The sequence below is a fragment of the Vicia villosa genome, linkage group LG1, assembly GCF_029867415.1.
Source record: "Vicia villosa cultivar HV-30 ecotype Madison, WI linkage group LG1, Vvil1.0, whole genome shotgun sequence".
Taxonomy (NCBI): domain Eukaryota; kingdom Viridiplantae; phylum Streptophyta; class Magnoliopsida; order Fabales; family Fabaceae; genus Vicia; species Vicia villosa.
Window position 1 is genome coordinate 251,285,716 of NC_081180.1, and position 72,089 is coordinate 251,357,804.

General features: G+C 33.5%; 5 protein-coding genes and 2 long non-coding RNA genes across 7 annotated transcripts; 3 read left to right on the top strand and 4 right to left on the bottom strand.

The window, feature by feature from the left end:
- Positions 1-16,367: 16,367 nt before the first annotated feature.
- LOC131625747 (uncharacterized) lies at positions 16,368-17,410 on the bottom strand. Its single transcript, XR_009290941.1, has 3 exons — positions 17,218-17,410; positions 16,666-16,694; positions 16,368-16,534 (listed from the first exon to the last, which is right to left on the bottom strand). It is a non-coding gene; the product is annotated as an uncharacterized LOC131625747 (long non-coding RNA).
- Positions 17,411-18,178: 768 nt separating this feature from the next.
- Positions 18,179-19,141, top strand: LOC131625755 (uncharacterized). Its single transcript, XM_058896596.1, has one exon. It carries the CDS (start codon positions 18,248-18,250, stop codon positions 19,061-19,063), a length of 816 nt encoding a protein of 271 aa, XP_058752579.1. The 5' UTR covers positions 18,179-18,247; the 3' UTR covers positions 19,064-19,141.
- Positions 19,142-19,815: 674 nt separating this feature from the next.
- LOC131645175 (nifU-like protein 2, chloroplastic) lies at positions 19,816-23,007 on the top strand. Its single transcript, XM_058915837.1, has 4 exons — positions 19,816-20,025; positions 20,107-20,209; positions 21,477-21,787; positions 22,576-23,007. Exons 1-4 carry the CDS (start codon positions 19,942-19,944, stop codon positions 22,762-22,764), a joined length of 687 nt encoding a protein of 228 aa, XP_058771820.1. The 5' UTR covers positions 19,816-19,941; the 3' UTR covers positions 22,765-23,007.
- A 1,370-nt stretch (positions 23,008-24,377) lies between these two features.
- On the bottom strand, positions 24,378-33,184 carry LOC131645174 (ATP phosphoribosyltransferase 2, chloroplastic-like). The gene is made up of 11 exons (XM_058915835.1): positions 32,861-33,184; positions 31,968-32,027; positions 30,207-30,320; positions 27,143-27,208; positions 26,935-27,042; positions 26,741-26,824; positions 25,703-25,804; positions 25,464-25,577; positions 25,293-25,373; positions 24,988-25,107; positions 24,378-24,771 (listed from the first exon to the last, which is right to left on the bottom strand). The coding sequence occupies exons 1-11, from the start codon at positions 33,056-33,058 to the stop codon at positions 24,676-24,678; spliced, it is 1,143 nt and encodes a 380-aa protein (XP_058771818.1). The 5' UTR covers positions 33,059-33,184; the 3' UTR covers positions 24,378-24,675.
- Positions 33,185-47,346: 14,162 nt separating this feature from the next.
- Positions 47,347-53,080, top strand: LOC131645176 (probable magnesium transporter NIPA4). Its single transcript, XM_058915838.1, has 9 exons — positions 47,347-47,939; positions 48,882-48,938; positions 49,125-49,215; positions 49,288-49,448; positions 49,524-49,651; positions 49,758-49,895; positions 51,237-51,329; positions 52,468-52,576; positions 52,707-53,080. Exons 1-9 carry the CDS (start codon positions 47,744-47,746, stop codon positions 52,808-52,810), a joined length of 1,077 nt encoding a protein of 358 aa, XP_058771821.1. The 5' UTR covers positions 47,347-47,743; the 3' UTR covers positions 52,811-53,080.
- A 5,590-nt stretch (positions 53,081-58,670) lies between these two features.
- On the bottom strand, positions 58,671-59,179 carry LOC131625763 (large ribosomal subunit protein cL38-like). The gene has a single exon (XM_058896602.1). The coding sequence runs from the start codon at positions 59,117-59,119 to the stop codon at positions 58,808-58,810; it is 312 nt and encodes a 103-aa protein (XP_058752585.1). The 5' UTR covers positions 59,120-59,179; the 3' UTR covers positions 58,671-58,807.
- A 4,510-nt stretch (positions 59,180-63,689) lies between these two features.
- Positions 63,690-64,398, bottom strand: LOC131625772 (uncharacterized). Its single transcript, XR_009290947.1, has 3 exons — positions 64,288-64,398; positions 64,094-64,196; positions 63,690-63,811 (listed from the first exon to the last, which is right to left on the bottom strand). It is a non-coding gene; the product is annotated as an uncharacterized LOC131625772 (long non-coding RNA).
- Between the last annotated feature and the right edge of the window lie 7,691 nt (positions 64,399-72,089).

Below are 72,089 nucleotides of genomic sequence, written 5' to 3' on the forward strand. Positions count from 1 at the left end.
ATTTACCGTATTGTTTAACCGACGATTTCTCCATCCTTTAAACAATACAAATAACGTTTTAAAACCGATACTAAGTAAACATCAAACGCTAAATCCATGTCTGCAATTTATAGTTTGATAGATGATAAAGTTAGATCTAGATACAAATATTGATGTCTCAAACACTTATACCAAAGAAAAAGCTTTAATAAACAAACTAAACCATCTATATTGATCATCACTTGTTCATACATAATATATTCACAAGAACACATACAAAAAGCTAGGAAGATTACATCTTATCTTGATACAAAAAGAGGTTTAGCTATCCATGAGAATGGTAGCTTGCTCAAGAAGTAAAGGATGAAGATCAACAAGCATCAAAGGCGATTAATCGACGATCAAGGCTTCCAATCTTCAACTATTAGTTTGCTACAGTGATTAGGGTTTTTGAGCTCTTAAGAATAATTGTCCACACCTCCAAAAATCAGAATTACTCTTTATATAGTAAAATCATTTTCTGTCCAGGGCGCGTCGCGCCCTCCAGCGCGCTTCGCGCCAATACACTTAAGAAATTTAAACCGCCCATGCGCGTGACGCGCGCAACTCTCTGCTTTGAAGCTCCAAAATATCTTGCCCAGGGCGCGACGCGCCCACATCTCCGCGCGACGCGCGCTTACTTCTGCCAGGCACTCTCTTGCAAAGCTGAAAACAAGCTCCAAACTTCCCCAAAATTGGCTAAAACCTACAAAATCATAACTAAAACACATATTAACATAAAATGAAAGCTTAATATTATAAACTATAAATAATTATCTAAAACTTCAGGGAATTGTACGAATATCCGATAAAAACGGTCGAAAGGTGCCATTAATTATACTAAATATAAACACATTTTGGCACCTAACAACTCTCCCCAACTTAAACTCTTGTTTGTCCTCAAACAAAACAATGATAAATTACCGGGAACACAAAATATCACAAATGAAACAACAAGGTAGAAACAAGAACAATTGAATGGTTCAAATTCCAAAAGTACACAAAGATCAATCCTTACCAGTTTTCATCAAAGTACCATGATAACAATGCTAATCCTATATACAAATTTTATGTCAGAAATTCCACAAAGCAAAAGAAGTTCAAGAATGAATCACACCTACGTACTTCTCTACTGAGAGAACAAAAATGGAGGATCCTAACACTCACCAGACAATGACGCAAACATACCGAATTAATTATAAACTCATCTAAGCATAAGACATATAAAAAGTGTATAAGCATGAATCACTAAGGACTTTCGGGTTGTAGCTTGGCTTGGTTAACAAGGAAGTGTCTCATATCTCAGGGCCATTGAATCGAAAATGTCAAAACCTAAGAGAGCATTCAAATTCAATTATCACAACCTAAACAACCAAGTTTACCACATTATTCATTACTTGCTCAAGGGTCACAAATTTTTTTTCTTTCTTTCTTCTTTTTTTTTCATATATATATATTTTTTTCTACTCTTTTTCTTTTCTTTATTATAAACGTAAATATATATACCCCTTGAGCACTATCTTTTGATATATCCTCACCAATGTACACCTTTATTTCATTCTCCCCAACTTGTATATTACCAAGACATCACTAAGAATGCTCCCTATTATAAGGCAAAAAGGAATCAATCCTTACCATATCAAATGGCAACAGTTCCAGGTAGAAAGAAAAGAAAGTCATCAAGATTCTATCAAAAATCGGTATAGAGATCTATATACAACATAAGCTTAACCGATAAGAATCTTGGAAAACGGCTCAAAGTGGTTAGCAAATACTCACACACTCACCGGGTAGGTTACATTGGATTGGAAGTTTTTCTCATAGTGCAGAACAAAACGCCTTGATCACTTTCATGCTTAACACAATTTAATAACAATGCAAGATTAATCATAATAAAAACGAGTTAAAACGCACATTGCTGGTATCCAGCACAATTTATATATATACACAGTGGAAAGTCTCCTCACAACTACAGCTAGGCTAAAGTGATTCACAATTGAACTAATTTTATCCACAGAAATTAATGACACCTAATTTGTACAATTAAAAGCATCACAATCAAAGGTACTTGATAAATAAAACGATAAAGGATGTACCTTGCGCGTACAGTTTTCAACTTATATCATCACCACTCAAATTGTGTTGCATCATCCAAATTCATCGTGGCAACAAAAATTTGTGTTCCAGCTAATTAATCATCAGGACAACTTATCAAACCATTATTTCTAAAATATAAACACTAAACTAAAATAAACTACTTAAAAATAAATAAATGCAAAAATAAAATAAACTGAACTTATATAAAATAAAAACCACACCAAACGGTGTTAATTATCCAAAGGCGTAAACTTAGCCTTTCAAAGTACCTCATCCACCAGGATGGAACAAAATTAAAAACAAAGACAACTAAAAACTGTTCTAACATAAAACTAAAAACAATAAAACATAAAGCAATAAAAAATAAAGTCTACTCCTCATCGGAAGTCTCTGGATCATCCTGCTCCATCCCCACCTCAGGATCTGGCCTGCCCTCAGGCCATGAAGCATAGGCAGATAAATCATCCCTGGAACCAACAGGCTGCTGCAGAGAAAGCTGCCAGATAGAATCCTGCAAAAACATAAACGCCCTCTGATGCGCCATATGCATCTGATAGTTCCAATCACTTGCATCACCATACTGTGGACCAGCAGGCGGTGCAGCAGCAACCGGAACAGCTTGAGAAGCATCGGGAAGGTCAGATGCACCAGCAGCAACACCAAAAGGACGACCTCCAGGCAAACAGTACCTGTTAGCAAAAATATCATCTATAACACCATCCATGGGAATCCTACCACCAGGTGGAAACCGGACATCAGCCTTCCTGCACAAACCCATTATTAAACCGGGAAAAATCAACCTACATTTCACCCCATCACCATGAAGAGTCCCATTCAGGGCGACTCTTTTCAGCTCGTTCGCCACAATCCTGGACACATCAATGTTATCACCATTCAAAATACCCTGAACCAAACCTGCCGTATCAATGGTGAGGGAGGAAGTGTGACTCCGTGGCCTAATGTTGTAAAGGACCACCGAAGTCACCAACTGAGCCTCCTCCGTCAACTGACTACGAGTAAAAGTCTTTGGCAGCCCAGCTTTAGTCAGAGTATAGGTGAAACCAGTCCTGCAAATCCTCTCCCTAATACTCTCCACGTCCCAGTTTCCTCTATTCAACCTGGGATGGTACTGGCATTCTTCTATCAAAGCAAGAGGGTTATCCAGAAAATCAAAAATAGCCTCTTTGCTAAAATCAATGGCCTTACCTCTCACCCATGTTTTAAACGGGTAAGCTTCAGTACCTGACCAACCGCTCGGAGGCAAGGCGTTTGCGTAGAATTCTCTGACAATCTCCACCTGATAGAATTTTGGTGGAGCGAACAGCTTGTCCCAGAATGTTTCAGACAAAGCAGTCCACGCCCTTTGGAAAAGGCCGTGGTCAATAGGAACAACCGTGCGTTCACTCCACACAACTCGGCTTTCAAGCTCATGGTACCTCGCCTCTTGCTCCGGACCTAGAAACTTCGTCCGATCAAACCTGCCAGCTTGTGAGGAAGATCCCTCACCAGAACCAGTCTTCTTTCTCTTCAAAAAGGGTGCCATTCCTGCACAATTTCAAATCAAACAAAACACACAAAAATTGAAGCAAAGTTAGCATAACCTCTATTTTAATAGCCTACATCAATCCACATTCATCATCAATCACAAAACAGACCCTATACAACTTCACAGAATGCATAAAAAAAATTCAAAGTTTAACCCAGGGCGCGACGCGCGCTCTGCGAAACCCAGAAAATTTCCTTCAAAAACTATAAAACAGAAGAGGAGACAAGCTTCTCCTCCCTTCCAAAGGTTCCAGAAAGCAAAAGATACATTAAACGATTGTCTTCTACCCTAGTTTTTCAAAATTATTCAAAATATTCCTAAATCTAAAAACCTAATAACTAAAGAAGATAGAACATACCTTGATGATTGATGATGGTAGAGAGACAAAAATAGTGAGGAAATGCAACAATCTAAATGAACAAGTGTGTGTTGTGTTTTTCTTTTCTTTGAACAAAGAGGAGAAAGGGAAGAATGGAGGCAAAACCTCCAAAAACCCTAAGAACCTCTTCTGCCACGAAACCGGTTCGGGCCCAGCATGGGTAGGCCCAAACCAAAATTATTTTTTTTTCAAAAATACGTACAGCGCGCGACGCGCGCAGAATAGGCGCGACGCGCCCTCATCTCTGCCAGGAAGGGGTTCTTGAATTCACCCAGCGCGCGACGCGCGCATATGGGTGCGGCGCGCGCTACACCAGAAACAGCAGAAAAACTGCATTGTTTCAGCACGCCCAAAAATACCGGTAGATCGTTTCTGGCTCGACGACAACTCAAAAATCCCACCTGCACAAAGAACACAAATACAAGTGAATATATACAACTTGGGGTGCCTCCCAAGAGTGCTTTGTTTAACGTCGGTTAGCTCGACGGTCAAAGGCAATCAAGGATCGCCAAACGATAAAACGCAAGTTTCACGATTAAAATCGCTTCCTCGATAAACCTTCAACCTCTGACCATTTACTACCCACTCTTGGTTTGATTTTTGGTCCTCTATCACAATAGCCCCTTCGCTTCTCACTTCTTTGACCAAAAACGGTCCGGACCATTTAGATTTCAACTTTCCCGGAAAAAGTCTTAACCGGGAATTGAAGAGTAAAACTAATTGCCCTACCTTAAAGTCCTTCATTCTAACCTTACTATCATGATAGAATTTGGTTTTTTCTTTGTAAATTGAATTAGACTTATAGGCATGCAATCTCATCTCTTCCAACTCATTTAATTGGATTTTTCTTCTCTCTCCACACAACTTGTGGTCAAAATTCAAAAGCTTCAAGGCCCAATATGCCTTATGTTCTAGTTCTACGGGAAGGTGGCAACTTTTACCATACACCATTTGGAATGGTGTAAGACCGATCGGTGCTTTGAAAGCGGTCTGATACGCCCACAAGGTTTCATCTAACTTCATTGACCAATCCTTCCTAGAGCTAGACACAGTTTTCTCAAGAATTCTCTTAATCTCTCTATTGGTCCTCTCAACTTGCCCATTAGTTTGTGGATGATATGGAGTAGCTACCTTGTGCTTTACTCCATATTGCTCCAACACTTTTTCAAGCGGAGCATTACAGAAATGAGATCCACCATCACTAATTATCACTCTTGGCGAGCCAAACCGCGAAAATATATTTTTCTTTAAAAACTTTATCACGGTCTTACCATCCGCTTTGGGTGAAGCAATCGCTTCCACCCACTTAGACACGTAATCCACAGCTACCAAGATGTATTCATTTGACATTGAGGAAGGGAATGGTCCAACAAAATCAATGCCCCAACAATCAAATACTTCTACTTCTACAATACTTTGGAGGGGCATTTCCTCTCTTTTCCCTATTCCACCAGTTCGTTGACAACTGTCGCATGAGGCAACATGGTGGTAAGCATCTTTGAACAAAGTAGGCCACCAAAATCCCGATTGAAGGACTTTTGTGGCCGTACGCAAACCATTAAAATGACCACCATAAGGCGAATTGTGGCAATGCCACAAAATGCTTTTTGCCTCCTCATCCGCGACACATCTTCTCAAAAGATTGTCACTACTCAACTTAAACAAGTGAGGATCATCCCAAACATAAAAATTAGCATCGTTTAAAAACTTTTTTCTTTGATTCCAAGTTAGATCCTCCGGTATCCAGCCAGATGCTTTGTGATTAGCCATATCTGCGAACCAGGGTCTAACTTCTTGTACCATGTACAGTTTTTCATCGGGGAATTCTTCCCTCACTTCTTTTTCATTGTTTGTCACCTCGGTATTCACTAACCGAGACAAATGATCCGCAATCAAATTTTCTGTACCTTTCTTATCTTTCACTTTAAGATCAAATTCTTGAAGCAAAAGAATCCACCGAATAAGCCTCTGTTTTGAATCAGGCTTGGTGAGAAGATATTTGATTGCGGCATGATCAGTGTAACACACCACTTTAGAACCAATGAGGTAAGAGCGAAACTTTTCCAATGCAAATACAATTGCGAGCAATTCTTTTTCGGTAGTGGCATAGTTAATCTGTGCCTCATTTAAAACTTTGCTCGCATAATGTATAGCATGTAATTGTTTGTTCTTCCTTTGGCCTAAGACCGCACCAACCGAATAGTCACTCGCATCGCACATGAGTTCAAACTCAAGCGACCAATTAGGAGCGACAATTATGGGTGTGGTGGTCAAATTTGCTTTAAGTTCTAGGAAAGCTTTTAGACATGATTCATCAAAATTAAATTCCATACCTTTGTTGAGCAAATTACTCAAAGGCTTTGCGACCTTGGAGAAATCCTTGATGAATCTTCTATAGAACCCAGCATGTCCCAAGAAGCTCCTTATGCCTTTCACATTCACCGGAGGGGGAAGCTTTTCAATAACTTCAATTTTTGCCGGATCGACCTCAAGCCCCTTTGAAGAAACCTTGTGGCCAAGAACAATCCCATCCGTCACCATGAAAGTGCACTTCTCCCAGTTGAGAACCAAATTTGTTTCAATGCATCTCTCTATTACCACATCAAGGTTCTTTAAGCACAAGTCAAATGACGACCCGTACACAGAAAAATCATCCATGAACACCTCAATGCTTTTCTCGATCAAATCTGAGAAGATAGCTTGCATGCACCTTTGAAATGTTGCAGGAGCATTACATAGTCCAAATGGCATTCTTCGGTATGCGAAAACGCCAAAAGGACAAGTAAAAGCAGTTTTCTCGTGGTCCGCCGGATTCACTGATATTTGATTGTATCCCGAATAACCATCCAAGAAACAATAGAAATTTCTTCCGGCTAACCTCTCTAACATTTGATCCATAAAAGGTAATGGAAAGTGATCTTTTCTTGTTGCTTGGTTCAACCTCCTATAATCAATACACATACGCCACCCGGTCACCGCTCTCGAAGGAATCAACTCGTTCTTCTCAATTCTCACAACTGTCAATCCACCCTTCTTAGGAACCACATGCACCGGGCTCACCCATTCGCTATCGGAGATGGGATAAATCATCCCCGCCTCTAATAACTTCACAACCTCTTTTCTAACAACTTCTTTCATGGTTGGATTCAATCGCCTTTGAGGTTGTGCCACGGGACGAAAATCATCTTCTAACATAATCTTATGCATACAATAGGCCGGACTAATACCCTTCAAGTCGGATAAAACCCATCCTATTGCTTCTTGATTCTTTGTCAACACTTCCTTCAATCGATGCTCTTCCTTGTTAGACAAACCACTATTAATGATAACCGGCTTAGTAGAATTGTCACCGAGAAACACGTATTTCAAGTGAGATGGTAACACATTCAACTCCACCTTTTGCTCTTCAACTTTAGGTTCATCCTTCAACTCTTCAATTTGAGTTTCAAATGGATTCATCTCCTCACAAGCCTCTAAATTTCTCAAGCAATCTTCAATTTCCTTCTCTTGATCTTTGGTGAGAACTTCGAGAGCTTCCATTAAAGTCTTCTCAAGAGGATTCGACAAGTGCATTTGATTCTCCACTTTCATAATAGCTCTTTCGGTGGCATCGATTCTAAAACAATCATCCTCATCATTAGGATACTTGATGGCTTCAAAGAGATCAAGACATAATTCTTCATCTTGGTACCTTAATTTCATTAAGCCATCATCAATATCTATCATCATTCGGGCCGTCTTCATAAAAGGCCTTCCTAAGATCAATGGAATCTCAGGATCTTCTTCCATGTCTATGACAATAAAATCAACAGGATACCAAAATTTGTCAACCTTGACAAGAAAGTCTTCCGCAACTCCATGAGGATGAGCTGTGGATTTATCCGCTAATGATAACGTCATTCTTGTCGGCTTCAAATCATTGATTCCTAATCTTCTCACCATAGACAATGGGATCAAATTAATGCTAGAACCGGTATCTACCAAACCTTTGCCTATGTGAACATTTCCAATAGACACCGGTAAGGTTACCCGCCCAGGATCATTTGATTTTATCGGAGTAGTGCGTTGAATTAACGCATTACAACAAGAGCTCACCGTTACTACCTCCGGATCCAAGAATCTTCTCTTCTTAGTGATGATGTCTTTGATGAATTTTGCATACATCGGCATTTGCTCTAATGCCTCGGAAAAAGGAACATTAATTTGCAACTTGCTAAAAATATCCAAGAACCGAGCATAGTGCTTTGCATCTTCTTTCTTTGACTGACCGGGAGGGTAAGGTAATTTCTTCACTTGTATAGAATCATCCACCTTCTTCTTTCCCTTCTCACTCACACTCAATTTTTCTCTCTCTTTTTCTACAACCTTCTCAAGAGTTTCTTTTTCCACTAATTCTTTCTCTTTCTCATTTTCAACTAAATCACCCTCAACATTTTTTTCTACTTCAATCACCCTATCTTTTTCACTCTCAACAATTTCCTCCTCAACTATCTCTCCTACACCCATATCAATATTTCTACCGCTACGAGTTAGAATTAACTTACAATGCTCACGAGGATTTTCTTGTGTAGTAGCCGGAAAAGGACCTTTGTTTTGATCGGCAAGTTGCTTTGACAATTGCCCGACTTGAGTTTCAAGGTTCTTTATTGCGGCATCCGTACTCTTTTGGCTTGCAATTTGCAATTGCATGAATTGGCTAAGAGTGTCCTCGATTGAAAGCTTTGTTTGTTGAGGTTGTTGATTGTAACCGCCTTGATAAGGATTTTGACGATTCGATGGGCCCGCTTCCGGCCTCCATCCTTGTTGATAACCTTGATTACCTCTTTGTTGGTAACCTTGGTTATTGTTGTAAGGTTGTTGTTGTTGTCTCCCACCATATCCTTGATTAGGATTAGACACATAATTCACCTCTTCACCCGGTGGAGGACAAAAACCTGTTTGATGGTCACCCCTACACAATTCACAACACATCACATGTTGATTTTTAGAAGGGCTCCCACTTATCTCTTTGATTTGTTGAGGGAGTTTTGACATTTGTTGAGTGAGCAATTCTACTTGTTGTGTCAACAACTTGTTTTGAGCAAGTATTGCATCACTAGTATTCAATTCAAGAACTCCCGGTTTTCTTTGCGATGCACTACGGTTGTGTTGCCCTTGATGATCATTCAAAGCCATCCTATCAATGATAGCAATTGCTTCAGCAGCTGTTTTTGACATCAACGAACCACCCGCGGTAGCATCTAAAAGAGTTTTTGGTTGACGTTGGAGTCCATTCCTAAAGATATGGATTTGAGATAATTCATCAAACCCATGACCTTTGCACTTTCTAACCATGGACTTGAACCTCTCCCATGCTTCATTGAGAGATTCATTCGAACCTTGAGAGAACACCGCAATAGAAGTTTTCGCTTCCATGAACCTATTGTGAGGAAAGAACCGATCCAAGAACTTCTCTTCTAACTCGTTCCAATTTGTCATGACATTATTTGGTTGATCAAGGTACCATTCCTTAGCTTTTCCAATTAAGGAATGAGGAAAAAGTCTCCTGAACACCTGTTCTTCTTGGTCTTCCGGAGCACCAATTGTTTCGGCGATCTCGTAGAACTTTGTTAGATGAGTAAATGGATCCTCGTGATCTGCCCCTGTGAACGGATTTTGGTATAATAATTGAAGTAACCCCGTCTTCATCTCGGAGTTTCTTCCATTGGCTTGATCACGAGCAAATTGTGCATTGAGTCGAGGGCTATTAACACAAGGCCCTCGAGCTGGAACATTAGGGATCTCTCCTGCCATTTCTCCCTCAACTAAGTTTTCAACCGGAGTTGAAGAAGAAGATGCCTCTTGTTGTTGTCTTCTTTCCCTAGCTAGTTGTCTCCTCCTACGAGTTTTGCTATTCACTCTACGAGCAGTCCTCTCAATCTCAGGATCAAAAAGGAGTTGATCTGCAGGTACACGTCCTCGCATAAACTGTAATCTGAAAAACTAACCAAGCAAATTAACAAACACAAGGAAAATAAATTTAGAAACAAGATATTAATTATAAGACTCAATACAAAACAAACTATTGCAATGCTTGCAATATCTAAACAACAATCCCCGGCAACGGCGCCATTTTGTTGAAAGAGTATTGTGGTGTACTTTTCGTTATTATCGTATCCACAGGGATTATTGCGATATCACCGCCGTTCTTTAGCCTATTTTGTCTTGAGTTAATGTTACTTTAGTTTTAGGTTTGCAAAAGATCATTCAATTCTTTTAGTAGCAAAGAGTAAATTAATGAAAGTTCTAAGTTAAAGAAAATGTATCAAGATTCGATTTCATCGACCTAAATTTGTATGTCTCCTTATAAATATACGTATATGAACATGGTAACGATCAACATAATTACGTATCGACGCCTATATCATCCGTGTCCGCAATGATATAGTCAGATTTACCGTATTGTTTAACCGACGATTTCTCCATCCTTTAAACAATACAAATAACGTTTTAAAACCGATACTAAGTAAACATCAAACGCTAAATCCATGTCTGCAATTTATAGTTTGATAGATGATAAAGTTAGATCTAGATACAAATATTGATGTCTCAAACACTTATACCAAAGAAAAAGCTTTAATAAACAAACTAAACCATCTATATTGATCATCACTTGTTCATACATAATATATTCACAAGAACACATACAAAAAGCTAGGAAGATTACATCTTATCTTGATACAAAAAGAGGTTTAGCTATCCATGAGAATGGTAGCTTGCTCAAGAATTAAAGGATGAAGATCAACAAGCATCAAAGGCGATTAATCGACGATCAAGGCTTCCAATCTTCAACTATTAGTTTGCTACAGTGATTAGGGTTTTCGAGCTCTTAAGAATAATTGTCCACACCTCCAAAAATCAGAATTACTCTTTATATAGTAAAATCATTTTCTGTCCAGGGCGCGTCGCGCCCTCCAGCGCGCTTCGCGCCAATACACTTAAGAAATTTAAACCGCCCATGCGCGTGACGCGCGCAACTCTCTGCTTTGAAGCTCCAAAATATCTTGCCCAGGGCGCGACGCGCCCACATCTCCGCGCGACGCGCGCTTACTTCTGCCAGGCACTCTCTTGCAAAGCTCAAAACAAGCTCCAAACTTCCCCAAAATTGGCTAAAACCTACAAAATCATAACTAAAACACATATTAACATAAAATGAAAGCTTAATATTATAAACTATAAATAATTATCTAAAACTTCAGGGAATTGTACGAATATCCGATAAAAACGGTCGAAAGGTGCCATTAATTATACTAAATATAAACACATTTTGGCACCTAACATCTTGTTCAATGGTCAAACGGTTAATTAGGAAACAGTTCCAAAAGCTTTTACTTTTTCCAAAGCAGTTTTTGACTGTTTTTCTCGTAGGAGTTATCTTGAATTACCAGTGCATGCATAGTCATTGAATGAACTTTACACCAACCGCTGATGTGTAGATAAACTTCAATTTAGATTTCCTTGTTTGACTGTGAAGATTCAATGTCTTTAAACATGTCATGACATTATGTCAGACATTGTCATTTTTCTTTCCTTCAGGCACATAGCCCAAGATTCCGTAAAAGATTAAGACAGAGCATCACTTGGACCAAATAACACACTCCCTACTTACTTACTAGTCATAGACATAAACTTCTGTTGTTTTTGTACACTTTGAGACTGTTAGCACACAACTACCTCATTAGTGTAGAGAAGGAATAATGGTTACTAGTTGCACATGGTTGACTTAAACCATTCAAATAACTGACAAAGGTATCACATTTTCTTCATGATGTAACAGTATTTTTAACCAAGAAATTTCTCTTGACAAAAGAAGTTACTCCCCATATCCGAGATAGTTTGAGCTCCCACAGACGGAAAAAGCTTGAAATGATGAATGGAAATTATAAGACACATCTTCATATCTTCAAGAGCCTCACCCTCTGTTCAACAATCCTGCTGAACACACTCATTACAACAATTTTGTTCCTCACAATAAATACTTACACCAGAAGTAGAATGTCATAACATTGTGTCTGACATTTGTACTACCAGTATTCTCCACAAGTTTCATTCTCCTTTTCTTTTCAACAGACCCTTGTCTAAGAACTTATCTCCTTCAGAAATGATCAACATATGACCCCTTGATACTAAAATCATACACTGAGAGGTTTCCACGATCTCAACAAGCAGAGCTGCCACTCCTGGAATTTTGTTGAGCATTAACCCTACCACGTTTGAAACAGATCATGGTCTGCTTAAGATACTTTTGAAATCCTTCTTGATAAGGTATTTGTCAATCTCACACATTGATTAACATGCTCCTTGAATAGAAGAGATTCTCCTTTATCCTTAGCTGTGTTGATCCGATCATAAAACTTTTGTCTCCATAGTCATCTTCACTAAGTGAAGTCTTCATCATGAAAGTAATTGTGTATGGCCATAACACATTACTTACATCCAGATCAGAACCCGTCCATTTTAATCCATATTATGTCCAAACTGCCACTCTAGACTATAATGTTGCTTTTTCAAACTTCTATATATTCCCAGTCCTTCTACTAGGGAATATGAACTTTGTGATGTTGATACCTAAGACACTAGTTCATCTAAACTCAAACAAACTCTTGACTATCCATAGAGATAAAACATCTCTATAGAGGACTTGGAACACAAGAAACGAATTGTGTTCAGAACTCCATCCAAGATAAGAAAACCTCTGCTCACTCCCTAGTGATACCTAACTGTTACAATCCTGCAACAGCTATTTACACAATTAACAATGAACACATACTTGATTTGCTTCACGGCTTCAATCAAGCTTACAATACTCAACTCTTACCTACAGGTTTCGAGTGAGGACAATCACTTCTCTAACCTACAGGTTTCGAGAAGGACAAATCAGTGACCTTCGCACAAAGCGGGAGGTTCACCTACACGGCTAACCCTATTGGTTACATCTTGTTGATATTCGGATAGCTTGCTAAACTAGGTTACAAAGTTTCCTATTTATAACCTGATCCCAATTGGACTTGGGCTTACAAATCGCAGCACTCTGGCTGTTACAAATATGCAGAAAATATTCTGATACAAATTAGGTCTTTTAATCTTGAGTTTCCTAAATTAGAAACTGCTGAGTCCAATCTTCTGACCTGATTCTTCTGAATCTTCAATCTTCTGATCTGATTCTTCAATTATTCTTTTGACCTGTAAAAGTGCGCCACATCGGATTACATAATATTCACATAGAATATTCTGTATCTGTTTTAAACCAAACTGAATCTTCCTTTCAGTTCTGCAGGCGTGATGTCATGAGTTGATGTCATGACATTCCTTCTAACATCTTGCTTGTATCTGTTTTGTTCTTTATAAACTTGCAAGATTCACATTTGTATTATGTTTTACTGCTATTATGTTTTAACCAAACATAGATGCCAATCAGACAATAAAAGCACTAACAATACACTTAGTGTATGTTGTCTCTAATGGAGCAGTTTGATTTAGCTTGTAAGTTTCCACGTTCATGCTCTCCATATCTGATCTTTTTCACATATGATCTTCTTGCTGTAACGGATCTTCATGTATATTGATATTTATTTTTCAATTCCTTTGAAGCTTTTTATGTACTTTCTGATTTTGTGCTTGTTGTATGTGAACATTGATGTTGCTTGTTCTTCTGAGTGGCTTGTTTTTCTTATTGTTGCTTCTTTTGCTTCTGATCTGCTGACTGCGGCTTGTTTGACGTATTCTTAATCACAACATCTAGGATGATGTTTAGCTTCGTCAATCTTCTGGATGTTTGATTCCTCATATATTCTTCCAGATTTGAACTAGTTGTTGATGTAGTCATTGTACTCTTTTTCTGATGAATCCTGTATAAGGCTTATAGTATACTATCTGCACACTAAGTGAAATCATTAGTAATAAAATTGTTACTCACAAAATATATGTTCGTTATAATCAAAACTAGATTCTGAACATAGATTCTCAATCTTGTTCTAACACTCTTGACATTTGTATTACAAGTGACAAAATTTTAAATAGAAAATACCTTTAGAGCACACCCAAACAGAACAAGATGCCCGATTTGATGCCAATTGAAATTTTATTTCTCAAAGGACAAGTGTTAAACACGATGTTGAGACCATTGGTCCAACAAGTTAAACCAGATTTAATCACATTAAGACAGCAACATAGAGTTATATATTTTAAAATCAATAAAGAACATAAGAGAATTGGTAACTCAGTTCGGTGCAAATCTCACCTACATCTAAAGACCGTCTATACCAAAAAAAAAAGGAAATCCACTTTAATAAAATTAATACAAAGTGTATTATATAAACAAGCCCCTTGTTAAATTCTCATATTTTCTTGATATTTTTTATACAACTATTTGCATTAAACATTGAATTAAATGAAATGTATAATAGTGATTTGAGGGGTAGCTAAATGACTTACAAGTGTTTGGTAAATCTAAAGTTGTGTCAGTATCTCTTTATAACAAATTTTATTTGCATTATTTACCTAAAATAGTAACAAACCCGTGCGTTCGCACGGGTTCTGCTACGGGACGCACATTTGTTTCAGATGTATATTTTTTAATAGAAAAATGTCTGGTACCCGTGAAAAAATAATAATGGAATGTTTAGAAAAATTTCTGGTACTTATGAAAAAATAATAATTGAATGTATAGAAAAATATCTGGTACCAGTGTTTAGAAAAATGTCTGGTACCCGTGAAAAAATGATAATTCAATATATAGGAAAATGTCAGGTACCCGTGAAAAAAATAATAATTGAATGTTTAGAAAAATGTCTGGTACCCGTGAAAAAATAATAATTCAAATATATAAAAAAAATGTCTGGTACCCGTGACAAAATAATAATTAAATGTATAGAAAATGTCTGGTACCCGTAAAAATATTTATATCAATAAGATTTTTTTAATACAAAATACACTTTTATTATAATAAAAAATAGAAGAAGGCAAATATTAGAAGCAAATAGAAACTAAATATTTGTCTTTCAAAGATGAAAGATTTTTAATATTTTAGATTATATTTGTCTTTTCAACAAATAATTTTTAGATTTTCTAGTATTAAGTGATATCATAAACAAAGATTGTCCACAAAAAAAAAAAGAAATCATAAATATTGAGATTCAGTAACAGTGAAATCATAAATTTTAATTAAGCACTATAGAGTTTTGTTATTAAATCATAAATTATATAAATTTTTGATTTCTTGTACTAAAAGTCATTGATTGCATGTAATCCAATAGTATCACCAATATATTTTTTTCGTTAATAAAAATATTTGAATTAACAATATATATTTTCCTGTTTATAAAAATTATATTGTTTATCAAATATAAAAATTTGGATATTAATATATTTTTCCCGTATATAAAAAAGTTTTCATCAATAGTAAAAATTTATCTTATTAAATTAATTTGATAAACTTTTTGTGATAACATATAAATAACTATATGATTTTTGAAAATTACTCAAAATTATAGATCCAAAAATCATCAATTTAAAAATAGTACAACAAATTATTTCAAATTTTTTATTTAATAATAACAAATATGTATCTTATATTTAATTATGTTTATAAATACAAATATTTGACCTATATTTAATTACTCGTTGTTAACAAATGTATCTCTCATATTTTTGTAAGTAATGAATGACAGATAGTTAATATTTTTTTAAAATATTTGTTAATGATAAATATTTAATTTATTGTTTTAATGTCTAGATTTTAATTTAATCCTATAAAAGTTAGATTTTAAAATGAGGAATACTGTCAACACTCTCTCCAACACTCACTTTCTTATTGGTTAAAACATGTGTGGGTCCTTCACTTTAGAAATAGATCCCACATAAAGTGGTAGGACCTACACATGTTTCAACCACTAAAATCAATTTAAAGTCATCAATAATTTTTAAATTTATATTTTTTTACTTTTTTTTAACATAAAAATAATATTTCAATTTATCAATTATTGATTTAAATTCTTTATAAAACAGGTTTTTTTTTTAATTATAAAAGATAATTTGAGAATCTTTGTTTCTTTTAGGTTTTTTATGGGTTGAGAAAATATTCTTCAAATTTTAATCACTCATTGACTATACATATAATACATATTTAATAATTAAAGAATTTAAACCAAAAACATTTCAATAATCTGAGTAACTTATATTATAAGAAGAAAAATAAATAAATAGATTTCATTCAATATATAAATATATAATACATATATCAAATTGGTTTTATGATATTCCAATTTGAATATAATACAGATAACCCATTATGTTAAATATATATTACATACAACAGATTGATTATATATAATAAATATAATAAATATTCAATGTTTAATAAATATAATAAATAATTCTCCATATATCATCCACTTGTTACTGGAAATTATGAGAATGATTCACTCAATTTGTACACCACGCATCCCAAAGGTACCCTGCTAAAATTAAACCAGGAGCAAAAGCAAAACAACGACTAATTCAATTTGTCCATAATAATAATTAAAAAGTATCAACAACATCAACGAGAAGCAAAACATTAAAAATAAAAGTTGAAGCAACAACTTACATCTTTTCAGCTCCTCTTGAATTTGTTACCTATAAAAATTAAACAACCCAGATAAGCATCAACCCCTGGGAATTGAAAAATCTAAACAATAGTCACAGCAATAAATACTTTTCTCTCAACAGAAACTCAATTCCTCTAAACTTCATTCTCTCTTTTTTAAACCAAAAAAATGAAACTCCTCATTAGTTTTCTTAAACATAATCACAGTAAACGTAACAAACCAAATCCAAGACTTTTTCTCTTCAACTCTCACAAAATCCAATCATCACAAAAAAAAAAAGGAAAGACAAGGAATAAGATGAACAAAAGGAAAACTACCAATCGAAAAAATGTCAGGGCCATCCGGTCAGATCTGACCGGAAGAAAAAAAAGAGTTGATGTTCTTCCTTTCTTTTTCTCATCCTTTTCAATTTTGTTGTTGCTTATCTATACTCTTAGTTGTTGAATGATTGATGTGGTTGCAGAAGGAAGATAAAGATGCAGAAACATGTTTGATCTACATAAAAAACGCAGATCTGAGAGGAAAAATACAAAAAAAAATGAATATTTTACCTTTTACATATTTGATAGGAGATACAAAACCGATAGCTTAGAAGAAAAAGGAAAAGGAAACGTTTGGAGAAAGAAAAGGAGAAACAATGTTCCATTGCATACCATATGAAGAGACGTTTGAAAGAAAAAAAATTTGGTTGAGGTAAGAAAACAGTTGAATGGACGTTTTGAGAAAGCAAAAGATTTTTGGAAGGACAATCTAAAATAATAAAAGAAGAAAGAGAATAAAAGAAGAAAGAGTAAAAAAGAAACTTTAGCAGCATGCATATCATGTTACATGAAGAAGTAAGTCAAGTGGCAAACTGTGGAAGCAGAGGGACAAAATTGAGATTTCCAGATACATCACTTTTCTTATATTGTAGATAAATCTACACCAAATAATGATTTTTATTTCGAATGAAATGAACTATAGTTATAGCCTACATAGACACTCTCAATTCTCAAATGATGATGGTATATTCGATTTAGCTTCTTCTTATGAGGCAATTAATTCAAAAATATGAGGTCAATCATCTTTCTAGCTAACAAACTTGTTCTTGCTTGACAAATAATAGAAGACATCTCATATCAAATTTCAGTTATGATGCAATAACCAAGTGGAACATCACTTTCATGATCATGAGTTTAGGTCAGGTTGTAACAAAATCATGTTTGGTACAAATTATTATGTCCTAGTAACCCACCTCATATATCATCTCATTCTCACACATTCTTAATCTTAAACAAATAAAACAAATCATTAAACATATTTGTCACTTGATTTAACCGTTAGTTACCATGTCACCTTCATGAACAACAACATCACAATCCAATTTTTGTTTTGTCTTAGCCTTCAAATAACAACCTACCATATTCCTTACTCTATTGTCTATATTCTATAAACATATCTCTCTCTCTACCTATTACTACCTATATATCAACTCTGAAGTAGAAGCAAAGAAACCAACCAATAAAACACCAACCTTTACCTCAAACAAATACTAGTACTCATAAATCATAATCTTTGTATCATTCAACAAACAAAAAAACAATGGAACATTATCAACCTATATCGGAGAGCCCGACGGTTGATTATAGCTCAACCGTCGATACCTCCCGTCCTTTCACCTCGGTCAAAGAAGCCGTAGCCATATTCGGCGAACGTATTCTTGTCGGAGAAATATACTCTCCATCACCGTCTCTGACTCCAAAGCCATTCTCATTCTCAGACACTACTACTAATACTACTACTACTGCTATCGCTACCGCGTCTTATTATTCTCCTTCTGTATCTATTAAGCGAGAATCATCTTCGTGGAGATCAATGCCATCGTCGCCATCACCGATTAGTCCTATGAAATCATTATCATTCAAAGAAGAAGAAAAAAACAATAACAATAATGAAACTCTTTTTGATACAGTGAAGAAGCTGGAGGAAGAGCTAGAGAAAACAAAAAGAGAACTGAAGATTTTAAAGGAAAGAGGAAGTGAGACAGAAGTAGCATTGGCAACACTGAATGCTGAGCTTCACAAGAACATGTCAAAGTTGGCTCAAGCTGAAGCTGAAGCGGCTGGAAAAGCAGCTTCAAAGAGTGTGAGGTTTGAGAACATTGTTGAGAGAGAGAATGTTCATAGGAATAAGAGTTCACCACAATCACAAACCCTGGCTCGTATAATAAGTCTTGGAGAAAATGATGATATTTTTGGAGGGAAAAGGAGGAATGATAATAATAATAATAATAATAAGATTAGAAAGCAGAAGCCTATAGTGCCACTTGTGGGGGATTTGTTTTTGTTTTTCAAGAGAAAGAGTTCTTCTTCTACTAATCATCACCATAATAATCCTCTTTATGCTTCTCCTTTTTAATTCATTTATATGTTTCATTTTTTTTTAATTGATTGATTCATGTGTGATTGGGATTTGTATTGTTAATTTCTGGAATGTGTGTGTTTTTGTATTGTAAAGTTTTATATAAAAGTTAATGTTTGTATGTAAAATTAAGAACCAATGAGCATCTAGTGCCAATATGTAGTGTGTCAGCTCCTAGTCTATGCTTTGTGGTATATGGTTACGGCAAATGGTCTTTTAAAGTGTCTCATTCTTACATGATACCAGACTTAAAAAAAATCCTTTAAGGTCGTCTCATTGGGAGATAAAAGAGAAAGAACAGACAAGATCAGACCACATAAATGTACTACTGATATGTCACAATATATTTTTTATTGAGAGACAGGCTATAACTACGAGCGAGTTTCAAGAAGACATTTTCGAAAGAGTCACTCTATAAACAATCTTAACAAATGCACAAGATGCGTTGCAATATAACAATAATAATATTTTGGTTTTTAATTTTGTATGATTTTTGTATTTTATAGACATTGATGTATGATTTGTCAATATTTTATTTAACAATTTTATCTTATTAATGAATGACTCGTGTGTATAGTCTATAGTGGATATAATTTAAAAATGACTCAAATTATTAATGAAAAAATTTCTTCAAATTTATGAGGTGTACATGAGGTGTAGTGAGTAACTCCGTAAAAAAACGTTGGCCCATAAAGGTTGGGCTTAAAAAGAAAAAGCCCAAAAGAAAGAAAACAGAGGCAGAAACGGAATTTGCTGCGAATTGCGATGGTGTTTGGGTGGTGAGAGAAGAACAAAACAAAACAAAACAAACAAAGAAGAACAATTTCGAACATCGATTGATTGAAGCTTTGTTAGGTCAAAACAACAACACACCGATGCAAGGTGTGGTGCTCAATACACAATCTTACTGCAGAACCCTTCAATCTTCTCCGTCCCCTTCTTCCTCCACCACCGAAAAGGTTCCTTTTCTATCTTCTTCCATGCGCTTTTTTATATATATATATAAATAAACTCGTTCTGATATAGTTTCTTCGTCGCAGGGTACAGGGTTTTTCGGTAAGCATGTTCTTTTCAGGAGGAAGAACAATAACTCTCTGCGTCCTTGCGTTTGGTTTCATTCACCGCACTCTACACGTCCATTTGGTTAGTTAATCCCTTAATTATTCGATTCAATTGTCTAGATGTCGGCTAAGAACTGCGAATGAGCGGTTTGAAATGGCTTCTCATTTATAATTAGAGCTGAATACGCAATTACTTCACCGTGCCCAATTGTATTATACAGGGCCGTCTTTGAGGGCGTGCAACACAGGGCCTCAAATTTTTCACACTTAACATGTGATTAAATAGGGTCTCATAAAATGTTTATATTAGTTAAACTATGGTTAGATAAAATGTTTATATTAGTTAAACTATGGTTAGATAGGGCCTCTATTCGTTTTTCCATGATTAAACTACGACTAATCTGCACAGTGCCTATGAGGCCTGGTATTATATAATGTATTGTATGAAGGCGGGATAGTTTCATTTACTAGGCTGGTGGTTGGGGATGTCACAATTAGAGAGGTGGCGGGAAGAGGGACTAGTTTTTTAAACATAATAATTTGGAGATTTGTTATTTAAACTTTGCGAATTTGAATCTGTGTTGTTCACTGAATATTTTCAAAATGAAAAGGTGTCTTGGATTGGTATAAAGGGAACATTTTGCGAAAGGATATCAATTTTTAGTTTCATGATTATTAGAAGACTTGAGTTGACAGTTTCTAGCAGTGTAGTCGAGATCGGGTGCTGGATCCTAAGATCTTATGTGCTAAGGATGCCTGAGAGTGCTACGATCAGAAAAAGATCGTTTTCTTCCCCGGCGTGGTCAAGATCAAGCTTTTTGAAGCAAGTTCGTAAAAAAAAACGTGTTGGGTCTTTTTTTTGGGCCTGTATTATGGTTTTCATGCTGTTGTGTATGTGTGTATACTGAAATTACCCTTTTCCCTTCGGTAGGATCTTACTGCCGTGCTAACGATCCGAATTTTACGATCTTTGTCAAGTCAACCTGTCCTACTTAGTGCTTGACTACATAGGCTTCTAGCATAAACACTTATACATAAGTTGTGTCCAGCTTATTTCCCTATGTTGGCTTATGAAAACAATTCATCACTTATTTGGAAACAGTTTGACTTATTTTATCTTTTGTTGTATAAATAGTTTATATATAATCACTTATAAGGGTGTAATTAAACTGTTGTTTATCTAAACAACTCCATAAGCATATGATTGTGAATAAGCCTAGTGCTAAAGGCCTTGATTCTAAATTCAGGTTTAATATTTCTTTCTATGAGTTTACATTTATATAGCAATTCGGTTTGGGAAATGGTAAGTTGGGATCCCTAATCTGATCCTCTTTATTATGTTTGTACAGCTATAAAGGCGGTTGCCACTCCAGATCCAGCTATAGAATTGCCATTAACCGCTGAAAATGTAGAAAGTGTGCTCGATGAAATTCGACCGTATCTTATTTCAGACGGTGGAAATGTTGCTCTACATGAAATCGATGGCAATGTTGTACGGTTGAAGTTACAAGGTGCTTGTGGATCGTGTCCGAGTTCTGTTACGACAATGAAATTGGGCATTGAACGGAGATTAATGGAAAAGATCCCTGAAATAGTCGCAGTTGAGCCGATATCTGACGAAGAAACCGGTCTTGAGCTAAATGATGAAAACGTTGAAAAGGTTAGTTATGCGTAGCATTATTGATATGCATTGCATATACTAAACTGCTTATTCTGCATGTGCCTCATATTTGAATATTACTTATTTTTGTTGTCTGATGAGAAACTTTCTATCATCATATTTTCTGCTTTCTGAAATGGCTACTCGTACATTTATATATGCTTTGGGCGAGAATGATCATATCTCGTTTCCGCTTTCTGAAATGGCTACACTTACTGAATTAATTTTATGACCATCATAGAGGACACAAATCATTTGTGAAGTTCAAATCCTTTGGGGTAAAGTTACACGCTTTTGTCATAGAAATTTCTCAGAAGTAATTTGTTATCAAAGTTGACTAAAAATTTAATACATTTCTCACGCAAAAAGTAACTAGTTTAGAGTATAGAAAGTAAATTTCTAGGTTAAATCGATACACTGTTACTTGGTGGTATGAGATTTCTGGTTGAGTACTAGCTGTGTCAATAGAACAATGTTTTTCCCATTATGTGTTTAAACTTTGAATGTTCTGCATCTTGCTCTACTTATAGGATTAAGGTTATTGAGTCTAGTTTAAAAGATCAAAATAAACTTAAAATTGACACAATAAATGGGACACGGATAGAGTCTTTCTATTCTATCTTATCAAATCATTATTATATCAAGATTAATGTCATTATTGTTAGGTTAATTACTATTGCCATTGCGAATTGCAGAACCTGTTCACTTGTCTTAATGAGCACATGTTTTTGTCTGTTAATCTGTAATGTTTGATGAGTTTAATATGTAGTAACTGTCTCATGTCTCAGGTGTTAGAGGAAATAAGGCCATACCTGGTTGGGGCTGCTGGTGGATCTCTTGAATTGGTAGCCATTGAGGAGCCAATTGTAAAGGTTCGAATCACAGGTCCAGCTGCTGGTGTCATAACTGTGCGTGTTGCTGTTACACAGAAATTGCGAGAAAAAATACCTGCTATAGCAGCAGTTCAGCTGTTATGATGATATTTTGGTACAAAACGAAGCGTGAAGATAAAATTATATGGCATTCTTGTAAAATCTTTCATGAAACACTAATGGGAATAAAGTATTACATTACATGGGATGTATAGTAGATTTAATATAATGCTTTCACATTGGAAGAAGACTTCCATTACTATTATACAGTCAAACTACTGTTTGTGAATTTTTAGAATAGCTACCTGTTCTACATTGAGTTTAAGAAATAGTACCTATTGAAATTCATGTGTTTTAGATTTATTGATAATGGATAATCTATCTGCTGGTTTGGATGCATGTTTGATATGCCTTGTGCAGCTAGTATATCTGTATGTTGTGGAGAGACAGCATGTTTGTTTGATAAAATGCCTCTATATGTTGGTTGCTTTTGCTGCCATGATTGATGAAGTTGTATGACTGAGATTGTTGACCTGTATATTGTTATGGTACCGATGCTGTAACACTCCAAATTTGATTAATAGTAATTTTATTAACTAAATGTATTTACTTGGTAGGAAGTGGCATAAGTAAGGATAATAATAAGTGGTGAGGGTAATTTGATACTTTTTCTTATGAAGATGACTTAAGTCAAGAATACAAATAATAAAATTCAGTAAAAATCTCTTTTTCCTCTTTCTTTCTTACTGAACTCAAATCTCCCTCACCTACCATTTTCATTCAAACTTTAAACCTTCAATACCTTCTATCAAATCTACTTCAAATCATAAATTAATTGTTGAAAACCTTTCAATAGGAAAAATAATGAGATTTTCTGAGTTACTCATATTTTTCTCAATTTTAACCAAGTCATATAAAAAACATAAACTCTTAAATTTCATCTTCTTCAACTGCATGTGTTAGTTTCTATCAATTCTGAAGGTTATGACTTACTTCAAATCATGTGAGTTACTATATATTATATATTGAAGTTTTCTTTGAATAAAAACATTTACATTTTATACAAATTTTATTGGTCATTTCATATTTAAGTTTCTTCTATTATTCATACTTCACTTCAACAACTCTTTTTCTATTATTCATACTTCACTTCAACAATTCTACATCGCTCTTTTTCCTTCCAACTAGTGTCATCCTTTCTAGTCCTTGTCGTCCGCTCTTCCACCATACCTCACAATCATAATATCATTTTTTTTTTGTATAAATGTTATGTGATAATAACATCTTTTGTCTTTAAAAGAAATTGAAAATATTTTTTTCAAAACATAATTTTAGAAAAATAGTAGTATCAATGGATAACTATAAATATCTACAGATATCTTAAAACCCGCAAATTATCCGTTTAGCGGATATCCACACATATATAAGTATCATATTTATCCAACAAGACGGACACGGATATCATACTATCCGTCTTTATGGATATCCATTTACATCCCTACAACCAAACAACCAAAGATAAAATGAAGATTAGGTAAATTTGTTGCCCATGTATAGAATGAGATTCTCTGGTTCGGTTTGTTCATACACATATACCAAATCCAAGACAACAATTTAATTCGATCTACCACCTGAGAATCATCACCCTCTGCTTTAATTAATTAATTAATTAATGCTGGGCCTTCAACAGGTTTTTAATTTCGCATGCATCAAGACCATTTCAAAGAAGATACCAGCTCCTTTACGTAGCTGGTAACAAGTAAAATCAACTAAAAAGTTAAAAATTACAACACCATAGTTTAACTACCACGACAATGTTGAACCCACCCCCACTTATAACTCCAAGTATTATTACAGAGGGAATTAATTGAAGAAACTACTGGCTTGCTACAAAATTTTAAACATACAAACTGATGCAAAAGTAGGAATTCTTTCATTTCAGTTTCTACAGTTTTCTGCATTTCATATTATCTTTCTATGGTGGGGAAACAACAAAACAACTCCATAAATGCATGACTAAAGCCCAAGTTTAGAAAGGAGCTGACGCCATCTAGGAGTTTCTTCATCAAAAATATAGGTCAAGGGTGATACGAGAACTCCGCTGCCTCCGATCTGCATCATAGGAACACAGTCAATAGAAGATTGGTATGAGAACTATAGTTTTTTGATATGCGGTTCAAATAGAAAGCATGGTATTTAGCTAAAATGTAATGCCATATGAAATAGAAAGCATGGTATTTAGCTAAAATGTAATGCCATATGATAAAGCAGAAACTTTGAGAGGAGTACAAAAACTTTTACAGAGCTGACACTAGTTCAAAAACCCACCGCTCTCAATTGCTGTATAGACTTGTACAATGCCTTCTTGGGCACACATATGACTATGGCATAGTAGTCTGCTGCTACCTTTCCATCGCGCTTGCAGAAAACAGGACTTATAGTGGGCCCCTGCATATGGATCATTAAGGATACATCTTAAAATCAGGAGTGGTCAAAGAAAGATTATACTACTCACTATTACAATGCATAGTATAGATCAGATTTTGCAAGTGCGGAAAGCAAATACAGAAAGGTAGAAGATCCTCCCCCGAAATTAATTAGGGATGGGAAAAATGTTTCATCCCGTATCACACCTGCAGCCCAGCTAATGATGGTTGGCTCAGTATTCTCTCAGCCACTTCTTCTGCACTACTTCCTCTCATGTTTGCAGTAACCTGCCGAATCTAGCATTAGAAAAAGGAACAAAAAGAAAAGAAGAAACTGGAGTTTGGGGAGATGAGGAGTTGTAAATTCTATATATGCACCGTGAACTGCCCCATGGCCCTCAGATGTGCCTCCAATCTTTCAAGCATCTCATGAGTTGTTTCAAGTACTCCTGTTCGACTGATCAATGATTTCCTGCTTGCAACAAGAGCGGCCTGAAAAGTGTTCACTTGTTAGAGTGAAATCAAGTCTGACAAGGCACAGGAAGTAGCAGTTTCCTGGTGCGTTTAAAAAAAACAGATCATGCTAGTTAAGGTCATAAATTTTGACAATTGCCAACCTGGCTCTCCAAAACAGTTCCACCTTCAATTTCCTTCAAGTTATTTTCTTTCAATGTAGTTCCGCTACTTACAAGGTCCAAGATAGCGTCAGCAATCCCCATCTAAATAGAGCAAAGACAAACAACTATCTAAATGAATCAAAAAGATCAGGTCAAGCATAGGGTGGCAACAGCATCCATGAGATAGAGATGGTCGTGACGCAATTAATCATTTTTTTTTTTTAGGTGCAAAGACCAAAAAAACTGAAAAAATTATAATAGGGAAATATTTTATATGGAAAGAGAATATATTTTCTGCAAAACAAAAAATTCGTAATTTGCATCATGCGTCGACTAAAATCATATCTGAAATATACACAGCATAGATATTGCCATATATCACTAAGAACGGAGTTCAAATGACAACATGCCTTGGGATCGGAACCCAATTGTCAAATAATACTCAATATGGGTGGGAAGGGTAGGTCAACGGGCTTGAACTAGTTGATTTAAGGGTTAAAGGGAGTTGAAGGTTCAGGGTTCAAGTCCAGGCAAGAGTGAGTAACTACTAACAATTTGCCATTCCCCCTCCCCTAGCATAAAAGAGAAAAAAGAACTCAATACAATCAAGTTTAACAAATAAACCAGAAATTTGTAATTAGATCAAACTTCTCAATTCAACGGCATATTTGTTTTCCTTGAATCCAGAATATTAACTACTCTATGTATATTTAACCACAGAGTAATCAACCAGAGAGAATACATCTTCAGTTTTACAGTTTTTCATCCTATGAAATTTGAACATAATTGGTTTCAGTAATTAGACATAAAAAATTGTCATCATTGATCTTTGGGAATTGGGATCGCAGAAATTTTTTAACATGATTAGTGTATTAAGATATACACCAAAGAAAAAAAAAATTGCCATAAGAAAAACAGACAGAACTTTTCAACAACTATATTAGCCAAACCCCAGTAAATATCATTTGATAGTATAAGTCAAACTCATAGCAGAACAATCAAATATATGCTTCTAATAAAACAAACACTGTCTCTCACCGCAGGAGCAGCCTCGAGTGCTCCGTCAGCAGTTGAAAATGCAACATGCTTAATGCCGTTATCTTTCATAAATTTAGGACCCAACTGAACAGTAAAAAAGAAACTCAGATCAGACTTTTTCTTTTAAGAGGAAAACTGTAGAAACTGTAGCTCAGATAACACTAAGAAACATTAGTTGAATGTGAATCACATACATAAGTGAATCCAGTTGCAACTCGCAGAGGCTTTTCTTCTGTCCATTGAGGCATTTTTGCTAGTTCCTCTAGTGAATTTACATTTTCAAATATTCCATACTGAGGAATCTGAAACAACGGAGGTTACCTAAGAGAGTTAATTGAACAAAACAATAATATTGGTTGAAGTAGGATCTAGCAGTTTCACAAGCATGTAATTTTAACTTACTGCAATTGATAAACGGCAATCACCATAATCCAATGCCTCGTGGACAATGATAAGATCTTCACTCCCCTGAAAAGGATAATTGTTAAAAGATTTAAAAAATTGATCCTCGTGGATATCTGATAGAAAGTATCTATGTTAATAAATTTAGATGTCAACAAGTTTATTACACTGAAACACTGGAGTTCTGTATCAGAAACAGAGGACCCGCAATGTTACAAGATACCAAACCACAAACTAATTTAAAGTTAAGAAAAGGATGGGGTTGCAGTTACAAGGCGGTTCTCTTCCAAGAATTAGAGAGCTTGGTCTCTCCCTCCCAAAAACAAGTCCCAGAAAATCTGCCAAACCTACATTCCCTATTTATTTGAATTACAGACAGTTCAACCAACATAATTAAAATTACATACCGACAACATTAACTCAGCCCATTTGCCTATATCGTCTACTTATATTGTTTATTGATATGAGAGGATTGATCTGCAATTGCAGTTAAGCTTAGGGGAAAAGCAAAGTTCCAAGCTGGAAAATTGTGGATATAAGTTAGATAGACAACGTACAAAAAAGAAACACAAGTAGAACTGTCAACCAGTGCTAAAAGCACACCAAGTCATATAAAATTTTAACATGTGCAGAGACATTTTCCATGATCCTAGAGATGGATGCTTTAAAGAAGTAAGTTGATCTTGAAACATTTCAAATATTACGTATAAGACTAGCATCTCCAATTTTGGACTCATCAAAACTGGCAAAATAATTTTTTGCACGGATTATAAAAAGTCAATACTTACTGCTCTCAATAGGAATTGTCAGGGAACTATAATTCATGTTAGTTATACTAAATATAGGATAAGAATTTTTAGTTTATACGTTGGCAGATATGGGATATGCTATTCTTACTTCTGATAGGACTTTGGATATGGGACTAAGCCCAACACTTAAGCTGAGCAGGGTAGTAACTGAAGTGGCATTAAAGCCCACTCAATTTTGTTAATGAATGGGAATATGAGGGCAGCAAGAGGAGTGAGAGAATCATTCAAGTTGATTGTTGATGGTCTGTTAGGAGAGTAGTCTCTCTCTGGTAGGAGCTTAGCTCTGGGATAGGAATCTTAAGCCCCTGTATATTTTGAAAATATTTTGTTTTCATTTCATGAATTTTATGTTTATTTTAACTTGTTAATAAGGAGATTGAGACACTTAAAAGAAACGATTGTGATGGAGAGAAGATGAAATGCTAGCTTGGGATGATGCATTTTTGGAAATAATGAAAACAAGTTTTTGGCATTTTCATTGTTTCTGAAAAATCCACACAATGGTTCGTTCCAATAGTCTAGTATCTCCTCATTAACAAGTTAAAGTTAACATATATTTTAAGAAATGAAAATAGAAAATATTTTCACAAAGTAATAGGGACCTTACATTTTGCCTATCATTTATGAGCTCAACTATTTCATAAATAATATACAGTTTACTCTCATCATTTTTGAATTTACGGGTTCTATCAATGGTCCAAACTTCCAGATTATTGAGAGGAGCTGATGAAGTCGCCATCTCACTCATGACACTGGAGATGTTTGAACATTTGAATGCATAGGAAGTGAGAATCACATAGCGAGGACTCCCAGCAAAAAAATGCGGAGGAGTTCTGTCAAATCAGGATGACAGAGTTTGCGAAACTGCAAGATCTTCTATCATCTGAGGGTGCTCATTCTTTCTTACTTTTGAATATTCAGTTCCAAATCTAAGATGGTGATGAAGATGAACCAAGTAAATCCAGAGGGCTCAAACTCTCAGAACAAGTATCTTAACAAAAAAATGGTAGTGTTTGGTGCGTGCGTCGCAACAGCAGTGTTAGAGAAGAATGTAGGGGAAACCAAGGGTAGCGAGCTTAAGGGTCGAGTAGATGACATCTTTTTCTTAGCAACTGAAGCAGAGTGAGTAGATGCAGAAACAACCACAATCGATGGTGGCGGCGGCAACCCTCCATACAGGTATAGCAAGAAGCAAAACAGTGATAGAATTTGAGGCCTGCGTTGAACTGTAAAAGTCAGAAAAGATGGAAGTATTTGGCATGGCGGTGGAGAGAGAATGTGCATAGATTTGGCTTGGGACCTTCACTGAAACCTTTGGACGTCGGTCAACCTGCGACTTCAATACAGTGGTGGGAGTAAATGGAAACAATATGCCATAAATGTTTTCAGATATGGGAGAGGGTTAAATTCCAAAAGCAAAAGTTGTGGAATCAATTAGCTTTTACTGCAGAAAACTGCCTGTCACTAAAGAGGCAATAGTGTCAAACAATGCAAGGCTCACATTACATCTAATGGAAAAAAGTAGGGGTGGCAAAAAGGCTGGACGGCCCGTTTTGCCTGACATTTTTTGCAAAATGGGCTGGGCCTGCAAAAGCCCATCCCATCCCGTTTTTTGGGATGGCGCGTGCCTAAACAGGTGGCATGGATTTTTGCCACTTTTAGGCTTTAGGAGAGGCAGGGCCCGGCAGGCCCACCCCAGTCCCATTTTTTAGCGGGCCAAGCCAAGGTTTCTGGCCTGCTCGTCTACTTTGCCCGGCCTGGACTGCTCCATTTTTTTGCAGGCTTTGGCAGGCCGGGCATATCCGTTTACCACCCCTAGAGTCAAACAGATAAAAGGTTGAAAGAGGATATGATATTGCTGCTACTGTGGCAGCAAAGAAGACTGAAGAAATGGAAAAGAGATGCTGATCTGTCATCTCCAAAGAAATTGAAGGGATCAGATGAGTAGAGTAGAAGGCGTGTTTTTCAAATTTTAACTTTAAGAAAATGATGGTATTAAACATTGTCAATGATTTTCCTTTGCAAAGTAATTTTGTATCATTAACCACATATAGTATAGACTAAGTAACCGGAAAAAGCAATCACAAAAATTGAGAAGGGTAGTTGCTGCAAAACTATAAAACAGAATGTAAATTACATATAGTCATTGGCATTTGGTCGGTGGAAAGTGAGATGCCTTACTTGCATAACTAAAAGAAACAAATTAATAGAAACTTCCCCAAAAGATAATAAACAAATTTCACAGATATGCTCACCTGGCCAAACTCACTGACTATATCGAGTCCCACAATACCAAGGTCAAGATCACCGGATAACAATTTTCTTACAACGTCTTTTGGCCTCTGGAACCAGACTTCCAAGTTGGAAAGCTGTAATGTATGAAAAATCACTTGTTATCCTTTAGAAGAGCTAGGAGGAGATGTCACCTTACTCGAGATAAACAATATTCACTTTAAAGTGTTTAGTGAGTAATATCAACAGTTGGTAAACAAATTTGTGGTTAATAATTTTGTATTGTGCATGCGGCAAACAAATCATGGGTGTGTTGAAATGTTAATCTTTGATTTTCTCACATTACTAGATACTCACTTTAGAGAAGTCAAAGCCAGCAAACACGTATAAATAATAACATAACGGGTTTCTTCTACCGAAACGGATTCAAATAGCAAGACAAGAAGTGGCATGGTGGGCATCAAAAGCGACTTCCAAACTCAGTAACTTAAACTAGCAACTACAAAAATGTGGGTAACAACACATACATAGGGTTGATTTGTAAATCATATTTGGGGTTGAACAGTGAAATACACAATGTAAATTAATGTTGGTAAAACATGAAGTAATGGAGTTCAAAACTAGATTTGCACATGGATCGATTGCATACATAACCAATCCACAGTCCTTTATCACTGGATACTATAACCAATCAGCACAAGTACCTAGAGTAATTAGTCAGTAATCATGATATAAAAACTTATCTAACCAAATCTACTAACTATATATTTATTATTCTACTAACTATGAAGTGAAGTAACTAACTGACAATATAACCAATTAACAGCAAGCTAAGCAACTCTAACTGGATGTAAACCTGTAACATTAGAAATCATGTAATTCAAAAGAAACTAACCAGCTCTAACTGGATCTAATCATGTAACAACAAGTAATTACAAAGATTGGTACATTTTTTTAAGGTTTTGGAACAAGGAATAGTGCTAATTTCAGAAAAGAAGTAAAAAAACAGTCCTTATGTTGTAATTATGCTATTAAAATCATGACAATTTGGTATTGTTAACTTTCCTATTTTAAATTTCTTGAGAAAAAGGTGTGAGAAAAATTTAGAAGGGAGTCGGCTTATTCTAATAGACTATTGAAAGTGTGGTTTTCAAATGGATTGCAATCACTATTGCAGTCTCAGTATAAGGGCATTATAGCATTCAACTGCAAGATAGACTGTTACAGTGACAGTGACGGCAGTTGAAAACTTCTTGACGTAGCTAACAATCAAGTCGAAGCAATAGTAGAAGCACATATTCTCTAAAACCAACCAACTACCTATAATCATTATTAATATAATGTAACAGAAATTAAATTTGAGCTTAATTAAACCATCCCAAAAAAGGCTATCTTAATGTATAAAAAAACATCTAAAAACTCAAAACAGAAGACTAACAAGAAATGTAGAAAGAAGAAAAGCAAGCAGAGACACCAATTAACAACAGCAAGCATAGTGTGAACACTATGTAAAATCATTTTTCAATAGCAAAAACATTAAACTCTTGCATCAAACATAAAGGAGTAGAGAATAAAAACAATGGGGACATCTGAAAATCAATTATGTTTTTGGTCATGGATATAACAAATCCAAGATTAGAGCCTGTTGAAAAATTATACATACTTATCCAGAATTTATAAACCGGATTTGGATATGGGTATCCAGCTTAATCACTTAAAATTCGCACTATATTCAAAACTAATGAGTATTGCAAAATGAAGATAAAAAAGAAAAGGCATCTTACCTGAGGAATCTGTGCAACGTACTGGCGAGGATTAACCTGCTTCACTGACAATTGACAATCCTTCAAGAGCAAAGGAGCTGAAGTTAGTAACAGAGAGATAGGGTATGTTTGGTAAGCACTCAAAATTAGCTTATAGCTGATATCTCATAAGCTTATAGCATATAGCGTTTTTCTATTAAGCTATTTCAAGTAGCTTATACTTATCATTCTTTCTCTCAATATTACTCTATCATCTTAATTAAAAACTTGAATAATCAATCATATTTTTTCTATATCATTGCATATATATAACCAAGATTTAAAAAATAAAAAAATCTGCAACCGCGAAAACGGCGGCGACAAAACGGTACTGGCAGGCTATTATGTCAAAGAACAAATTATACTTAATTCACACCGCGACGACCGAGATCATTGTTGCAACACCTGTGCCGACCGAAATCGCAAAAGTTTTTACGTGACCCCAACCGCGAAAACGGCTGCGACAAAACGGCATTGGCAGGTTATTATGTCAAAGAACAAATTGTACTTAATTCACACACCGCGGCGACCAAAATCATTGTTGCAACACCTATGCCAACCGAAATCACAAAAGTTTTTACGTGACCGCATCACGGCCGTTATTTAAAACCTTGTATATAACTAGCTTAATAGGTAATTTCAACAAACACTTCATATTCAATCTTCAATCCGTTAGCTTATTCAAGTTAACATCGATAAGTTCAACAACAATCAACAATCCTTCAAGAACAAAGGTTCCGAAGTTACTTAGAGTTTGTTAGAGTTAGTTACATAGAGATAGAGTGAAATTACACTATTAGTGAAGATAGAGTGCGAAATTACAGATGCAGAAATCAGTAACTGAATTTTAGAGGAGTTATGAAAGAAATCAGAACCTTGAGAAGTTCGAGTGTGTCAGAAGCCATTCGACCTTTGCTCGGCAAACCGAGACGGATCTCTTGCCGGGAGGAGACTGTGCCGCCAGGGTTGCCGTTAAGGACTTGAGGTTCGGAAATTGAGGCGGAGGCGTAGCAGCAATGAGTTCCGGATTTGACGTAAAGAGGGAAACGAATCGGACTCATCATCGTCAACATTGCTACTTCACCGGTTACCGCCGAATTCCTTGGCCGTTTCTGTGAACAATTGTAGTCACTGTACAATGTATACTAGTACTATCTGAATTGTGAAGTGATGATGAGTGCAAAAATGATGACACGTGATAAATGGGTTATGGGGGGTTATTTTATCTTTTAGTCCTTTTGATGAATGGGCTTTAACAATTGTAGATTTACAAATAGTACCCTGAGAGATGCTCTCAACTTCAAAACGTATATTCGCTCTTTCTCAAAGTTCTATGGGAACTGGGAAGTAACATTTTGAACTCAAGGTAGTTTGCATTTGATTTGTTAAAAAAATTAAAGATTTGACAAAAATAAATTTATGTCTAATTTGGATAATTTATTGCTGCAATCTCTTTAAACTCTTACTAGTATCTCTTTCTTTCTACAATTTATATTATTATTTTACATTTTGATATTCGAATATTAACGCAAATTGTTTCTTAAGTAACAAAATCTTAAAATAATCACGAATTTTTATTATAACAATTCACCATCCCTCTTGTATTTGAAATTATTTGTGCAAAATATGGGAGATACTGAGTTTATTTATTGTTATCAAATATGTTCGGATATTAAAAAAATATAATATTGATATATAAGAGTGGCACGTTTTATGTCTTGTGTTCAATATAAATATAAAGGTAAAAGGGTGATTATAAACATGATTAGGGGTGGGAATAGGTCAGGCCGGCCTACAGGGGCCTATAGCCTAGCCTACTTAAGGCCAGGCCAGGCCAGGCCTATTTGATAAAAAGGTCAGGCTCGAGCTTTTTTAAAAGCCTATTTAATAAAATAGGTCAGGCCTAGGCTATTAAAAAAGCATATAAAGCCTTCTAGGTCGGCCTATATTTTCATATATATATATATATATATATATATATATATATATATATATATATATATATATATATATATATATATATATATATATATATATATATATATATATATATATATATATATATATATATATATATATATATATATATATATATTAAAATTAGTCTAAATAGGTTGGTCTATATATGCATATATATTAAAAAAAGTGTTAAATGGATTGGTATATATATGCATACATATTAGAAAAAATGCTAAATAGGCCGGTATAAATGTTCATATATATACGAACTATAAGGCATCTTAAGTAATATGACTTAATTGAAAATATTAATAAGAAATAGGCTTTTAAATAGGCTTTCAGGTCAGGCCAGGCTTTTAAAAAGGCCAGACCAGACTGAAAAAACGAGCCTATAGTCGGCCATAGGCCAGGCTCAGGCCTTGTATGTTTATCGTAGGCCAGGCCCAGGCCTTATAAAGCCTAGCCTAGCCTAGCCTATTCCCACCCATAAACATGATAATATCATGTTAGATCAAACGACGTTCTCGTTAATCGAATAACAATTATATGTTATTAGATACTATTCATTATTTATAATATTAAATATGTAATATAATATTATTGTCAACGTTACGAGAACCTACGTAATGAGACGCATAAAAAATTGATAGTGTAATAGAGGATTTAATTAAATGATATGTAATTTAATTACATGTTAATATTATTTAAATTATTCAATATATTAATACATATAATTTATTTGATTAAATATAATTTAATTAAATAAATATGAGTTAATAATTAAAAACTAATAATTAAATGTAAATGAGATTGAGTTTATTTTAGAAAAGTATAAAATAAATGCATTAAGGTGATAATAGTTTTCTATACATAACAGAAATTTTTTCTTGCGATCATAATTGTCAATTTTCTCATAAAAACGACTAATATTGTGTTCCACTTTGTACTTGTGTGAACTTCGTAGATACAATGGTATCTTTCATATTTGTGATCAAAGGTAATTGTCGCTTCAAGAGGTATTCATCTTGATTTGATAATTGTTTTGTGATGAATAGTTTAATCAAAATTCATGCAACTGTATTATTTCACTAAGAAAGTCATTTTTTTTAAAATAAAAAAAAAAATCTCTTTTAAATCTTTTCACTAGTAATATAGACATTAATTCTTTAAATCATTAATTCGAAAATAATTTAGACATATTAATATTTATATGATATGGTGATATAATTAAAATAATATGTCTTTGTTTGATTAAAATATGTTTTAATCATAAATAATTGAATTGATTCGATATTTTTTTATGATTTTGAACATTTATGTCGTACAATAACAATATAGTATCATTATGCCTATGTAACATTTAGATTCATGATTGTTAGAAAATGTTATCGCCGTAATTCACATATGTTGTTTGTAGATTGTAGTCGGGGGTAGATGATCTGCTGTCGCGCGCGGGTCAAAAACGAGTATTTTGTAAAATGTAGTACAGCGACAATGGCTCGAGTCGTATCGCAAGGATTCTTGATTTTATTAACTAAAAGCAAAGTCGACATTGGGGGGGTTGGTTTGGGTTCGATTTAGGAAAAAGCGCTTAAAAAAAGTGATTCTGAAAATAAGTGATTAAAACAGGTTAATCTGCCGGTCCGATATCCAACTTATCATCGGTCAATATAATTCCAGTCCCTAAATGATTTCAATTCCTATTCGATTGTAATGTCGTATTAACAAGCGCAATTCATACTACAAGATTGTAAATTCCTAATGTCCGGATTTAGCAAACGGATAAAAGTATTGTGAATTAAGCAAACACAATTGCGCGGATAAAGCAAACGCGATTAAATTATAGGAAGAACAATCATCGAATCAAATCAATATATATTCTATGGAACTTGAATTAAGCAAACAAGACACAGAGCACGATATTGAAAGGAATGAATAATTTAATTGGAATTGATAAAAAAACCTCAAAGTATTTGGAACTCGACTCCGGCAGATTTCACCTTCGGATTAGTTCTCCATTACACGATCGTACAAAAGCTTCAATATTTTCGTGAATAGTTGATAAGTGCCAAAATGTTGTTATTTTGAGTTTATAATTGTGGCACTTATCGATTCTATTCATTCTAATTTTGTAATAAAATCCCCACTTTTGTGTATATATTCACATTATTTAGTTTTTATATGTTTTATATACCGTTTAATAGTTTTTCCTTTGTTTTTATAGGTATTCATGCTTATTGGAGCCTCGAGGAATAAAGTGTCGAAGGCACGGCTCCGATTGCGCGATTTTGGATCAAATAAGCAAGTTTTGTGCAGAGAGCGCCGCTGAGCGGCGTGTAAGCGCGCTTTCCAGGGGCGAACCAAATTTTTCTGGTCGCTAAGCGGTGACTCTGTCCGCTAAGCGGAGGCCTGTTTACTGTTCTTGATATTTTTGTAATACGTGTAGTCCGCTAAGCGAGATTTGGCCGCTAAGCGGCCGTAGCAGAAATTATGTTTATATTCTTTCATTTGAACCATTTTAGGGTTATGGTTTTGGAGAGTTTTTGGTTCCAACTCCATCATTTTCATTCTTAGATCAAGATTAGCTTAGAAAACAACACCGGGTCATGCACTTGGAAGATCGGAGGTGGATTTCTCATCAACCGGAGCTGACAACCCGCGAGATGTTTGGTTTATCTCTTCTATTCTTTGTGTATTTCTTTTGTGTTGGGTTTGTTTGTATATTTACTTGAATCTTATGTATATTTACCGATTATAATGTTATGTTTAACTTGTTTTACAAATCTATGTTGATATTATCCTGGATTTTTGCTCTATGCTGGGGATTTGGGTTGCTTTAGAGATAAACTTCTTGAATCCTTATCTAGGATGATAATCTGTTGGTTCTGAACTCTAGAGATAGATTTAGAGCTAACATTCACTGTGGGTATCTGTACTTAATGCTTTCGTGTTTGAGCGGCGCGCGAGAGATCGCCGACGCGAGAACACGGATGTTCTCGTGACTTTGCATTAGAGATAACCTTAGTTGTGAGATGATCTCGTTTGTGCTCCAGAGATGGACGCTTATGTGAGAGATACGTGATAACATAGATGAGTATCGTAGGTTGAGTATAACGGGTTGGTAAGTGTATGTTTGTGAAGAGTGAATATATTTACATTCCTGATAGGTTATTTCTCTTCTAAGAATGTGTTTATTCTTTTCCTGTCTATATCTTTGTTTACTTTTTACTCATTAAAACCAAAGCTCGAAACCGTAGAAACTGTTGAATGGCATATCTCCATCTCTGAGGACGATAATTCCCGGATCAATATTTCCAAAATCTTTCTTTTGTTGCTTGCCCTATACTGCATTCAACAAAATGGCGCCGTTGCCGGGGATGGCTTGATTGCATCGCAATAGTTTTAGTGGTTTTGAGCTTTGTATATATCGTATATATTGTATAGTTTCACTTGTATATATACTTACTTGTACATGCTTACTTGTTTATGTTCACCATATAGTTTTACTTGTATATGTTACATACAAGTATACTTTTGTTGGTGAATGTTGGTGAAACATGTTGATCTCGGATGATCTCTTTAATAACAAATCTTCACTTTTCAACTTGTGAATCCAACATTCACCAACTTTACCTTTTTGTATGATAATAGTTGTTTGTGTTTCATACTTGTGCATATGTGTTTGTTTATGTATTTGGTTGTATATTTTTGTTTTTATGTTCGTTTAATTGTTTTATATATTTGTACTCGTAACGTTTGTTGAGTGTTTGGTTAGGACACTTTCTTTAGGCTTGTGCGGTGAGATGTCACCATGGCATGACGAGAGGAGGCTACTTTCCAAACACTGAAACAATAAAGGCGTCGAGCTAACGACGTAAAACAAGCGCTTGTTGGGAGGCACCCCAACGGTTGTAAATTTTGTTTATTTTTATGTTTAAGAGGAATTTAGGTGAAGTGGAAGAAAATTTGAACAGCTGGTGCAGTTCTGATTTTTCTGGTTTTTCTGTCATCCGCTAAGCGAGCCTAGCTCCGCTAAGCGATGACAGTAAAATTTTGTTTTTCTGCTCTGTACCAGTGGGGTTCCCATTACACTTGGTTCACTCATTTTTTCCCACTTTCACCAAGGCTAATTAGTAGTATATATTAGTTTTCTTTTTCTAATTCTTTTATTGGTTGTTTGTACTTGAATTTTGTCGGTGATTTGAAGATTTTTGAGGTGATTTTCCAAAGCTTGAGTGTTTCAACTTGCGGATGTATGGTAGGATATTATTTTTGAAGTTGTATCATTCAAGGTACTCATTTATCGCTTTCTATAGCATAACATGTTTAGGAAACTTTTCATTTGTACAATTACCATACCATTCATTCTTTTGCATTACTTGCTTGTTGATTGAATCACTTTAGTTCCCAAACCATAAATGTGAGGAAGCTTTCCATTGTTTACATATGCTGGAGGCCACAATCTTTGTTTTAACTGGATTTTATTATGCTTAATCTTTTGTTTATGTTGATTTTATAAAAGCATGAAAAGGATCAAGGCATTTTGTTTCATTTTGAGCACAACCACCAAAACCAAATAGTCAATTCACCTCGTGAGTGTGTGATCATTTGTTAACCCTTTTGAGCCTTTTTGTCGATGTCCATGTTGTTTTTGCTAAATGCTTATCTTTGAGTGTTTAGTTCTCATTTTTGCATGGATGATTGATTCTTTGTTTTCTTGAACCCTCAACCATGATTTTTGGTATGAATTTTTACCTTGCCTTAGAAAGTAGGGAGTATTCACATGATGGTGTGGTTGAATTCAAGTTGTGGAGAGAAATGGTTGCTACTTATTTGGTTGTTGCTATGAGGTTGAAAAGAAAGAAAAAGAAAAAAAAAGTGAAAAGAAAAGAAAGAAAAAGAAAAAAAGTGAAAAAGTTTTGAAAAACAAAAAGAAAAAAGAAAAGAATAATTATGCTAATAAGTATTGTGATTGGTTTGAGAAACTTGTGGTTAAGGAAGAAGTTTAATCGAGATTTTGTTGCGTGAAACTTTGGTGGATTGATCACTCCCTTAGGTTTAGGCAAGTTTTTGTTTCGATTAGCCTTAGGACTTATCCCTTGTTTGTTAACCAAGCCACATTACAACCTTGAAAAGTCCTTGTGATTCTTGCTTTTGTATCTTCAATGTGATTTTTGGATGAATGCATAATTTAATCTTTTGTTTGCAAGATTGTTGGTTGAGTGTTAAAAGTCCTTCACCTTTGTGTGTTCTTCATCCATTGATGAATTTTTGCTAGGTGTGATTCATGATGTGAGCATGTATTGTGTTAGAATGTTTTGTATGCTTTTTGTGCTTAGGATTCGTTTCATTTACATGTTGTCGTTGTAGTATAGTGGTAAGTATTTACTTTGTTTATACGTTTTTGTATTGAACCATACATTTGTTTTTGGTTTTTCTAAACTTGTTGATTCACAATTCTTTGGTTTATTACTTTTGATTCTTTGATTTATTTGACATTGTTTGAGGACAAACAAAGTCTTAAGTTGGAGAGAGTTTGATAAGTGCCAAAATGTTGTTATTTTGAGTTTATAATTGTGGCACTTATCGATTCTATTCATTCTGATTTTGTAATAAAATCCCCACTTTTGTGTATATATTCACATTATTTAGTTTTTATATGTTTTATATACCGTTTAATAGTTTTTCCTTTGTTTTTATAGGTATTCATGCTTATTGGAGCCTCGAGGAATAAAGTGTCGAAGGCACGGCTCCGATTGCGCGATTTTGGATCAAATAAGCAAGTTTTGTGCAGAGAGCGCCGCTGAGCGGCGTGTAAGCGCGCTTTCCAGGGGCGAACCAAATTTTTCTGGCCGCTAAGCGGTGACTCTGGCCGCTAAGCGGAGGCCTGTTTACTGTTCTTGATATTTTTGTAATACGTGTAGTCCGCTAAGCGAGATTTGGCCGCTAAGCGGCCGTAGCAGAAATTATGTTTATATTCTTTCATTTGAACCATTTTAGGGTTATGGTTTTGGAGAGTTTTTGGTTCCAACTCCATCATTTTCATTCTTAGATCAAGATTAGCTTAGAAAACAACACCGGGTCATGCACTTGGAAGATCGGAGGTGGATTTCTCATCAACCGGAGCTGACAACCCGCGAGATGTTTGGTTTATCTCTTCTATTCTTTGTGTATTTCTTTTGTGTTGGGTTTGTTTGTATATTTACTTGAATCTTATGTATATTTACCGATTATAATGTTATGTTTAACTTGTTTTACAAATCTGTGTTGATATTATCCTGGATTTTTGCTCTATGCTGGGGATTTGGGTTGCTTTAGAGATAAACTTCTTGAATCCTTATCTAAGATGATAATCTGTTGGTTCTGAACTCTAGAGATAGATTTAGAGCTAACATTCACTGTGGGTATCTGTACTTAATGCTTTCGTGTTTGAGCGGCGCGCGAGATATCGCCGACGCGAGAACACGGATGTTCTCGTGACTTTGCATTAGAGATAACCTTAGTTGTGAGATGATCTCGTTTGTGCTCCAGAGATGGACGCTTATGTGAGAGATACGTGATAACATAGACGAGTATCGTAGGTTGAGTATAACGGGTTGGTAAGTGTATGTTTGTGAAGAGTGAATATATTTACATTCCTGATAGGTTATTTCTCTTCTAAGAATGTGTTTATTCTTTTCCTGTCTATATCTTTGTTTACTTTTTGCTCATTAAAACCAAAGCCCGAAACCGTAGAAACTGTTGAATGGCATATTTCCATCTCTGAGGACGATAATTCCCGGATCAATATTTCCAAAATCTTTCTTTTGTTGCTTGCCCTATACTGCATTCAACAATAGTGAATGAATGAACAGTAACCGCGGCTGCCTAACCTAAGTCAAAACCACAACCCGTTTTACAATCCAACTGGGTCAAACATACGACCCAGGCCCAAAACCAATTGACCTGAAACTTAACTAAAACTAGTGCTGCAACTTCAACGAATATTCTGGCCCTTCTACAGTCCGATTTTGACTTCGACTCCAACATACGAATTGTAGCTCTTTCTCTTAGCTTTCCGGAGATTATTAGAACGCCTCAATCGGACTCTTGGAACTCCAGATATGATCGTTTCCGTGCAGACTGTTAATGCTGAAAAATTAATACGAAAAACAAATAAGTGCAAAAATAAAATAAAATATAAAAACATATTAAAACATAAAAATAAATAAAACAAACCGAAGAAATGCTTGAGTACAAACATGGAAGAACGTGCATTAAAATGCACTGATCAGTAGTCAACGGGCCAAATTAGGTGGGTTGAGTCTAGAAGTGTTACTTAGCCCAGTTCACCATTGACTAGATGGATTGCATGTTAACATGAACAGTTTGACCGAATTAACTTATCTTAATTGTAGGCTCAATTACTCTTTTTTTCTTTCATTTAAAAAAATAAAATTTTGGATATGATGCTATAAAATTGTGGGCCCAATGTTAAAATTGTGCCACATTTTAATTATATTTCACAATTTTATAATAATTTATATTTTCATATTTCATGTACAAATCTTATCACTCTTAAAATTCAAGTTGCTAATTTATAAACAAGACTAATACATTTTAAAATTTTAAAATAACTCATAAGTAAATTTTATCAACTACCAATGTTAGTAACAATAAGATAATAAAAACAAAAAATATGACCAATACCCTACTGTTAGATCTCAAAATATTCTGATAGATCCACTTTCTAACATTCACAAAGTTTACTCTTTACTTGTTCAACAAGAAAGACTGATTATTTCTCTGATTGATGAATCCAAACTGCTAGCTTTTTTTACTGGTCAATTTCAAGACAAAGGTACTCATTCTTTTCGTGGCAAGAATGTTAAAGGTGGTAGATCATTCAAAAGTCAGTGTAGAAGTACAATAATTTGTACACACTGTAGCATGACCAACCATACCATATACATGCTTTAAAAAACATGATTACCCTCAGGCATGGCAACGGGGAGGGTCGGGGACGATTTTCATCTCCCCCAAACTCAAATCCGAATACCCAATTGATCCCTGTTCCCCACCCCAAACCTAAACGGGGATGGAGAATTAAAATCTAAATCCGTACCAAATGGGTTCGGGTATCCCCGTCCCGCCACCATCCATTTAGTAAAATCAATTATTTTAATAAAAAATATTTATTTTTTCAAAAATCAAATTACATTATAAATAATAAAATAAAACAATCTCAAAAAATTCCATACATACATTTTAAATATTTTAAATAATAAATACAAATCAAAATATTAGTCACATGTTTAATAATATAAATTATGAAATATACATAATAATGTACATAATGAAATAAACTGGGCGGGTTCGGGGTGGGTACTAGTGTCCCCATTACCCGACCAATATATAATCGGGAAAAACCCAAACCCGAACTCAAACTCAGTCAAAGCGAGTTTTCCCCGTCAACTTCGGGGCGAGTTCGGGTGGGTACCCACAGGTGTGAGTTTTATTGTCATGCCTAATTACCCTCCTCATTGGCAACAACAAAACCACGTCAATAATGTATCATATGATCACACTCATAAAAAGATGAAATACTATCTGAACCTACTGAAGATCAGCCTCATGACCAGTCTTCAAATTTCATAGGTTTTACCCATGACCAACATAAAAGCTTTGTTGGCATTACTTCAATAATCATCACAGTCAAGCTCTCATAGTGTAAATCATCTCATTACTCAACCAAAATCCAACACATGTATTATATGTACTTTACCTCATCATGCCAAACCTGAAGCATTCATCCTTGACACTGGTACCACCGATCATGTTTGTTTTTCTCAAAAAAGTTTCACTTGTTTGAAAAGAATTTATCCCAAAATAGTGAAACTTCCAGATGTTTTATATTTGCCTCAATTTTCTTTCAATCTTATATTTGTCCTTAAACTAAATTACAGTTTTGAATGTCAATTCATTTTTTATAATTCCACTTGTTTAATACATAACTCCTGTAACACCCTTCTAATACCCCGCATAAATATTAAACAATAATCAGAGGAAAACATGAAAAGGGCATCACAACTTCCATTAATCAAACAAATACTCATGTCATGCCATAAAAGAGAACGTTAAACCCAAAATTATTCAGATCATCATGTTAACACAGCGGAAATATATTTAACATCTGAACAATGCAACATCCAAAGTCATAGACTTAAAACACCACTATAATAAAACACTCAAATAAAAAGAGTTTAACAAGTAACTCTAAACAACGTCCTCAGTGTTACACGACCAGAGCATGACACGGACCCGACTGACTCTAACGAACTACTTGACGAGCTAATCCTCACCAAGTACACGAGTTACTCCTCAATAAGAAAAATGATAACAGTAAGGGTGAGTCTTATTCACATTTAACTAATGTTATAAGATATAGATAATAAAATATCAAATCACATGTCATTCACCCAATTACAGTTACGATCAGATTCACAACCACACAATCAGTACAACAATCAAACAATCAACACATATTATAACATTGGACAATCTTCCATTCATGTTATAATAGCACAAGTAGCCTAATGCAATGCAACTACATGCATGTGGTACCAAAATCTGGGATAACCCAACTCACCGACCCACCATCGTCAAGGATACGGTAACACCCACTCACTAATTCCACACAATGGGAATTAGCTACCTCTGATCCACCATCGTCAAGGACCAGCCACATAATAATTATGAATGCATGCATCAACCGTCAGGGCCGGCCCAAGGGGTAGGCCACTTAGGCTACTGCCTTGGGCCTCTATTTTTTTTCTTATGTCCATTAGGATTAGTGCTAGGTGATTAGTGCTATGTTGGGTTATATTAGGATTATTTTACACTTTTTATTGCTATAAGAGAAAATATAGATAGCATAATTTAATATTTGCATTTAATTTGAAGAGAGAATCAACAAAAGATCATGCAAAGAATAGTAATGGAATGGCAGAACTGAGAGTGTTACACAGATTATTTTTATTATTTAAATCAACTATTATTATTACCAACAATAACATGCATCCAACAAGCACCATAAATTTAATAGATATTCCTTTTTATATTATATAAATATACTTTTCACTATAAAAAATTTAATATTTTTTATTTTATGATTTTATGTCATTACCTCATTATTAATAGTAGTGATATTAAGATTTAATATTTTTTATTTTATCATTTTATGTCATTACCTCATTAATAATAATAGTAGTGATATTAAAATTAATAATTTTTTATTTTAAACTTGTATAAATAAATATTGAATGAATTTCTTTTTAGTATTTATCGAAAAACATATTAAATAAAATCAATTAGAATAACTTAAGAAATAATTTTAAGTTTTAAAAGATTAAAAAATAAATTTAAATATTTTATGTTAGATTTTATTTAAAATCCGCCTTAGGCCTCAATATATATTGGGCCGACCCTGTCAACCGTAACATGCTCATCACCCACATAAATCAACCAAATGTCATAATCATCAACTACAATAATCAATAGACACACACAATCATGCTATTTCTCAACCATAGTAAAACACATATTTTATACCAACAATACATGTATAACAAACACTGGTTACAACCACAACATCATAGCAGGTAAAACATTCATTAGTGTACCTATAAGCATAAACCACCACAACCAAATAAAATCAAATGTTTTAAAATAATTTCGAGTCACAACTCAAAACACCATTTTATTATGTAAATCATTTGATTAGCTTCACTATGCTCGAAACAGCACCAAAATCCGGCTTACGGTTCAAAAGTTACACCTCTTTAAACTTTTCAAGATGGTCTGTCGCCAACAGCCAACAGCACGCGGCGCCACACACACTTCGCGGCGCGGAACGAATAGGAAGCACGCCTTCGCGGCGTAAACAAAGGTTCGCGGCGCGGAACGAGAAGGAACTACGCCTTCGCGGTGCAAACAAAGGTTCGCGGCGCGTACTGAACACAACCAAACTTCCTGGCTTTTTGCCAAGCAGTTCGCGGCGCCAACACCTGGACGCGGCGCGAACTGACGATTTCCAGAACTCCGAATCGCAGAAAACAGCCTGCGATTTCGCCCTTCTTTCACCGAATCATTACTAAACCAATTCCATTTCAACCAGATTTTACGTACAGCAAACAAGCATATATTATAACACATTTATAATACATTTCAACCATCCAATTAACACCATACATGATCAACACAATCATTATCAATCAATTCTCCCAAAACCTAACATTTCTACAACCTAAGCATAACTCACTTGATGCGAATAACAAGATCAATTCTATCATACTACCTATAATCCCATAATAGAAGATAAACGGAAGAGTCCCCCCTTACCTGAAGGTTGATTCTTCGCTCTTCCTCTTGTCGCACTTCTCTGCTCCTCTTCTCTTTTCACGTTCAGACTCTTTTCCAAATACTGTAACCTCCTCTATTCCATAACTCCTTCTATTTTATTAAAAATAAAATAAAATTATTTTAATTAGTAATAGGGCCTACCAATGCACCCCTCCTTTACTAATCACGACTCAAGCCCATCTGATTAATTCTTCTTAATCCTCAATAATTCCAAATAATTCCCCCATAATTCAATTAAATTAATTTTAAATTAAATTATGAAAAATATGGAGTGTTACAACTCCTACTCCACTAAGATGATTGGTGCATCTCAATTAAGAGGTGGACTTTACATTCTCAATCATCCACAAGTTGCAGTTCCACACACACCTTCTTGTTACACTGATGCATTTTTCAATTTTTTTTTTGAAGCATAATCCTTGTGTCAATGCTGTTAGTTAGTATGCTTTCACACATGACAATAATTGTAATATTTGACACTTAAGACTTGACCATCCTTCACATGACAAGTTAATTGAAATAAACAAAACCTTTCCTTTTGCCCAAATTATGCAATTTGATATACCCTTTATTGTTTGCTTCTAAATCTAGCAAAAAATGTTGTCATGTCCTCATAGTACTTACAAGTATATTGATATTTTTGACTTAGTTCATTTAGACATTTGGGAAAATCATCTCCCATTATCTAGGATGAAGAGCTTTCTCTAACCCCACGTTTTTTATGATGAAGTTATGGGATTCATTATCATGTAAGTCCATGAGTCTCTATAAACACCCTAAACCTCCAAGATTACAGACCAACACAAATCTGATGGGAAAACATACAGGGCCTCTCACAACCATCAAGTGAGAAACCTATACCTCTATCCCATTGTTGTACTTTTATCAAGTACAAATTGCATAATATGATTTGGAAGACTCATAATACAACTTTGAACAAGAATAATACACCTTACTATTTCACCTTGTCAATTTGTTCTTAAAACGATCCACAATAAACACATATTTTCAATAAAATATACAACAAACTAGGATGAGTTATAAATAATATTTTGGAAATGCTTACATGGTGGACATAATACCTGCACAAGGAGTTAAAAATGTCTTTAACCTTGATATTCTAACCAACGTAAGCTTCAAATACATGAATTTTATAATCAACAAATGTCAAATGAAACACTGAAAGTTAATTGAGGTTAAATAAAAAGGATTATAAATGTTATCACTAACAAAATAAAGGATGCAATAACTGATTTATCAAGCCAATTAATATTTTATAAAAGATATTTTTGTTTAAGACTAACTCTTAAAAAGACTTATCAAGCCAATTAATATTTATTTTAAAAGAAAAAAATAGAAATTATAATAATAACGACAATCTGAGATGAAAGGTAAAAAAGACTAAGACATTTCTTGGTGAAATTTTAAATATTCTATCATAGACTCTGACAAGATCTAATTCAATCATCATTTAATAAAAATTTTCTTAAGTATGATATGGAAAATTTTCTACATGATTATATTATGATCAACAATATCCCTCTTAATTATGAAGTTATCTTGATAAACAAAATAATATTCAACACCGCTCGCTCAATCTATTCGAGATTATTTTAATCAATTTTTTAAAAATTATATTGGAGAAAAATATTTATCAAATAGAGTACATAATTTTAGAAGAATACCTTAATGATGATTAGTTGTGTGATGTTAATGTTTGTAAAGTAAATTATAAAAAATATCTTATTAGTAAAATCAAATTTAGAAGAACAAGACATTCCAACATTAAAAAATGAAATGTCATCTATTAGGACATTGAGCTTAAAAGTAAAACAAAGACAAAAATTAAATAAAACTTTATTAATTTCCATTTATAAATAAATAAAATAGCAAAAAAACGAAGAATAATAAAGTACTAGTATCGTGTATTAAGCAGTATTTGTACGACGAGTAAAATAAAATAAAATAAAATAAAATAAAACTAAACGTATTAAGAAAAATTAACGAAGAAGAAAAGGAAGAAGAAGCGAGAAAGGAAAGGTATCGAGATTAAGCAAATTAAGCAAATGAAAGAGTAATAATTCCGAATCAAGTAGTGATTAACAAGAATCAACACAACAAACAATGAAGTGTATCACTCATGTCTCACTCACACTGTAAAATTACTTTTTAATTTTCTGTATTTCCCTTTTTCATATGCAACAATATACGCATATGAATGAAATTGCATTCCCTCAGCATTCCCTTCCGATCCAGAGAAAGTGAACCCTTTGTGACAGCTGTCTGTATCCAGAGATTTAGATTAGATTAGATTTATCGTGTGGTGATTGGTTTCTCTCTTCTTCGCAAGTGGCGAGATCCATCTCGCTCCCACTCGCTAGGGTTTTTGATTTCGCGAGATGGCGACTTCTTCTTCGTCTTCTTCGGCATCGGCGTCGTCGATGTTGTCTACGAGTTCAAGCTGGCGCGAAGGAATGTCATCGGATAATGTTAAAGGTTTAGTGCTTGCGCTTTCGTCCAGTTTCTTCATCGGTGCTAGTTTCATTGTTAAGAAGAAAGGTTTGAAAAAGGCCGGTGCCAGTGGTGTTAGGGCAGGTATAATTCGTTTTCTCTTGAAATCTTACTTTAATTTCAGTTTTCAGTATTCGATCCGGTGGATTGTATGGTGTTGTATTGTATTTGCGGTTTTGTTTTAATGGCTTTGGACTTTACTTGTTTTGTGTTCTTAGTTCTTAGCCTGGGAATTAGTTGCTGAGTTATGTTTAGTTGATGCTATCGACTTCATTTTCGTAGTTTTGGATCAACTGATTATTAGTTTTTCTTAAGATCTGGATTCTTGGAGGTTTTAGTTTTTTGTTTTTTCAGTGGAGAAGTTTTACTGTTTGAAACTGGATGAGTTGCAATGCGGATATATGTAGTTTTGGTCCGTTTAGTAGAGATTAGGTGTTGTCTCTGAATATGAGTGAGTTCTGGTTTTGGTGCTCTTTACAATTGTTTTCTTGTGCTCTTTGATATGGATTAATGAATGATCGGGATTATTATAGAATTGTCTCATTTGTCATGGGGAAAATGGAGTTTGTTGAAGCCTGATCTTGATGACAATGTTATAATATGGTGAAAATGGAGTTTGTTGTGGCCTAAAATGTGGGGGGTTTCCTATTGACATATTTGAGCATATAGGGGTTGGATTGAGAAACTGCCTAATTTTAGTGCTGTCTCAATTGTCATGGAGAAAATGGAGTTTGTTGTGGTCTGATCTTGATGTTGATGTTAAAATATGGTGGAAAAACTGTGCGAGTTGAATAGTTTTCATGTCGTTCGTTGCTACTCGTCAGTATAGACATCTTTTACGTTCCACAGATAATTATACTATGTCCAAATGAATTGGATGCTTGTCATTTCTATTGGCTAAGCCTGGTTTATATATAGACTGGGTAGGGGGCAAGTTTCGTTTTTTGCCTCATTTGTGTTTCTAGTTTATACCCAATCAAATCACGTGCAATGGTAGCTAACTCTCAAAGTGATTATCTTTTGCAGGAAGTGGAGGCTATTCGTACCTGTATGAACCACTTTGGTGGGTGGGCATGATAACTAGTGAGTCATTCACGCTTCTGTTCACTTTATTTTTGCTTTCACATGTTTTCCCAGTGAGTACTTCTACATTCCAATCCACGGATATCAACAAAATATCTGCATACAATTTATTGACCTGATTTGCTTACATCTGATGATACTGAAAATGGATTAAAATGTTTGTTCTAACAATGTTTATTTCAACAGTGATTGTTGGAGAGATTGCCAATTTTGCAGCATATGCATTTGCCCCTGCTATATTGGTCACTCCTCTTGGCGCTCTTAGCATTATTATCAGGCATGATAAAATTTAAGCTTCGTACTTATGCACTAGTCTTGATAAATTCTGATTTTTGATGTTGTCCTGCAGTGCTGCTCTTGCCCATATTATCTTACGGGAGAGACTACATATATTTGGAGTTCTTGGTTGCGCTTTGTGTGTTGTGGGGTCTACAACAATTGTTCTACATGCTCCTCAAGAAAGGGTAATTGAATCAGTGCCAGAAGTGTGGGGTCTTGCTATGGATCCAGGTAGCTACGTTTCAGCCTTGAAATAATATCATATTGTAACCTATTACTAACCAGTCACCAATCTTTCTTTTGCAGCTTTTCTCTTTTATGCGGCATTGGTTATAACAGCTACTTTTATTCTTATCTTCCACTTCATTCCTCTATATGGCCAGACACACATAATGGTTTATGTTGGTGTTTGTTCCCTTGTAGGTTCCCTATCGGTATGTCTCATAATCTATTTGCTGTCAAATAGTCCTTGTTTTCTCCTAGCTCTCTGTTTTTGTTTTTCCTTTTATTTACTTATGTTGTCGGGTTCTCTTTTAATAGGTTATGAGTGTTAAGGCTCTTGGAATTGCCATAAAGTTAACTCTGTCTGGGATGAATCAGCTAATTTACCCTCAAACATGGGTATTTGCGTTAGTTGTAACTGTTTGTATTCTTACGCAGATGAATTATTTAAATAAGGTATGATAGTTTTCTTGTTTCTTGATGCTTATGTTAATTTGAAGTATTATCTTCTATTTCCATAGCGTACTTATTTGGTTTAGTTAACTCTATTATTCCATTGAAATTGATGGAAGTATCATGTGTTTTACACTTTATTTTGGTGAATGCCCTAACATGTGTACTATTTCCTTGATTGTATTGATAAGAATATTAAATTGTTCAAGTGGTGATTGTTATTCTTCTCATCTGGCTTATGCATGATATTTTTCTTGAACATTAGTCTCTTTCTCCTCTCCCACCTATCACCCTATGTCTTTGAGCACATTACTGACATACGACCTCAAGATCTTTTAACAAATTTCTGCAATTGTTTGAGAATTTTATGCGATGATTTAAAAATGAAGAAATGCTTTGTCATACCATATTCACTGCTTAGTGAATAAATAGTGGAACATGTTAAAAGTGGTGAACTGTAAAAGCATTTGTTTTCAAATGATAAAGCCACAAAATCTTGATGGAAGAATTGAAAAATAGGTTAGGAAGAGGTTTTATCAACTAGTTTGAAACCCTTCAACAGTTTATCAACAAAGAAGACAAGGAGAGTTTCATACCCTTAAAATGTGTTTCAAGGTTTCACCGATGTGGCATGCCAACAGGTGAAAGCCTGTGGAAATTTAATGTTGTTTGGTTTGAAAATTTGTGGCTTCGTATGAGTGAGAATATGTGAGGTAACTAAACTAACTTCTGATTCATAGGAAATATTGTTGAAATGAAAAGAAGTTGCTAATTCATAAAGTAACATGATGAAGAACAATACATAAAAATGAGTTTTTCTGGTAAAAAAATGGAAGCATGAAAAAAGAGATCCAAAGAGGAGGAATAATGAATACATTATCCATTTCACATTGTGATGAAGTTATTTTGCAGTTCACTGTGGCAGTTCTGCTATAATAAAGATAATGTTTTTTCCTTAAAACACTTCATGCTTTACGCCATTATTTATGAAAGAGAATTAGTGCATTGAAGTTGACGCCTTATATTCGAATGGATTGCAGGTGGATAATGAATAGGAAGATGTGATGACACAAGTGTAATGAATGGTTTAATAATTTAAATGCATATAAATGCAGGTTTAGGTATCTGATTTGTCTATGTGAAAAAGCTCATCATTTTCTCTATAGCTTAAAACGTAAATGTGTAGGATTAGAATGGAACTTCAATATACAGTTCCCAAATCCTAGATGTTGTTTTGGGCTTGATCCTGCTACTAATTAATATTGTATAGTAACTTTTACACATTGATACATCTATTTTGGGTGGCTAGTTAATTTATGCTATAATTTTCTTCTTCTTCATCAGGCGCTGGATACTTTCAATACGGCAGTGGTATCTCCTATTTACTATGTTATGTTCACAACATTAACCATCGTGGCTAGTGTTATCATGTTTAAGGTAAGTTTTGTTATGAGACTGATATCATTGGCCAATACTTTGTTTCTTTGCTTTAGTTTTTATCACTAATTTTTTTCACATAATCAAGACCGGCTGCATAATTTATAACCTGTGTTTTCTGAAACCTATTGTTGAATGTTGATCTGGTTTATTTAAAGCATAAAACATCTTTCTGTACACTGCATTATGCATGTTAACATACTGCTTGCTTTTAGTGTAATGGCAAGATAGAAAGCGAAATATAAATTATTGCGACAGAGAAGTTCAGATATAAGATTTTCTTTATGTGTTTCCCTGTTGCTCCAAATGGTTTCTTTAGTCACTCCTAGAAAGTTGGAGACATTGTGGTCGTATAATGTTTAGATTTTTGCATACTTGTTAAGATGATATCTTGTGTCATTTTGTTTTAGCATCATTGCAATATGTTTAAAGTTTAAAGGTACAGGTTGTTGGCTAGAACTACAATAGCAAACAATCAAGGCCTTTTTTTTTATTATGATGTTGTCACTTAAGATGTATTTCATAACTTATAGATTTTTAAAATGAAGTCTCTATATAGTTACTTTGAAAATCAATCTCCTCATAAAGAGGGTAGTGTGACAATATTAATTGAGTATCTTTATTTGAATGAAATGTGTGTTACAATATCAATTGAGTATCTTTATTTGAATGCAATTCGTGTTTTTGTGGCATGCATAAAAACATGACATTCTGGGTCTATTTTAAGATGCTATTTTATACCCTATTCGAGAATGACTACTGTAGTCTCTAAAATCATTATACTTTCTTATTATTGATATTTGAGTTTTAGGATGTTACACAAGACCCGGACATTTTTGTCAGTAACAATGGGCGTCCCGCAAAAACAAGTTTTTTTTTTCATGCCACAACATATTTGTCATGGTACCAGAGAAAGTAGGCTAGTATAACCGTTTAGTCACATATGTATTGAACTTGGGATTATAGGTCACAGATATTATTAGCACATTAAGAATTGATTTTAACCTTCATTTTGATTTTTTTCGTGTTTCAGTTGCAGATTCAATAATTTAGATATTTTGACATATCAAATATTTGTCTGTCCTTTGTTTTGCTATTTGAAAGTTGAATTTTGATTGTGTATTAAACTTGATATCAGGACTGGGATCGGCAAAGTCCAACTCAAGTTATCACAGAAATATGTGGATTTGTGACAATACTTTCAGGAACTTTTCTTCTACACAGGACTAAGGATATGGTGACTGATGGTATGCACTAGTGACATCCTTAACATGACTTACATTTCCCTCTCTCGGTCTTGAAATGCACTTCTGGGTGTAAGGTCTTGCCATCTTAAAACATGATTATTAATATTATCTTCTTTTACATGTTTACAAGGTTCATCTATTATTAAACTTAATAAGCATTCAGAAGAAGATGTGTTTGATGATGTTGAAGGGATTCCCCTTAGAAGGCAAGATTCCATGAGAACAGCACCGTGATATATTCTTTGCTTCACATCTTGATATCTCAACAGCTTCAGGTGTCGGGGAGGGAGTTTGTCTAGTGTTTAATGTATTTTACCGATTATTTTCCTCCCCATAATATTTTTTCCTGATACAGTTTGGAGTGGATGGATGAGAGCTTTCTGATCTTGTCTTGTACACTTCTTTACACTCCATACTGAAGACAAACACCAATGTAATTTTCTGCACGCTGATTATATATAGTGTACCCCAGTTAGATGAAAGTATTTACCATCAAGTTTTGAACTGGACAGCTTAACAATGTTTTTATCAGTACCTTTCAATGTAACTCACCCTATTCCTCTCCGCACTTTGCGGAGTAAAATATGGAAGTTATTATATGTAGATTTTAAAGTCAAAGGAACGAATTGTTTAATACATGCCAGTGCCTGGAAGTATTGTTCTAATTCTAAATATGAATATTATAAGGGTCATGCTAACATGTGCCCTTAGGGCACATGTTAAGGATACTATAATTGGGAAAAACTAAATGTAATTAAATACAATAAAGTCTTATTTAAAGTTCCGATACATTGAATACACGCGTTTCAAATTTTTTTTCTATAAATATCTAATTATCTTGTGCCCTTGGGGCACATGTTAGCTTTTCCCATATTATAATTAACAAGATGCACAAGCGCATTGCTTATTTTCTAGTCACCAGGTCAATAGATTAACATTCATTATAGTCCATACTTTGGCATGAGCTTGTTTTATAACTTTTTTTTTTAACAAAACAAACTCAACGAATTTCATTAATCAAAAGATTCAATACTAAGAGGAGTCGAACTTAACAAACTACGTCGAGTCCAAGAATTGGCCGCCCTCGCAAGAGAGTGAGCAACCGAATTTGCTTGACGTTTGACAAACCTCACCTCAAAGTTTGGGAAGGACTGTAATAAACTACAAATGCATTCAATAATAAGACAAAACTTAGAGTCACCCTTTTTTATTTAAAGGGACAGCTTGTGTAATAATTTGGGAATGACTTTCAAAAATCACGAACTCCAAATTCGAGGATATAGTCTCAAGGATAGCCTATTTGAGAGCCAAAGCTTCAGCTTCAAAGACGGAAAGAGTTCCTGGATCTCATGCTATACCTGCATAGATAAAGTTGCCAAAGTGATTAAGCACACACCACCCCCTATTAGTAGTGTCGTTATTATTATTAAAAGCCGCATCCACATTACATTATTAGTCGATTTCTCCTGGGCTTGAAACCATTCATTCCATAAGTAAGCCGCTTTTAATCCCAATTTTGGCGCTTCTTCTTGCTCATTATGTCAGACATAGTCATTCCTGTTTTTCCAAATAACATCTAACATAACTGCAAATCTACCTGAGACTTCTTTGCTTTCCTTTGAGCAAATATCAAAAATAAGAGACTTAATATCCTGAAAGGAATGTAATCGAGAGTCTATAAGATGAGACAAACCTGCTGCCCTCCAACACTGATTAGTAACTATACAACTCAGAAATAGATGCCACTCATCCTCGGTTGTACTATCACAAAGCTGACAAGCTGACAGACACATAACAAAGCGTTTCCTGAGTCTCTCACGAGTAGGAAGGCAATCCCTACAAATTCGCCAAAGAAGGTGCTTGACTCTAGGAGGTGCTCTGATCTTTCAAATATTGCCCCAATTCTCTGATCCTCCCACCACCTCTTTACTTCTAACCGCATGATACCAAAGTTTATAACCCGTTCTCACACTATAGATACCATCCTGCTCATCCTTCCAAATCATTTTATCTTTTGTAACTTCTTCTAGCAACGGAACCTGAAGAATTTTTTCCATATCCGACGTGTCAAAAAGATTTCTAACGGTATCTGCATCCCATTGCTTAACATTGACCTTCATAAGATTATTAACAGACACATGATAAACCCTTTGTTTCCACGGGCCTCTTAATTTACCTTCACTGCTCCCACGAAGCCACAGATCCTGCATAATCTTTATCTGACTACCATCACCAATACTCCACCTGCATCCTAGAGTAAAAGCCTCACGAGATTTCCAAATACTCCTCCAGAAAAAATTCGGATTATAACTTAAATCATTTAGAAAAGTCAATTCGACCGAACTAGCGACATAGATTCTGCTTCCATCGGAGTATTCTATGCTGATTCTAAATTTTAAGTGATTTATTTTCATATTTAACAAGTTAACATGCACGTGCCCCGGGAAAATTGAAATTGGAATATTACTAATAGATGAGAATACTAAAGATTTGAACGTTTTCAAGTTTTTGACTGTATGCAAACTGGGATGAGTGCATGTAAAACTTCACAATAAATAGTGATTGTTTCATTTGCAAACAATAAAAAATACCTTAATTTGCAGCTCATAGTATAAATGTTTAACATGACAAAATACTTATGTATAAATTATTTCTATAATAATATATTTTTTTTGTATGAGTTATAAACAGTCCTTTCAAGTCAGAATTAGTTTGGTTGGTTTATGTAACAAATTTATGATTTTAAGGTAATGAATATCAGAATATGACTCATCAAAAAGAAAGTATAAATATTTTTTTTAGATGTGATTTAATATTTTTATGTGTTGGATTTGTAATTGTTTTAATTCATTCAAATGTTTTACAAGAATTTAATTCTATAATTAAAAATAAAAATATAAAGGTTAGTCTAACTAATGAAATTTTCATTAATTTAATATAATTTTTTATTTTTAAAATTGCATATTTTATAATTCAATGATTCAATTCTAACCAATCTAATTATCATCGAATTTAGTTAGTTTGAATTTGATAATTTCAAGGAACCAAACTTGCATCAAATATCACATGTTTTGCCCAATTAGAATTGGAATTAAGCATCATTTTAATAAGATCATTGGTAATTCAAGATGACTGATTGGACCGGTATTTAGGATTAATTTTTTTTTTTGGATGATTGGCCAAATTATATAATTAGTGTCCCCTTCAACCTTTCTTGAATGCAACTATGGAAGATTTCATCTCTAATAATGACCGGTATGTTCCTCATTATCTTCAAACAATTATGCCTAATCTTCTTAATCGTATCAGAAAAATCACCATTCCATTGAGATAAGGGAAAATATGCTCGCCCTCGAAGATGCTGACACCTATGTTGCAAATCCTTCAACTAAGAAATAGCGGACAAATGATATTTGGAACATTGCAATACCTCATTCCCAATCCACACCAATGTGGAGACTTATTCACAGTAAGATGCCAAGTGATTCAATTTGTAATCTTTGTCACACACCTACATAATCCTCCTCCCACCTTTTTCTTCGATGTCCTTTTGCCTCCAAGATTTGGACATGATTATGGAACATAATCAACCACAAGATTGATCTCTCCTCAATCCATGAATTTGTAAGATTTTGTCATGCACATCTCGGGGGAGGCTGTAAGAGGATAAAAATAATTGACTAACAATAATATATAATTACTGACGCTTGAACACATAGAATAAAACCATCTCATAACAATCCAAGTCTGACATTTATGGGTTATGCAATGAATTTAATATGTATTCGATCAAAGTGCATCCATGCCTCACCATCAGATAGACGTCACATTGTGTCTAAACTAATTTTGTATGTATGATGTCATGTCATTTGACTAACACTATGCATTGAAGCAACCATTCTATGGAACCTTGGTATTATCGCCAGATAAAACAAGGACTTCACAGCGACACGTTTTTGCTTACGATCAATGACTTTAATGCAAACTAGATACCTTGGATTGTTACAAAACTTACATTCTTCCAATGCTCCATCATTTGTACCAAACTCATTGTCATAAAACAACATGGAACCTCCAATGCAACAATCATTCTTTGAGTTTAGCCTAGTCCATCCTTCTTGTTTGTACCCTTTTCTTTTCTTTGTTTAATATATGAGATCTTTATATATAAAAAGTGTTGTTTCTTTTAATATTTCACTTTCTTCTTTATTCTTAAAAAAAAATCGTGTAATCTTGATTTTTGATTAAAAATGCTTTTTATTTAGTTTGCCATTTCTTCTACCATATTACTCTTTTTCCTACCATATCACTGCCATTTAGCATTTAGCGTATGTTTGAACTCTGCGATGAAAATAATTAATTTTGAGTTCAATATAAAATAATTTATATTTGACAACTTTATACAAAATTGAATTGAACATTAAATTTCAATGTAAAAAATTTAAATTAAAAAATTACAAATTCTAATTTCAAGTAGAATCAATTCTAATTTTAAAAAAAAAATCAAACACTTCAAAATCATTCAAAAATCAATTTTGCATCTCTAAAATTATTTTTTACTATTCTAAAAGCTAAACCAAATGTACACTTAACCTTATTTGATACATCGTCATTTATATTTTTAGATTGAAATTTAATTGTATGATATATTTCTATGGATTACCTCCTTCACTTTTTCCTTCCCTCTCCTTACTCTCTATTTCTCCATTAATTAAAAAATTGAAAATATAACAAAGGGTCTCTATTTTTCTTTTAATTTCACTTTCTCTCTTAATTAAATAGTTGAGAAAATAATCAGAAAAGAGAGAATGAGGTTAATAGAGAAATAGAGTAAAAAGAGAGAATAATAGAAAAATGATGAGGGGATTCAAAATCTTATCATACTACCATAATGTTTTCTCAAACATGGATATCCACAGCTTTAAATCCCAGAAAGCTGCTCACAACATCTCATATGATTGTTTTCAAGATACTAAAATTCCGCAAGATTTAACACTTTCCAGTTTAGCACAAGCAATTTTAGAGCCTACTTGCTTTACTGCCAAATACCTCACAAACTGGTATTTCTCATTCTTCTTCCAACTTGGCCACTTCTTTAACACCACATCTACCTCCATTTTATCATGCAATTCCTCACCATATCACTTTATCCCTTAATTTTGAAATGATTCTTGAATACTTTTTGACACTTTATACATCCAAATTTCTCCATTAACCTACTTCATGTTACAAATCTCTTGTCAAATCACCTCTACTAATAATCTCTTTTATTCATTAGATACCATCCATGAAGACGATTGACCCTGCTAAAGAACTTGCTGAATTATACACACCCCATAATTCCTAACAGTAAGGTTTATATTCCTTTACCAGAAACCCTCCCTCCCCATGAAAACTGACATCATTTACTACCCCATGCTTCAAATTTCAGCTATTCTACTTTACTTAAACAGAATTGTACCATATATATTTTTCTGTATCAAAAGCATGCGACTCACTTATCAAAAGCATATAAATATAGTTTTACTCTGATTTGAATTTAACTCTGATTCTGAACCTTCCTCGGTCACAAACATTTTCTAACTACTCCCCTGTCTCAAAATATACGTTATAGCACGCACAAAATGTACCATTTTACAAATATCAATATAGTCTAATACCACACAACTAGACCTAACTTCTTTGAAGTTTTTAGTTCATTTAGTTATGCATTTTCCATCAAGGTTTCATATAACAGACCCACGGTGCAGGGGCGGTTCCAAGGCCCACCGACCCCGGGCGCCCGGGCTCAACCCCTATTTTCTTTGTACTCCTCCCATAGGCTGCCTAAAATTCCTGGCTCCGCCACTGCCACGGTGGCGTTGCGGTCACAAAAATCTACCCTTCTCGGCTCAATAGATAGTCATTGATTTTAAAACCATAGATATTGTTCTCTCTAAGACATGCCATCTTTCATGCAACAAAATTCAGAAATAAAAAAAATTGATTTACTAGCTTTACACTTTCAGAACAATTAAATTCAAATTCAGAAACCCTAGTCCAAAAATTAAATCTAAAATATCCATTTTATCATCATTCATGTATAAATATAATATAAGCAAAACACAGTAGTTAACTGACAAATAAAACTGGAATAATACAACAGTATCTCATAACAGTACAATTCAGAATCCAACAAAAGAGAACAACAACAGCAACAACAACACAGAAGCATTAACAAAAAGTACCGACTCAATCCGAATCAGCGGGAGGCGGAGGAGTAACATTAACCGTGGAAGCCTCAGCAGGAATCACAACCGTATAATCAGGAGGTAGTGGAGGCAACGGAGCATACACGGTCGGCTTCCGTTTCTTATCAGACAGTTGCGATTTTCTCGGCCTCGTCTTGATGTGATGTGCAGTTGATTTCTTCTGTGGCCTCGATGAACACTCTATCAACAATCCTCCACACACGTTTCTTCTTTCGGTTCGAATTGCTTTGTTTCTCAGTGAGTTTGGTGCCATCGCTACACCACACCCGAATATGCTTGACACTGATGCCATTTTTTTCTATCTCTTTTCTCTGTGATTTTGCGGTTTCTTGACTCTCAGACTCTTATCCCTTTATCGTTTTATCTGATAGATTTGTATAATTCCCAAACTAACCTTTTATATTATGCAAGGCCCAATATAAAATTGTTTAACCTATTTTCTATTATAGTAAAACCTTTGATTTCAAATTAATGAAGAATTGTACCAATTATAAGTATATTATTATAGGTATATTCATTTTAAATTTTGTTAAGAACAAAATCGATTTATGCAATAATTTCATATGATACAAAATTATTGTTTGATGTTTCTACAACCTCCTATTAAATAGATACCCATAAAAAAAAATACTTATAACATAAGCTAAAAATCTGCAAAATATTATGCAGAGGAAGAAAGGTAAGAAATGTTTGTTTGTTATCAAGACTGGTCTCTCAAAAGTCTATGATAAACTTAATTGGGATTTCATTTGGTATGTGTTAAATGAGATCAAGTTACTGGAAGCCATGATTGACATGATTATGCATGTTGTCTCTAGGGTGGAAACAGATGTTAACTAGCATTGTTCTAGAAGTGGGTTTTTCTGTCGTCAACATGGAATTAGACAAGGAGATCTCATTTCATTGTATCTTTTTTTGTTGTGTATGGACAAATTAACTCATATGATAGAGCAAGAAGTTAGGAACAATAATTAGCATCTGATCCAGATTGAAAAACATGGACCTAGGATATCCCATCTCATGTTTGCGGATGATTTGGTAATGTTAGTAGAAACAACATAAAACCTAATGAATTATGTTATGGATACTCTCTGAAGGTTTTGTAATATATGTCAGGGCAAGAAGTTAGTAAGAAAAAATCTAGTATTCTTTTCTCTAATAATGTGAATAGAGGCATAAAGGCGAAGTTGCTGCATATTTCTATATTTCGAGAGACTAATCAATTTGGGAACCATCTTGGCATGTCGTTGAGTGGGAAAAGCATTGAGAAGAGTAGATTGCCAGTATATTGTGGAGCAAGTCGAAAGTAGACTTGCGAATTTGAATACTAACTTTTTGTTTTTTGCAGGTAGAGTTACTTTGGCAAAAAGCGTCATTGAAATGATCCTGACTTATACTATGTTACAAACTTGCTCCAAAAGTTTGTATAGAAGAGATCCAACGTTTGCAATGTAATTCCATTTGGGGAGATACAACTGAGAAGAAGAAGATCCATGCGGTGATGTGGGATACCCTAATTAAACCTAAGTATCTTGGTGGATTGGGGCTGAGAAATTTAGTGGTGATGACTAAGACTTGCATTATGAAGTTAAGTTGGAAGTTAATAAACAATTCTAATGATATATGGTGCAAGGTAGTGAGAGATATCTATAATAGAGTTGAGTTACATGGGCCATACAAAATCAAAAGCTTTGGTCCGAGTTTGTGGAAAGCTTTGAACAAGTTATTGCCTCAGTTGCAAGAAACGGGAATTTGGAGTATAGGTGATGGTTCTAACATTGGGGCATGGAGAGACAGTTGGGTGGAGTCGGGTGTCTGCATTGAAGATTAGAATATTAACATTCCTAAGAATGTGCGAGGGGCGAAAATGAAGGATTTGGTGGATGAGAATGGTGAGTGGAAGTGACAATCTATGCAAGGGTGGATGCGCATAATTTATTGCGCAAAATTCGTGCCATTTTACCGCATAAAAATAATTGTTAAATTAGATTATGGTTTGTTTATTTTACGTGATAAAAATTAGAGGGAAATCATTATAAATATTTTTCCTCCTAATAATTAAAATTTTCCATCAAATTTTATTTTATAAATTTCCCATTAAATTGATAATGTACAATTTCCCATAAAAATAATTGTTAAATTAGATTAATTGGAACATAATAAAATAAATATTAATTTTTTTGCTTGCGTGCCCATTTCCTCTAATTCTATGCCTTCTTCTCTCTACTATTTAACAATCAAAACATAAGTAAAATACCCTCAACCCACATAAACCAATCAAAACATAAGTAAAATACCTCAACCCACATAAACCCTAACCCAATCCATTATATAATATTAATGTTACAATTACATGACTTGATGCGGATGAGAATGGTAGATGACTTTAAGGAAGTGAAAGTATGGTTTTATAGCATGAGGAATGAGAGAATTTGAGGATTTATGGTGAATGGTTGAGCGGATTTGAATTGGTTGATGGAGGATTTTGGCAGAGGTTTGTTATGAGAATTGTAGATGACTTTAAGGAAGTGAAGATATGGTTTTATAGCATGAGGAATGAGGGAATTTGGGCAGCTTTGCATTGAATTTTTGGCTCAATAAATTCCAAACGTGAGAATCAAAACAGAATGAGCGATGTTTAATCTTTCCAATGGTCCAACCACTTCTTATTTCAGGTGAAAAAATAAAACGTGTTTGAATCAATTTTTATTATATAAATAATTAAGTAAATATAATCAAATAATTAAATAAATAAAATAAATAAATAAATAAAGAAGTAATAAAATTTACTATAAATAGAATGAAAAGAAAATGTTAGAATGCATAAGGGAGTGACACTTGTCAAACTTGCCAAAATACTCCTTTTGCTTTATTATATACTAGTACTTAAACCCGTGCGAGGCACGGGTTAAATATTTTTTAAGTAAAAAATCTCATTTTAAAAGCACATATAATTTATAAATTTTATTTATAATAATTTTATAAATATCATTATTTTATGATTAATAATTAGGTACTGTTAATTTAATATTATTTTTATTTTGATTAGCTTTATTAATGTTAATTATTATAAATGTTATTAATAACTTATTAGTATTGATTACTATGGAAATATTTGTATAATTTTTTGTTAACATTTTATCATTAAAAAAGTTAATATTTTTTAAAGTTAATTTTATTTTTTCTTGTATCATATCTTAATATCATATTTTTCATTAATATCTTAATTATATTTTGTAAAATTAATATTTTAAATGTATGCAACTAACCCACTTTTCAATTAATTCACACGCTTCCATTTAACCCGTTTTTCAATTAATTTCCATGGTAAAAAAATTATTTAATCTATAATCACATTTTAAAAAATTTATTTTTAACAAATAATAATAATAATTATATTTTTAATAACTTTCCATTACAAAAAATCTACTATCCTAATTGATTTTATTTTATTTTCGTTTAAGAAAAAAAGTGAAATTGAATAAAATGAGGCGTTAAAGGGAGAAATGAATAGGTAGTTCAAAAGATTTTATTCAATGTTCCTAATGCAACATGAATTATATTTTTAACAAAACCATGAATAAATTATATTTTATTAATGTTTGTAATTCCAATTAATATATAAAATATTTTTAAAAAAACATCATAAATAAATAAAATTGTTAGATATAATTATTGTTTAATATTTTCTCAATTTTTATTTAATAAAACTAAATTTTTTATATGTTAATAAAATGCAGCATGCGTGTTACTAATTAAATAAGCCAATAATTAAATGAAAAAAATAATTGTCTTTAGTATTTCAAATGTTATGTCAAAAATTTTTTTATAAAATAAATTAAAATTGAATCACATTAATTAATTAACATTCTAAAAATTTAGTGTGATTCTATATTTAAAAGAATTATTCAATTTTATTTTATTTTTATAAATGATTTTTTTATGGTAATGGTAAACCTAAAAAATATGAAACTTTAAACACATAAATGTTGATGCAAAAATAAAGAAAGAAACTCTTTAATAATAATAAAGACCCATTAACCAAAATAATTGGAATTTTAAAAACCATATTTATTCTTCAACATTTAATTTCATTTTTATTTATAAAATTAATACATTAAATAACAATAATTATTATTAACACAATTATTGTAATCATGGGTGTTCAATATTAAATTGGACAAAATAATACTAAAATCTTGTCATAAATTGTAATTTTTAAATTACTAAATATATTTTAAAAGGATTGTATTTTGCTCTTTTTAGACTTAGTTCAAAATAAATTGCATAAATTAGATTACTTAATTAACCCTCTAAATTTTTCGTGTAAATACTATTGATTTCAATTTTCTATAAATTTGGAACTGGGAAAGGAAAGGAATCGTTAAAAAATTATTACCTTATTAAATTGGAAATGCAAAAAAAAACTTAAATAGTCAAATATAAGCCATATTTGATGGAAGTGAATTTGTTTCAATTTCAATACCAATGGAATAAAATAAGTTTTCAACCACTTTTATTTATAGCTAAATTACAAAAAATATATATCATGATACAAAATTCTACTACTTCAACTCTTGAGTTTATGTATTTTTTTTCTTGTGAACTGATAGGTTCAATATGGCATGTCACACAATTTAAATCATAAGAGATTTTATGCAGCCAATAATTAAGTGAAAAACAAATTGAGGTAGGTATATAAACATGCAAGTTTGGAAAATTCCAAGAGTGAGACCATGACAGATAATCCAAAGAACTCCTTTGTACACTCTGCAATTTATACAAAAAAAAATGAAATTGAAAATCCAAACCACCACAATTCCTACAAATTGAAGTATAGAGATTGACAGATAATCCAAGAACTCCTTTGTACACTCTGCAATTTATACAACAAAACTTATGAAATTGAAAATCCAAACCACCACAATTCCTACAAATTGAAGTATAGAGATTGACAGATAATCCAAGAACTCCTTTGTACACTCTGCAATTTATACAACAAAACTTATGAAATTGAAAATCCAAATCACCACAATTCCTACAAATAAAATCATATAACTCATTCACAATAACTTGCACCGTCTTCTACCATCTTTATACAATTGTTTATCAAACAAAATTTATATCTACAACATTGAAAATTATCAAATACTCAACAACTACTAATTCAATAGAACAAAAACTAAACCATATATAATAATTAAATTGAATTAATATATGGTAATGTTAAGTATTAAAAAAATTAGATACAAACATATATTATTACCTTCATTGATTTCGAACTCATCCTCGTCTTCGAAGAGATCGATCTTCACATCTTCGGTGACAACCTTTGTCTTAAAAATTGATAGATAAACTTAATCTATTCCCTGCATAAATGAAAAATCAGAACTTGAAATGATTTTAGAATTGAAAACAATTTTGGTAAATTTGTAAGAGATGAGTTTAACTTCACATTACAATTTTTAACTTATTTCCAATTTCCATGTACGGTGATTTGGACTTTTGAGAAATTGATTGAGGATATTTGTCGAGCACTTGGCATGTATAGTCGCGAAGCATAAAATACAGTAACAATTTGATGCTGATTCATGAATCACATTCTGCCACAATAAATAACAATACAACAACAATTCCCTAGTAGATAAATCAAATGAGAAAGAAGAGGATGGAATTCGTCGGCAATTAATAAGCGAAATGCGAAAACTTGATTCAAGCCAACAAAAAACTTTCGAGTATCAAAAGTTTTTGTATCCAAAAATTTTGAACTAAAATATTTCAATTTTCTCAATTTAAAAAAAAAATTAAAGAATTTTTCCTGCAAGTGTCACTTCTTCAGTCATTGCTAGATCCTTCTTGACAGGCTTCTTCAAATTATGACACCATACTCGAGCTTTCTACACTCACCCATATTTCATGAACTGTCACCACATACAATGAAAATCATTAAGATTTCAAGAAACAATGAAATAAGAGTTGATGAAAATGAAAGAAAAAAAAGAAAGAAAAAGGATTTGGTTAGAGATACCTGAAAATACTTCGAGGAGGGAAATGGATTTTGAAGAGGGAGTGAAGCGAATTTGAAGGTGGAAGCGGCTGATTTTAGGGTTTGATGATCAAAGAGAGAGGATAAGAGATAAAATGGAAGAGAGAAGGGGAATGTTGCTGTTGTCTTCAGGCTGCCATGTGAATCTGGATAGATGATTGCAAAAGCATTGATAATGAAAGAAAAGATAAATAATGTGTGGGATGAATACCTATCAGGGAAAAGGGAAGATATGAAAATATTTAAGGATTTGCACTTCTCCCAACTCTTACCTTTAGGGTGTGTTTGGTTCGAGGTAGATGGAGGGGAGGGGAGGGGAGGGGAGGGAATATTTCTAATTAAACGTGTTTGGTTCAAATTTTATGAGGGAAGGGGAGGGGAGGGGAGGGGAGCAAAATCCCTCCAAAACACACTTTTTGCGTCCCCCCAAATCGGGGGGATTTGGAGGGGAGGGGAGGTAATCTGAACATTGATATTTTAAAACTTATTATAATTACTATAATATCCTCAGTTTTATTTTAATATTTCAAAATTATTTATTTTCTTTTATATTCCTGCTCTCTTCTGTGATTTTTTCCGATTGCTTCTATCAACTTATTATAATTATTCTCCACCTTCAAATTATTTAAAAAAATTTGTTCTTAATATAAATCATAATCATTGTACTTTTTTTTATTTTTTTATAACTCTTTTATGTTTATTTTTTTTCTAATTTTGTTATGTATCATATCATATTTTCTTTTATATCAAATTTTAAATGTTTTTTTTTTTAATTTTTTAATTTATTTTACTAAAACATTTAAACCATTTATATTTAATAATAAATTATTTTATGTATATAATGTGTTGAATAATTCATTAAGATTTAAAAGTTGTTATAAACATATAATTTAATTTGTTTTTGAATATTTTATTCGAATTAAGTGAAATTAATTTTTTAACATTATGTAGTAAATTATAACTTTTTAGTCACTCAATATTAGAATTTTTACTAACAAAAAAATATGTATACATTTTTCACATTTAAATATCATATTGTATCACTTATATAAGATAATAAGGATAAAAATGTAAATTATTAATAAAACCCCTCCCCTCCCCTCCTGAACCAAACATATTTTTAATTAAAATCCCTCCCTTCCCCTCCCCTCCCCTCGTTTGAACCAAACACCTATCTAATTAAAAAAATCTCCTCCCCTCCCCTCCCCTTCCCTCCCCTCCATTAAAATCCCTCCCCTCCCCTCCCCCTCATTTGAACCAAACAGACCCTTAGATTCTCGATTGATACAAATGACAGTACATCTCTCAAGACAACTATTGAGTTCTTTTATAAATTTAATTGATCATTATAATTAATTAAATAATAAAAAATTAATTAAAGATAATAATAGAAACTATTCTATTAATAGACAAAATTAAAATAGCATGGAATCCTAAAAACTTGACATTTGGCAAACTTGCCTAAATTCTCATCTAGCTTTATTACTACCTCCGTTCCTTTTTATAAGAGACAAGTCATTTTTTAAGTTCATTGAATAACTAATGTATTTGGTCTCTTTATAGACTAGATACATTGATTATTCAATGAATCTAAAAAGTGAATTTTCTCTTATAAAAAGGAACGGAGGTAGTATATTGTATGATATATATATATATATATATATATATATATATATATATATATATATATATATATATATATATATATATATATATATAATCATAAAAAAATATGTTTATCTCTTTAAAATAATACGTTACAATTAAACTATTACACATTTTAATATTAGTAATTGTTTATTTCATAATTTAACAGTAAATTTTAAATTTTTTTAATGAATTTTTAAAAATTTAAAGTCATATAATATTTTTTAATTGATAGACTTATTTTTACTAGAACCGCGTATAATAAATAAGGAAATTTAGGTACTCATAGAATACATATACAAATATAAAATGTTGATCATCATGGGGATATGAACGCATATACAAGACTTTTTTCAAAGTGCATATATGTGCACTATACAATAAAAAAATGGTTCATCAAATAGCATAAATGAGATAATAAACCAATATTTTATTGCTTGTTATTTAGCTTTTGGTTCTATGGGATCATTTGTATTTTAATATAGTTTATCTTAATAGTTTAAAAAAACGAGTCATAAGAATATGCTTAATTTTTTTATTTTGTTACTAATTTGTATTAAATTAGACAAAATTCTTAATTTATTTATTCATGGAATTACTTAATCCTAAAATTTTTTTTGCTTTCTTTTTGTTATATAATTATTCTATTGGACAATATAAAACTCAAAGGCCCGTTATTAACTGACCTAACCGAACGAGTTTACTAAAATTGGTGGATTCGTTTGAATGAAACGATTTAATCGCTTCACTGTTGCAGGTTTGATTGGGTTGGACAGGCGGGACCAGATGAAGAAAACTAAACCGTCGGTGTCTGAACCGACCTGTAGAGACTAATTTCACTACGAGATTCTTTCTCACTCTCAAACTAACTCACTCTTCACTACACAAAGTTTTTTCTATTTCTCTCGTCTCAAGTCAAAGACTCGGGAAACCTAGAATGTCACCACCCTTGCTGCTACTACTACCACCACCTAGGGCAGAACAAAACCTGATGTCCCATTATTAACCGGCCCAACCGAACAATTTTAGTGAAAAATGGGCGGATTCGTTTGGATAAAACTAGTCGTTCAGTTAACTGTTGCAGGTTTGGTTAGGTTAGACGGGCGGGACGATGAAGAAAACTAAACCGTCTATGTCTAAATCGACCCGTAGAGACTAATTTCAATATGAGATTCTTTCTCACTCTCAAACTAACTCTCTCTTCACTGCACAAAGTTTGTTTCTCTATCTATTTCTCTCGTCTCAAGTCAAAGACTCAGGAAACCTAGAATGTCACCACCGCTGCTGCTACTACCACCACCACCTAGGGCAGGACAAAACCCGAAGGCCTGTTGTTAACCGGCCCAACCGAATGGGTTTACTGAAAATGAGCGAATTCATTTGGATGATAGAGGCCAATCGGTTAATTGTTGTAGGTTTGATTGGGTTGAACAAAAGGGACCAGATTAAGAAAACTAAACCGTCAATGTTTGAACCGAATCGTAAAGACTAATTTCACTATGAGATCCTTTCTCACTCTCAAACTAACTCACTATCACTGTACAAAGTTTTCCTCTCTCTATTTCTCTCGTCTCAATTCAAAAATTCAGGAAACCTATGATATTATCACCGCCGCTGCTATTACTACCACCACCATTATTCATCCATCTAATCTTTGTCCAAATTTTAATCACAAACCCTACCACTCTCAGTATCTCATTATAACCATCGTCACCCCTCAACATTTTTCCTTCCTCTGCCGTCACCTCTGACTCAAAATTGTAAACATCATCACCATGTATATTCTCAGTATTGCACCTGAAAGATAGATCTGGTCTATTGGAGGAAGTTTTTCCTTCAACCACTCACTCAAAGGTTAAGGTTTTCTATTTTCTATTTCTAGGTAGGTTTCTTAACTCACTCAAAAGAGGGTTTATTGTCTTATGGTTGATTTTCCAAGTTTTGTAGTTTACTGATTTTTCTAATATTTTTGTTTTAATTTTTTAATGACCTCTTATCATGAACCCGAACTTGTTTCCAGATCTGCAAGTTTAGAATAGTTTTTAGTTGATTTGGTTTGGCTAAAAATCCTTTTTCGTCCCTTATCTTTAACTCGGGGTCCAATTTGATTCCTTAACTTTTAAAAAGACAATTTTAATCCCTTAACTTTTCAAAACATTTCACGTTAATCCATTCCATCCATTATGTTAAAGAAAGTCAACTCATAAGGACACGTGGCACTAACGAGGATGACCTGTGGGTTAACTCAATTTTTTGAGAGATTTAGCGACGCAAAAATCTCTCACTAAACTTTTTTCTGGGTTTTAATAATGATTGTTCATCTTCTTCCCACATTCTTCCTTTTCTTTCTCCATTAACAAGGAAACTTTGAAATTCTTTCTCCCCGAAGGAGCTCGCGTTCTCTAACCAAAACCGTAAACGGTTCACATAAGTTCGTAATTAAGGGGGTCCAAAAAAATTGAAAATTTAAAAATTGAATCTTTCATCGGGTCCGTTGTTACCACTGGGCAATTAGAATCCTAAAAAACCCATAAACAACAACCTTAAAATTACAACTTTTCTTCTTTCCTTAAAATTGCAACTTCCTATATGTGAAACTCGATTACACTTCCAACCAAATCAAATATGTGAAAGTTACTGCATTTATACAACAGAGAGAGAACACAAACCCAAATCTAAAATCACAGAACCAAATGTTTTTCACATACCCAGATCCAAAAAGCTTTTCACATAATTCATTATCAACGATTATGGTTTATTGAATCAGAAAATTAGGAAACTGAAGTGAAGTTAAAGAAAGAAAGAGGATAAAAAGAACAACACAGGTACAAATGAATGGTAGTTGCTCCACACATTATCATCAAGTGTATTGTGCAATAATGGGTCATTTGTTGTTTTTGAAGCACTTGAAATCCATCCATTCTCAATTTACCAAATCTTTTAACTAATTTGTTTTCTAATTCTAAGGTTTGTGTTTTTTTATTGTATAATTTTTAAATCAATGTGTATTTTCTTTCCATTTTTTTTCATGCTTATGTAACTATGAATTAATGAATGATGAATCAATGTGTAATTTTTTTGTGGTTAAAGTTAACACACTGACTTGTGGAACCTACAAGCCTACTAGTCACCATCATCATCACGGATGTACTTTCATGAATTTTATTCATTTTTCATCAATTTGGATAATGAGTTTTTTTTTTTTCAATTTTCATTGTTTATGAACTTTGAAATACGGGTCATGAATTTTTTTTACAATGTTTCCCTATTTAATGATTCTATAAGTATGATATATGAAAAAAATTGGGGTTGAAGGTAGAATTTGGATTTCGGTTGAAGGTATAAATGAAAATGATAATCAAAACTCAGAAATTTTTTAGTGACCAAATTTCTCGTCGCTAAAACGGTCACAAAAGCTTATTGTTACACGTCACTTGCCGAGTCAGGAAAATTTGACGATGTCACTGTTATTTAGAAGAAAAGGACTAATGTGATACGTTTTGAAAAGTTAAGGAATCAAAAAGGTCTTTTTAAAATTTAAGGGGCCAAACTGGACCCCAAGTCAAAGATAAGAGACAAAATAGGGTATTTTCCCATTTGGTTTCTATTTTTTTTGTCATTTTCAATTTTGTGTTTAGTAATCTTTCTTACTCGTTATTGTTTTTATTTATGATTTGTTCTTATGTACTCAACTTCGAGCATTGCGGGTAAGTGGGTGTTGTTTTTAACGGGTTTAGTTTCATATTTTTGTCTTTTTCAATTTTTTTTTTTTGGTTTAGCCAAACAGTTCCGATCCACATAGTGAATTGAGTAATCTTATTTTTAGTGGTTCAGAGGGATGACTCACTAGTCAAACCTTATTTCCACCAAAAATCAAACTCGAGTAGTACCCGAAGGATTTTTTTTTCATTTTTTAATTAATGCTTTTCTAAACTTGTTCTTATTTTTTTATTTAATACTTTATCTCTTATTTCGACTACTGAGTTAAAAGTCTCAAATTAATTATACAACCACATCAAAAATAGATGTTAAAGATTAGTATTTAGTGAATTATGAACAATTATTGAAACTTAAACTTCGGTTGCAAGATGACACTATGTTCATAATTTTATATCCATAATGGTCTAACAACCCATAATATAATATTCTCTTCGTCTCACAATAGATGTTTTTTTTTTTTTATAGATTTTTACATTTTTAAAAAAAATTATTAATTGAATTAATTTCAATGATAAAATTAATATTATTTATTGAAATAATCATAGCGAAGTAATTATATGAATTAAAACACTTAAGTTAGTAGAAAGAAATAATAACTATAATACTGATATTCTAAAGGGACAAATAATTTATGATAAATAAAAATAGAAAAAAAAACACCTATCATGAGACAAGGAAGACGAAGTATGTTTTAGCATATAATAATGGTGTACTTTGTTGTTGTATTAATGCGTTATATATTAATTTATGGCTGAGAATATGTACACTAAGTATGGTTAACCTTTATATTGGTCTTTGTAGATGGCTAGGCTTTGCTTTCTTGTTTTGGTTAATTAAAGGAACATATTTGATTATCAGACTTTTGCAAGAGAAAATGTTTTTATCACGTATAAGTAATAGATCATGGTGTTGGATTATGACAGGGCTCTTCACACAAATATATCATAGTTAATTATTAATAAAGAAAATGGATCTAACTTAATGCGACTAACAGTGCGGATGGAGGTTAACTTAATGCACCCTTTTACCATTTTTACAATTTTGTTAACGTTGAGAGTGCGGATGGACGTTAACTTAATGTAACCCTTTTACGATTTTTACAATTTTGTTAACGTCTGTTAATGTTGAAATTTAAGATATATTACTTATCATTTTTTGAAGAGCTGATAAAGGAGTTTTCTTTTCTGCTACAAATAAGTGATGAATGCGGATCCATCAATGGCGGAGGCCTTGGCTTTGCGCTGGGCCTTAAAGATTGCCGTGGAGCTTAGCATTAAACAGACAGTCTTTTTCTCGGATGCGTTGTCAGTAGTTGAATCGTATCTCTTTTTAGTGCTGTTATAACTTTTCCTTCTTATTAATGGAATTGTCTTTAAATCAAAAAAAAAAAAAAAAACTAATGGATTCATTGGGTAAAGAATTGTTCAATTTATAGATAGAATTGTTTACTTTATTAGATTATAAATAGTTTTAAGGTTATATTAAATTTTCAAATTCCTTTGATATGGACATTTAAATTTTTATAATGTACTCAAATTGTTTACTTTTTATTTAAATGTAATTATAATATAATCTTTTTATTTTTTTGGTATAATATAATCTTTTTATTTAAATGTAATTATAATATCAATCAAAAGAATCCAAGAAAATGGATCAAAAGAATTTATATTTATATTCTGACAAACAATATTGCATTTTTTTAATTCTAATTTTAAAAATATATTTTTTTGGTTCATTCATATTTTTAATGATTTACTATTTTCTTAAAAACAACACAAATATGTGTGATTTTAAGATTCTTTTTATTAAAATGAATATTAACACATAATTTCACCTTAAATATAGCACA

Coding starts and splice junctions, on each gene's coding strand:
- LOC131625755 (XM_058896596.1), top strand. CDS start 18,248: ATGGAACATTATCAACCTATATCGGAGAGCCCGACGGTTGATTATAGC.
- LOC131625763 (XM_058896602.1), bottom strand. CDS start 59,119: ATGGCATCAGTGTCAAGCATATTCGGGTGTGGTGTAGCGATGGCACCA.
- LOC131645176 (XM_058915838.1), top strand. CDS start 47,744: ATGGCGACTTCTTCTTCGTCTTCTTCGGCATCGGCGTCGTCGATGTTG. Junction 49,449..49,523: donor GGGTCTTGCTATGGATCCAG/GTAGCTACGTTT, acceptor TTTCTTTTGCAG/CTTTTCTCTTTTATGCGGCA. Junction 52,577..52,706: donor TAAGGATATGGTGACTGATG/GTATGCACTAGT, acceptor CATGTTTACAAG/GTTCATCTATTATTAAACTT.
- LOC131645175 (XM_058915837.1), top strand. CDS start 19,942: ATGCAAGGTGTGGTGCTCAATACACAATCTTACTGCAGAACCCTTCAA. Junction 20,026..20,106: donor CTTCCTCCACCACCGAAAAG/GTTCCTTTTCTA, acceptor TCTTCGTCGCAG/GGTACAGGGTTTTTCGGTAA. Junction 21,788..22,575: donor ATGATGAAAACGTTGAAAAG/GTTAGTTATGCG, acceptor CTCATGTCTCAG/GTGTTAGAGGAAATAAGGCC.
- LOC131645174 (XM_058915835.1), bottom strand. CDS start 33,058: ATGTTGACGATGATGAGTCCGATTCGTTTCCCTCTTTACGTCAAATCC. Junction 30,321..31,967: donor ACGTTGCACAGATTCCTCAG/GTAAGATGCCTT, acceptor CATACATTACAG/CTTTCCAACTTGGAAGTCTG. Junction 25,374..25,463: donor GGGCCATGGGGCAGTTCACG/GTGCATATATAG, acceptor TAGATTCGGCAG/GTTACTGCAAACATGAGAGG.